This window comes from Ostrea edulis, chromosome 2 (assembly GCF_947568905.1).
Source record: "Ostrea edulis chromosome 2, xbOstEdul1.1, whole genome shotgun sequence".
Lineage (NCBI taxonomy): Eukaryota > Metazoa > Mollusca > Bivalvia > Ostreida > Ostreidae > Ostrea > Ostrea edulis.
Window position 1 is genome coordinate 39,067,403 of NC_079165.1, and position 72,089 is coordinate 39,139,491.

General features: G+C 35.7%; 2 protein-coding genes across 4 annotated transcripts; one reads left to right on the forward strand and one right to left on the reverse strand.

The window, feature by feature from the left end:
* Window positions 1-1,802: 1,802 nt before the first annotated feature.
* Window positions 1,803-10,868, forward strand: LOC125679914 (fibrinolytic enzyme, isozyme C-like). The gene is made up of 7 exons (XM_056153949.1): window positions 1,803-1,884; window positions 4,874-4,917; window positions 5,027-5,193; window positions 6,645-6,726; window positions 7,001-7,178; window positions 9,466-9,614; window positions 10,670-10,868. The coding sequence occupies exons 1-7, from the start codon at window positions 1,842-1,844 to the stop codon at window positions 10,820-10,822; spliced, it is 816 nt and encodes a 271-aa protein (XP_056009924.1). The 5' UTR covers window positions 1,803-1,841; the 3' UTR covers window positions 10,823-10,868.
* Window positions 10,869-16,080: 5,212 nt separating this feature from the next.
* LOC125679430 (allatostatin-A receptor-like) lies at window positions 16,081-44,983 on the reverse strand. 3 transcript variants are annotated; one of them, XM_048918654.2, is made up of 7 exons: window positions 44,421-44,977; window positions 35,895-35,975; window positions 25,166-25,287; window positions 23,085-23,208; window positions 20,340-20,542; window positions 17,953-18,067; window positions 16,081-17,127 (listed from the first exon to the last, which is right to left on the reverse strand). In XM_048918654.2, exons 1-7 carry the CDS (start codon window positions 44,697-44,699, stop codon window positions 16,795-16,797), a joined length of 1,257 nt encoding a protein of 418 aa, XP_048774611.1. In that variant the 5' UTR covers window positions 44,700-44,977; the 3' UTR covers window positions 16,081-16,794. The 3 variants fall into 3 exon arrangements, with proteins under 3 accessions (XP_048774611.1, XP_048774612.1, XP_056009923.1); XM_056153948.1 differs by having other exon boundaries at window positions 16,994-17,127; window positions 18,020-18,067; XM_048918655.2 differs by lacking the exon at window positions 35,895-35,975 and having other exon boundaries at window positions 44,421-44,983.
* Between the last annotated feature and the right edge of the window lie 27,106 nt (window positions 44,984-72,089).

Below are 72,089 nucleotides of genomic sequence, written 5' to 3' on the forward strand. Positions count from 1 at the left end.
ATTCTTCTTAGCTTCCTGATAGATATTTATATGTTTTGGATTGTAAGTTGTCATAAATGGTATTAGGAAAGGATCGTGTTCTTTTTCTCTTGTTGTCTTAAGTGTATGCTGTGGAATTTTCTTTGCTTCATTTATGGCTGAAAGAATGAGTGTTTCCGGATAATTCTGCGCAGTAAGAAATATTTTCAATTCCGCCAGATTTTGGTCTTTAGTATTTTCATCTTTAACAATAGTGCAAATCCTTCTCTGGCCAAATTGTACGGGATATTCCTTTTAGTGTGTGTAGGATGACACGATTGGAAATTCAAATATTGGTGTGTGTCCGTATTTTTGTAAAATATATCAGTTAGGATGTTGGTTTCATGTTTTATCACCTTGATGTCCAAAAAGGGAATCGAAGTATCACTGTATTCCATGGTAAACTGGATATTTGGATTGAGCGTATTCAACAAATTGTGAAACTTGATCAGATCTTCTTCTGATTTCCCCCAAAATATAAAACAGTCATCTAGATATCTTTTCCATGAATTCTTCAGATTTTGTCCAAGCTCTTGACTCATTTCCTCATCGACTTTTCGATATAATATTTCTTCGAAATATCCCATTACTAAAGTGCTGTATGCAGGGGCCATTTTAGTTCCCATAGCTGTTCCTTTGATTTGTAGAATTCGCCATCAAAATGAAATGTGTTGTTTTCCAAAATGAATTTTATGGAATCTATAATAAATACCATTGAGATTTCTTGGGATAAGTTCCGAGTGTTTTTCTATCCAAAGGGTTATAGCCTCTATTCCAAAGTCATGTGGGATATTTGTATATAAACTCGTGACATCAAACGTTACAAGTAAGGTATTCTGATCTACAATTTCTGGGAGTTTGTTAAGAAAATCCATACTATCCCGAATGTAGCTAGGAACTTTTTGGCATAGATCCTTTAACAAAATATCTATAAAATTAAAAACAAACTCCCAGAAAATGTGCAGTGTATTTAAGTATAATTATTAATCTTCATAAAATGAAAAATATGGGCCTGGTCGAAACTTTCAACTAACACTGAACACCCGCAACTTTATGTTTATCATGTTGTAGACCAATCGCAACTTCTCGGCTTGACGGAAAGACCTGGGAATGTGGTTATAGACCTAAGCATCTATGATATTGTCTCGTTCTGGGCGCTTCGTTCTGGAAATTTCCATAAGAGTAAAATCATGGATTGAAGAAACGAACAGGCATATTTTATCTATTCAACAATTACGCAAACTTATTTCTTCTGTAAGATAAAAATCAAGTATCGAAAAACAAAGGATTTACTTCATATCGAATCATCTTAAGTTGGATTTTTTTAAAAAGCGAAAACTGGCTTAGATTCGCCAAAGTTTGTCCCGCCACTTTACTCTCATTTTCGGGGTAGTTTTATCGAAAACGAAACTAGTTTTTTTCATTAATTCTACGATATTTACTTATCAAGTAAGATTCTGTTATAGTTTACGGACTTCACTTCACATATGAAACAATATCAAACAGTAACTCTAGAGTAAGCGTTTAATGGTTTATTATCAAAATTTGTTAATTTATAAGTATAAATATGCCTAAATTGAGAGAGCTTTTACGAATTTTTTTATGGATTGGGATATTAGTCGATGTTTGGAATATGGACGTGTAACAATAAAAAGGTCAAGTCTCGCTAACATTAATATCATTTACTGAAGTTCGTGATAACTTGTTCTATGAGAACGACCACGTGCATTTTGACCTAATACCTGTCATTTTACCTTTCCGACAGCGAAAGTAAATCGACATCGGTGAGTATCATAAACAATTTCATAAGTCATATTGCGTTGATGACTACAGCACTGATGCAGCTACTAGTGTTTTTTATTCAGGGTAGGTGAGGTTTCCTTATTCTCGATTGAATATCAGAAGCGGCACCATGGGTGGGGGTGTGTACAGTACATGAATATTTGTGTAGCAAGTTTGGATTGCTCTCTTTCAACATTCTTTTTACCCATATACGAGACTCCTCTGACTCGTATCCCCGCTTTTAGATTGCGACATGCCCTGCATATGGTAAGAGTCAGACGAATTTCGCATTAACTCATAACAAGCTTAAAGAAGGTTATTAATCAGATTGGTAATAATGGTTTCCCTTGTCATAAATGATGGATGGTTTTAAAAACGTGTCAACATGCTTGCAACTGTTTTTCTAATTTTTGTTCTGTTGTTCACTGTGAATTCAGCGTACTTCCGACTATCGTAACGAAGTGAATCTGAAACAAAATTGATAGTGACTGTAAAAGAGTATCGTGAAGTGTGCGTTCCCGTAATTTATGTCCTTTCGAAAAATTTTCACTCATATTGAGACATCACGAGCTGTAGGTAGGGTACCCCATTTAGACATTCGCTTAGTGTTTAGGGGCAAGTTTCACAACATTAACTTACGTCCATGATCTATCCTCCAAAAGAGATTTTTCCTTAAGTTCAGTCCTTAAGTCAGATCCAAAAGTCCGTTATTCTCGCTTCAAAATACCGACTGTTTTAAATACCAATGTTTACATCTGAGGTTTGACTCGGCCGTGGCGCAAGTGGGCTCCCAATCACGACCTCCCGGTCACGATGCGAACGATTTACCACTGAGCTACCGCGATCATTTAATATATAGCATGAAAAGGTGAAGATAACGAACAGTGATAATCTCATAACTCATATAAGCAATACAAAATGACTCAAGGATATACGAGAGTTGGGATCGAATGTCTAGAAGGTGTAAGCATCCCCCGTCGACCGGTCTCATTCGTGGTGATCCCCTATATCTTGATCAGGTAAACGGAGTGATCAGTAGTCAAAATCAGTGTGTAAAGAATGGCCTAAAATTTGTTCTAAAACACGTCAGAGAGCATTTGACCCAATTACAGGTTGTACTGGCAAACTAGATCGTTATAATTACCATAGAATTTGCGAAATCCTGACTTTAAACAAGACTGTTGAAACTCCTGTAACATCAACTTGTTTGTCAGTAGCCAGCCTCGATTTAAAAACTTATCATATATGCAGGACATGTGTTGAATTAGTTTAAAGGAGATCATTGTCTAATGCAAGATTGTTTTACCGGATTTTCCAAAATATATAATTATAGACAAAAGTGACACTGCGTCTCATATTGCACATCTTTTAAAATCTTGTGGGTTTTTTTATAATATTATTTTTAAAGATAATACGGTAAATAAAAAGAAAAAAAATCATATTAATGCTGAAATTTGGAATAAGTTGAATTATGTTTCTGGCATTAATTTGCTCTCAAATGCACTTTGAAGATCATCTGGAATTCAACTTGATGTTTTTGTATGGACCGCAAAACAATAATTTTTTGTGATAAAACGAGATTTTTCAACTTTAAAAATGCATTATTTTTGCAAAATTCATACATATAAGAAATAAATTTCACTTTTAAAAATACATGAGGAAATGAACTGCGACGCTTCCCGCTGGTATACCGGTACTTCAGGAAGTGCGATAGTTTTAACGCTTCGTGAACAGCATACCGGCATAAAGCTTGGAGGAGCATACCCTCATGGTTTTTTTTTTCAAAAGTGAAATATGTTTTATATTTACATTTTACTTTCTTTTCTGTCGGAATTCCCAGCCATTATTGCTGTTTTAGTATTTATCAAGATTCATACACGCATTGTTCACAACAGCAGCGCACTCATGAGGAAATGTCTGTCATTGCGATTTTAAAAGATACCAAAGGAAAAGCTTGGAAAGTGTTCCTATTCAAGTATTCTACAGCATTTGAGAAAGTTGTTTTAAGATTGTAATTTTATGATTTTTGAGCAAAATGAGCCGCAATGTCTCCAAAACCAAACACAAAGCATAGTCTAGTTTTCCCTCTTTGTAGGTGGAGCGTTCGTTTTGTAACCAGGAGGTCGTGAGTTCGAGCCCCGCTCGTGTCATGACTGCATTAAACCTGAGATATAAACATCAGCTGTGATCGCTCCTTCACCAAACTCGGCATTTTGAAGTGAAAATCACAGGTCTTTCATATATGACCGTACAAACGGAAGTCCCGACAGGTGTTGGCACGATAAAAAACCTCTCTGTTACGACCAAGCATACATATGTCGGTCTAAAGTGGTATTTTACAGAAGTGACGTCTCAATACAATGTTTAACGAGACGTAAACAAACAATCAATCAATTCTACATTTAGGTTTCCTCTCTCTTTTTTCATTCGCGTAATTTTAATAAACTAATTAAAAACATTTTAAAATGTTTTGCAGACTACGACTTCTACGAAAAAATGTTCTTTTTCAAAAGAAAGTAATTCAATGTGAAGACATGTATGTGTATAAACAGAACCCCAAAATTAGGAAGAAATGCCCTATGGTATTTTTGTTCGAGGAGTTTTGAACTTTGATTATCGAGTGTTCATCCGCATTCCTGATTATCGAGTCTTCATCCGCATTCCTGTATGAGCTGGTCAATTTAACGAATTCCATAAAGAATATAAAATTAAGAGTAGGGCAAACACGGACCCCTAGAAATACCAGAGGCTGAATCAGATGCTAAGGAGGAGTTAATTTTCAAATCCCCTGTTGACCAGTCACACCTGCCGTGAGTCATCTATCTTGATTTTTAAATTACGGAGTACAAAGATCTACAATACTATTGGTACATCTGATGTTTTAAAGTTTGACAGAAGCTATGTATTTCCCGCTTCAAAACGTGATCAAGACAGACAATCCCCGAATTTCCTCTAATTTCATTCAAGACATGGGCTGCTATGGTTTTTCTTAGGTTTTTGATAATAACCGATGTGTTGAATCTTTATTGTTGTGAGAGATCTTTACCTTGATGTGTATTCTGATCCTTTTCAGCAATTATTCTCTCTGATGCCAAAAGCAGGTCAATTGAAGAAGAGGTAATAATTTTGAAAAATAACATTTTCTCACACTTTGAAGGTGACATTGTTCTGTCTTGCTTTTCTCAATTATTTACTTCTAAAAAGAAAATAAAAATACATTGTGTAGACCTCTGACACCCGTGTGGTGGGCGGACAGACGGCTGACGTTGGGGAGTGGCCATGGCAAGTGTCCATTCAGTACTACTACGGCGACGTGTGGAGACACATCTGCGGAGGCACCCTAATCCGACAGGATGTTGTTCTGACGACTGCGCAGTGCGTGACCGCTCTAAGGTAAAGCCGCACCCAGTAACACGTTTAATAATCATTTGATTAAGATTCAAATCAAAGTCAATTTATTGTTATTACATAATTTTGCTTTAATATTCTATATTAGAAAATGCACTTTTCTTTTGAAATTCACTAATGTGTCGTCTTTAAATTCACGAGTTCATAATGAAAGGTGAAGATAACGAACAGTGATGAATCTCATAACTCCTACAAGCAACACAAATCAGAGAGTTGGGCAACACGAACCCCTGGACACATTAGAGGTGGGATCAGGTGCCCAGGGGGAGTAAGCATCTCCTGTCGACCGGTCGTACCCGCCGTGAGCCCTATATCTTGATCAGATAAACGGAGTTATCCGTAGTCAAAATCAGTGTGCCAAGAAGGGCCTAACAATCAGTATGAAACACGTCAGACAGCATTTGACCCAATGATTGGTTGTATTGGCAAACTAGATCGTTATAACGACCATAGAATTTGCGAAATGCTGACTTTAAACAAAAGTGTTGAAACCCCTTCACCATCAACTTGTTTTTTAGTAGCCAGCATCGATTTAGAAACTGATCATACGCAGAACAAACTGTTGCGTATCGAATCAGTTGAGAGATATTAACACCATATGTAGGTGATAATGGAATATTGCTACATAAATATGGGAAGTTGGCGATGGAGAATGAGAAATCATCCCGTTTGTCATAAAATTGAGTTGTTAGTTTGCCGTTAATATCTACTTTCAATGAAATATCTAAGTATGAAGCAGAAGTGGACGACTCTGTGGTGTCTTTTATTTTTAGATCACTGGGTATATCGAATCGACATATGAATGAAAATTATTATTGTTAATAGATAAAATGTCGATATATCTAAACGTCAAGTTCAGGGCCACAACAAGAGATTTTTTCTTCTCACGTGGAAGTTTTTGGAGAAATTCTGCCCATGGGACTTCCAACAGACTGTTGGAAGACCTGATCACCAAAGACCACGAAGATATTGTTAATGAGGAACTCCAGCATATTTTCTATTTCAATTTCAGAGAACTTGTGCTTGAAATCAAGAGCGGTGTTTACCAAAGTAATTTTTTGGATGACTGATCACTAGACATGAATATTTCCGTTTTCCATTTTTGTTGAAGAAGCAACCCTCTATGATGTCGAACAGTCTAGTCTGTGATTTATCGTTTTGATGTTGATTTGAGAAAACTTTTGCTATTTCAAGTTTATTAAAGTTCTTTAGAATTTTTTTTAAAGACACATTTGATTAACACCATGTCTGGGATATGTACAGTATGTAGTCGCGCAGTACGTTTGGAGTTTCTCCTTCACAGCTGTTGATATTTTCGTGAGGAGCAAAGATAGGGACCTGGTAGAACACTTAGTAGATCCAGCAATGTATCTTTGTTTGTATGGGTTTGTATGAAGTTTAATATCTCTCTTTGATTTGATATTTATATACCTCAGTACATCATCGTTGAGAGTGGCGGCCGGAATGAACAAAATATCAGATGGTGGATTGACATCAGGAATTTCTAGTATAACCGTGGTGAGTTCTTTCGAAAACTTTCAGCTAGTGGTATCTCAAGAAATGGTAGACATGAACAATAATATCGGAGAGGTACCTTGTCTTCAGAGGAGTTTTGAAACTCGAATCGTCATTATGATATCGCTATCTTTGAATCTTGTAGATTTATTTCAAGCTTTTTGAAGAAATTATATTTGCTACCGTTCAAAATCTCTGGGATGAGAATATGTGTGCAAGTCTGACAGCGATCTATTTCATATAAATCATTTATCCACATATTGACAAATTTTAAAAGCACCCACAGTACGGAAGCAGTTCTCCTGGATTCCCCAACGATATCGCCCTGGTAGTGCTACAGTCGCCATTCCTTGTAGGTGGATCCATTCAGGTCGCCACTCTCCCCACTAGTAAGACAGAAGATTTCTCGAACATCGTGGACTGCTGGATGACAGGATGGGGAAAGACAGCTGGAAGTAACAGAAATTTTCAATAATTCGGTGATACTTACTTTGAATAGGAATTTCGACACTGTCATTGAATTGTTGGATGAGATAGATTTATATCTCCATTTGCTACTGAAGCTTTTCTCGTTTGGAAGAGAATCACTGCCATAATTCTATGCATCCTTCTTGTATTCTTAATTCTTTGATTTTATATGACATTTTTAATTCCATGTTTCCTTATAGTATTTCATTTTCCATTCTTGATTTTAAAATTTATTTTGCAACATGACAATCCTTGTCACATTATATTTCAGTTTTCCTTTGCTTTCGTCTTGCTACATTCTTATAGTACGGCCAACGCGGATCCCGTATTTCCGCGCTCCCCCACTCGATAGAGCTATCGCGGTATATATCAAGTACATCTTTGATTAAAATGTATATGACATCCTTAATTTCATCTCACTTTATTGCATTCGTGACATTTTAAATACTAACTTAGATTTTACAACCTGATATGCTTAATTTTTATCGAGATTCAATCTATAGTTCGACTTTTCTTTTTTATTCTCTATTATGCTTCACTGGAATTGCGTTCGCGATAATAACTACTCCACGGATACGAAACAGAATGTTGGACGACGTCTGGGGCCCGTCGCTCAGACAGGCGTATATTTTGGCGTAAATTATTTCGACTACCAAAGTTATGCCTAAGTTTAGATGGGCTTGAATTGCGTTTTAGAACGCGGTGCATTTTCAAAAACCTTGACCTCTTTGCTGACGGCTATATTGTTTGTTTGCATGGGGCGGATCTCTATCTAGAAAAAATATATTTCGAAGTACATTAAACAGCATACGTGAAGGTGAATTTGAACACGTCTGTAAATGTACAATTCAAAACGACGTGCATGTATAATAAGCAGGGAAGAGTCCAGAGAATTTTCAAAGGAGGGGGTTGCAACCCACGTTTAAACCTTTTTCGCCCACAAAAGGAGGGTGAGTTGAGGAGCCAAAAATTATTTAAAGATGTTCAACCAAATGGGCAACACCTAGAACCCCCTTTAAATCTGCCATTGAAACGTATCTGTGAAGATTTTACATAACCAATCAGACACTTGAAGACGGGAGAAGTTGTGTGCGGGTACTGCTTCTCCAGTACGAATATCCTAACAATATTAGGGCACGAGTTCTTCTAAAGAAAGACTTTGTCGCTTTTATTGTAAAAATTCTGGGTACGTATTTTCCAGAAGTTGTCCAACTTTCAGTTTCGTAGAATTAAAGATGTCATATATATTATTATCATAAAGTCAAATTAGCAAGTGGAAAACTGAAATATAATGTGACATAGAATTAAGGACGTCATGTTTGCCCAACTCTCTATTTTGTGTTGCTTATAGGAGTTAGGAGATTGACAACTCTCTATTTTGTATTGCTTATAGGAGTTAGGAGATTGACCATTGTTCGTTATCTTCACCTTTCCTGTAGCAAAATAACATTTAGAATTAAGAATGGAATTTGAAATGTTATTAGGCAGCATGGAAATAAAAATGTCATAAACTAAAATCAGTGTTAGAATTAAGAATACGAAGAGTTTACATAGAATTATGACGGCAATTCCCTTCCGTGTTCTAGATGTTTCATACTCGTCTTAAGGTGCAGATTGAATTTACTTACACGACAAACATTTGGCATCACAAACACATACACACGATTTTGACTTTATCTTAATTAGCCTTAACTTAATTAATACGTGTAGAACTGTTTTATATGTTATATCGTTTAATTCGACTGCTTTTTACCATATTTTCTGGTGTTAAACGTATAACCATCGCCGCTTTTGGTATTCTTCACCCCTTCTTCTCTTTCAGACATTATAGGAATAAGAGAACCGAAACAGGATTATAAATGGCTGAGTGTTACATGATCGGCCAAGATTAAAATTATTTCTAATTGAAAGAAATATTATAAGTGTTTAAAGTAATTGTTGGGGTGAGGTAGTTTTGGAGCAAGATTGATAAATGACAGAGAAAAAGGGTATGTTTGAAGTATTCAATAAACCAGTTAATGTACCCCAACATAGAAGAGCTATCACATGCTCGTACCTTGAAACTAGCGTATATCATCCCCATTATTATTGCACATAAAATACATGTAGAATTGTGTTGAGGGATAATATTTAATACATTTCTGTGACTACAAAATGTTCGTCATTCTTGACAATTGTAATATAAAGATCCCGACTTGAAATTTTGAGTAACCATTACCTTTATACATGTACCTGACATAGCTTAATTTTGACAAACATTTGGTGATCCTTCAGATGCTCCAGGTTATTCCGACGCATTGATGGAAGCTCAGCTGACCAACATAAAAAACACACAGTGTGTGAATCAATGGTCTGGTGTCAGTGGTGCTACGATCCTGGACTCGCACATATGTGCCTACGAAATAGGAAAGTCTTCTTGTAGTGTGAGTATAATCAAAGCCACATAAACTCCCAGGTCATTTTTGTCGTTCCGGAAGAATGTTAAAAAGTGCTCTAAAAGCTTGAGGAACGCTTCATTGTATTCAAATAGCCTCTATTATGCAAAATACAGTGCGTACACATACTTTCATACAATTGAGAATGCCAAAATGATCTGAAATCCATGAAAGGTGAAGGTAACGAACAGTTATCAATCTCATAATTCCTACAAGGAATACAATAAAAAGTTGGGCAAACAAGGACCCCTGGACATACCAGAGGTGTGATCAGGTGCCTAGGAGGAGTAAGCATCACCTGATGACTGATCACACCCGCCGTGAGCCCTATATCCTGATCAGGTAAACGGAGTTATCCGCAGTCAAAATCAGTGTGCCAAAAACGGCTTAACAATCGATGGAACACGTCAGTCAGCATTCGACTCAATGCTACATGTAGGTTATATGGACAAGCTATATCATTTTAAGGATCATGGAATTTGCTGACTTTAAACGAGACTGTAGAAACCCATGTACATGTACCATCAATTTGTTTGTCAGTAGCCTGTCTCGATTTAAAAACTGATCATACGCAGAAGCTCTTGGCTATCGAATCAGTTGAGAGATATAAACATCATATGCAGGTGATAATGGAATATTGCTACATAAATATGGGAAATTGAGGATGGAGAAGCTGAAATCATCTCGTTTGTCATAAAATTGAGTCGTTAGTTTCCCGTTAATATTCATTTTCTATGTAAAATTATGTTCTTTTTAAGAAGGGGCCTCAGTGGCCGAGTGGTGGCACACGGCCTCTCACCTCTGGTCGGCGCGGGTTCGAATCCCGCTCATGCCGGTGAGAAAGTTTCCCAGTTTACTTTCGGAAGGTGGATGGTCTCTTTTCAGGTACATTGTATCTGGGTTCTCTCTTCCACCAATAAAAACTGGGCGCCACCAGATAACTGAAAAATTGTTGAGTGTGGCGGAAAACAGCAAAACAATATTTTAAGAAAACAAACGGAATCAATTCACAGTATCTTGCAAACTAACGCTTTACACTGCAGGGTGACATTGGTGGCCCGTATGTTTGTATGAAGGACGGAGTGTTCAAGCTGGCTGGAATCATGTCGTGGGGCATCAATACCTGCAATGGGGAATACCCCAGCGTTTGTGTCCGGGTGTCCCACTTCTTAGACTGGATATCCATCTCCATTTGAGAGACTTGGAGAGTACAATGTTATTCATTAAAGATAATGAGAACAATATATTCGCTTGTGTTGATTACATTCCTAGTCGTATTTATAGATACCTGAAAGTCATTTCTGAGGGTGCCTTTCAGGAAGTTTTATTAATCGTTTGAAGTGTGCTTGTGAAATCTACCACCCAGTATTTTTTTTAAGTGATGATAACGATTCATACAGGAATACAAAGTTGAGAGTGGAGCAAACACGGACCTCTGTACACACCAGAAGTGAGATCAGTTGTCAAGGAGGAGTAAGCATCCTCTGATGACCGTAACACTATTTCAGAATACTTCCTTTCTTCACTGTGAAATCATCAGACTTTTCGTGGGGGCTCAAGTTTCATTAATTCCCTTATCCCGCGAATATTAAAGTACGCTGAAATATGTACTCTATATAACGTTTCAATGTACAAAAACCACATCCACAACATCCCTCCAAACGTGTACAACCTCGACAATCCACGAACGATACCACAGTATCATAAGTATGTTCTATGGATAACTCAAGATACATGTGTACAGGTATTCGATTTCTACCTGACACTTTTCCATTTCTGTACATCAGATGTTTGTGTGGGTTAATTCTGATGCTACTCGTTCTCCATACTTTATTACGGAGGTCATTTGCAGCGATCTACACAGTGCCATTGCATTGGAATCTAATACATGTACATGTGTTTCATTTTTCTAACAATCTGTAAACTTTTTCACAGTCTGCATTTGAGTTCCATGTGTATATAGATAGATGAGGTACGATAACATTAATGAATAGTTCAGTAAGCCCCAGTTCTCCTTTTTTGGAGACTTGTACTAGAACATTGTGCTCCAACACCCATCAACAGATGTGTTCTCAGCAATTCAAAATCCTTTAAAAGTAGAAGTTGGTAGTCTCAGACCCCTCTTTCAGTGCTTCAAGCTGACTGCTAGTGATAAGGTTGAATCTAATACATGTAGTAGTAGGCCTTGCAACCCAAAAATAATTACCATCAACCCTATTCTAATATACCTTGTTAGTCATACTGATTGTATGATTGGGACATACTGGCATGTGATACTTCCGGTCGTGGTGGTTCGGTGGTTAGGACACCGCTGATATTACAATTCTAATAGTTGCCCCCCCCCCCTGTAAATCTTGATGCACAAGAGGTTCGTGGACTGATTTAATAGCAAGTAATTGAAAATGCAATTTGTTTTAGCTTACCTGAACAGAGGCTCAAGCGAGCTTTCCTGATCAAAATATGTTTGTCGTCTGTTCAAATCAAAATACCGTACTTTTCACAATTTCGACTTTTCAGTCAATCATACAAGTACCACAAATTGTCTGTGGGAGAAGTGATTCAATTATAATATAATGGTTGGTCATGCTAAAGGGAGATATTTCGATTCTGATTTACAGTTACATGTTAGGACCAGCAAATATTAGTCCAATTTGAAACATTTCACAAGCACTGATCGAAGCTGTTGGAAATGTGTATAACTGTGCACGCATCATACCAGTAATGGTTTAGTAGAAAATGAATAAATTGTCAACATATTACAACTAATATGATGCTCGTTGGGTGTGAACAATCGGTCACAAGTTCACGAAATTTTCAAAACCACCTCAACCAATATTCACCGATACAAGCTCAGTAGCCCTATACTATTCGTTTTGAGGTAACATACAATATCAGTAAACCATTAGAGATGTGTGTGCGCGTGCGTGCGGAGTGTGTGTGGAGTGTTTATATGTGCAATACAACACGTCATTACTAATAACTATTTCTAGTTTTGTGAACATTCTGTTATTGAATCATTACATAAACATTTTTACCCTTATGAGAATTGTTCCGTCACGAAATGTGACTGAAATAACGAGTCCGCTTTGTGAGATTTTCGATCGTTAGACTAGCAGTTATCAGTGCAGCCCTGGGCCAACGCACTCTTTTCAAGCTCCCACGCAAATTATTTTTGGCAGACTCGGTATAGTGGGTAACGGTTACATGAGAAGAATGTTAGACAAGGGATATTGACAGATAAAGTTTGCAAGAATAGCCCATCATCATGACTGCACCACATGTTTGTTTAACATTTCTCGTCCTTGTTTATGTAAACACATTAAGCATACATTGCAGATGCACGGCATTGAACGATCTGAATCGCTGTACATGTATATCGATATTTCGGTCCACCTCAAAGCACCCAACATTGTTCCTACAATCCTACATTGGTAGTTCCCACTCTGTCTAATCAAGATAGCTATTCTTTAATCCTGAAAAGGTGTCTGTTTCAATAAAACCATAAATGATAAATAATGAATCAAAGATATAAATGTATCGTACAAACTGGGGGGTGGGGGTGGGGGGCATTCGATCGTTTTGGGTGGTCATCTAAATACACATTCAATTACAGTTTTAAAATGTTGAAATTGTAAATTTAAATGTAAAAGGATGATAGTAACGGAAATTAATGATGATAGTAACGTAAGAACTTTCGTAACTATCATCCTCGCTGTTTTTTCAACGACGAATTTTCTGTTCATATGAGCCGTATAAAAGATAAAATAACACCTGATCGTAATTGTTGTTAGTGTATGATATTTCTTACCTACATATCATTCGCAAATAAACAATACAAATAGATATAATAAGTAAACGTGATCCTTCCGCCATCTTGGGATGATAGTAACAATCGTTACTATCATCAGTTTAATACCAGTGTATAGACTTGATCTGCAAATAGTAACATTTGAATAGATAGGGGCGCCGGTAGGGAACATGCCTTGCTTTGGCAATACTCTCAGAATGTTTGTTGATATCATGCATGCAAGTTTCATCATCGAGTATAGCTACTAGTAACTTAACCTGATCAAAAAGATTTAACTTGGTTAAGCATCCATAAAAGCTCAATCATATCATCCAATTCAAGTATGATTGGATGTATTTATACGGAAGTAACATACATGTACATGGAATTCCATCTCTATGATATATATATATAATTAAACCTAAACCCATTCCGAAATTAATCCCGTTTACTCGTACGAAAAGTACACTTCAATCGCAACGTCCAAAACTTTCTTGCATATATACACAATTATTAGTCTCGTTCAACCAGACACTCGGCTGTCTCCGTAAATCTCCGACCGGCAGAGAGTCTGGTAAAGACACGCGATAATAACTGTTACCGCTAGGGAGCGCTAATTTAGTTTCCGTTTGATTCTCTGTGACATAAACAGTCAATTCCGAAATTTGATGATAATTAGTTTATCCTTCATTAGTGATACTAATGGGGAAATCATTGTTATATGTACAATAAAAAAAAATTACGCTCTTTGTCAGCTGGAAACTGTACTTTCAATTTTGCCTCCTAAAGTAATTTTGATAAACCGGTTTTACCATTTCCCGTCGGTAGAACAGCAAATAAATCCTTTCCTTTTACAAAAGTTTTTATAAACACTGTAGTTGTAAATCCTTAAGCTTAAACGGCAAATTCATTCTATTACAAATTTCTTCGGTAGTCGTTATTTTTAATGTGTGTGTAATCAACCAATCAAATTAAATACCGAAATTTTGGTAAGCCTCGTTCTGACGTTACAAACGTTATTGCGTATCTTTACCAGACTTTCTGCTCTTCGGATATTAACAGAAAAAGAGCGTCTGGTTGCACGAGACTACACGAATATCTAACCTCATTTATGGGCACCGCCATATTTTCATTACGTGACTGTCCATCATTACGGTGCTAACAACACAGTATGCTGATAAATTTCAGCGCATTACCACGACCATAGTTTACAGTCTATTTAAACCATTTTCATGTGATGAGTTAACATATCAAGACTTACGTAAATATTCATGTAAAAGAGACGCATAATTTGTTTAATGTCATTTGGTGTATTCATTTATGGTGTGCGAGTCTGTTATTTCTTAAAGATCTAGGACTGTCACCAGTCTCTCTAAAATACTTCAAATTAATACAAATTGCAGAAATGTTGAAATTTTAAAACATGGTTGAATTGATAGAGTATTAAAATTCATACATAAAAATACATAAACTCATAGAAAAGGTAGCAGCCCACTATAATCTTACGTAAGATATTAGTACATTTTCTTTTAGATTTAGATAGCTTTCTTATAGAAATTATATGCTTTTAAGTCATAAGTACTTCGCGTGCATGTGAGTAAATAGGGATAGGTGTATATGCAATCAAAATAAAACGACCCTTACAAAATCTGTAGCGGTCCTTTTGCATCTCTACATGTTTTACCACTGGATTGCATCAAGTTAGTTATAAGATAAAGAAAATAAAAACAGGTGTAATACTATTTCATGCGTTGTTTCTATATCGTAGCTCATTAGTCATCAAATCTCAAAATATTCGGGATTTATTCTTTTTTCAGTATCGATTTTGTGTTCTTTATCTGTGTAAAACACTCATTCCCGCATTTGTTGACAAATAGAAATGGGAGAATAATATAAAACTTTATGATATAAAGACAGGGGGTCATCTAGTCATTTGCAGCATATGATCTTAATTTTTACTTGGTTTTAATGACCCCCTGTACTGTATATACTTTTCGTCATTTACTAAATAAATGACATTTTCTATTCTCAAACTTGTTCTGTTTTGCCTGCTTTGAGCAAAAAACGAGTGCAGTCCACTTGGCTAGTGCTTTTGAGTTAAGGATCATAAAAAACTTTATGATATAAGTATCATTTTATTCGACAGAGCAATGGTGAAAAAAGAACAGGAGGCAGGTAAACAGTGAAAGAAATGAAGGGAAAATGCGGTAAAAGTGTTAACTTAGCAAGTCAAAAATACGAAACACGAGAACGTCTACCGTGTATACTAATAGAATAAATATTAGGGTTTTCTAGAAAACTGCCACTTTTTATCATAATCCTACGATTTACTAAGAAACTAGGTTTAAATGAATTGTGTATTTTTCATACTAGGCCCACCCCTTCCCTACCCCCAAAACATTGTCAACAGTAAGATGTATGAATTGCCCATTCTTTGACATCCCTTAATCAATATTCGCACATATAATTGTCTTCTTTGTCGCTGGATATTATTGAAATGAAACATAGATTAGATATTTGTCACTTCCTCTTTTGCAAAGCATCACTTATCGCTTTGATACTTTGTTAGCACCCCAATGGCTGCAGACTTAAACGTCATCGTTTAGGAAAGAGCGATAACTCTTATAAAACGTCCCAATATATGTAAACACTACAATGATAAATCCCTAAGTGTACAATTCCAGTAGTATTCTGCTCTTTTTTGCATCTATTCGGACTCCCTGGACCTGCGTTTATTAAAATTAAAAAACCTTATTGTATATCTACAACATATGCTCATACAACCATGTCCAATGGGCATTTTACTATGCCGATATAAAAAGTGTTCCATCTCAGGAGAGTTTGACGGACGGACGGAGATAACAGTATATATTTACATTCCAACTAGATTTTGATATGTAAAAATCAAAATATGATGTGATTAATTTAACAACAATATAACAATGATATCACAATCACACGAGACAATATCTTGACGTCACACTGCCAATCCGTCCGAAAAGCATCCATGACTGTTCCAACTTGTTGACTGACAAGCACGGAGAGTTCTGGGAAATGGGATGTTACGATGATATTTTTAAAAACATCACAGATGAATTTAATGTACATTATTACATTTAATATACTAGTAAACATGAAGTGATTATTCTTTTTCAACACGTAATGTGCTGCATGTAGTAATATGCAACGGTGTGCGAAACTAATGTTCTGCACATCAGCACAATATACTTCAACTAATGAACATTAAAATTCTGAAGTAATGGAACTTCCGTTAAGAAATGCGGGTGCAAAAAACAAACAAACCCCGCATTGGCTTCAGAAAAGAAATTAATAGTCAATAAGGGAGTCTGGCTTGAATACAGCTTTAGCTGCACTGTCGATTCATCTTAAATTGTGATAATTTGTATATTGATTTCTTAGTGTAGAATCCCTGCTGGGAATTGAACTCCGTGTCGTTAGACTTTGATTCCGCGCCATCCTGCCGGAGAATGTTTTCCGTAATCGGTCTTTAAAGTTGTTGGACATGATGCCGTACACAATAGGGTTCACGCAGCTGTTTGCATAGGACATGAGGTGAAAGGTCATTCGCATTGGTTTCAGAAACCCGGTATGGAGGTCACCGAGAACGGAGCAAGCGACGAGGAGATTATTCAAAAGAATTGGCCCCCAACAAATGGCGAAGAACAGAACGATGATCATCAACATCAGGATTACCTGTAGGGATGAAATGCTATATTGTCATGTGCTGTGGATCTTTTAAAGAAATGTTCAACAATGTATCTCTCTCTCTCTGAAAATTATATGCATATACGCAAAGTGTCGTATAATCTGTTACAAATACGCTGTAGTTGTCTTTATTTTTGCAATCACTGATAGATGTTAAGGCATGCTACAGTGTCAAGTTTATCTGAGCTCGATATTGGGATTAATTTATTACAAATAGCAATTGACTCTAAGTCCTGATCTGTTCTTAACTGATAAATATCATGTGACACGAAAAAGGACTTATAAAGATTTTGAATTGTTGTCGTATTGTTGCTTTGTGCATAATAGAAACATACTCTACTTTCTTATACCCATAATAGATTGACTTTCAATAAATTACATATTCTTCAATTTTGATCATTAATTTCAACAAACATTGAGATGATAAAAGACAAATTATAAATATGTCTGAGTTGTACGTGTTATGAGGTAGGCTACAAAATGAAAGAACTTAATACAGTGAAAACTGCCTTGTCCAACACCTGTGCAATCGAATTCACTAGGCATTCCGACTCTTATTTTCATTCTGAATTTCATATTTTCATTGTTTTTTGTACTTTGTTTATTCAAACATACTGTGTATTCCGACAAATAAGTTTTCTCCCGGTGCATGTCGAATGAGAAAGGTTTCACTGTACAATAAATTATGATTCGTTTGAAATATATTGGAATCTGTTTTGCTCTATTCGGTATTGTTCCAACCACCAGGGATGATCAGTTATGGCATCATCCAAAACTAATTTGTCTATGAAGGAGAGACTATTTATTTCGTACCTGTTTCCGTGTTTTAGATTCCTCTGAGGTTATTAATGATCTACTTAAGAATCTTCGTCTAGCTAACCTGCGTGACGATTTTGGATCTGGCCTTAAGCTCATCTCTTCACCTTTTCTAAAAATGCCAAACACATACGATGATGAATGGAAATGTAAAATGCACTATAGTCATTGACTAGGCTAAAGCTAGCAGCCACTAACCAACAGCTTAAAAGTCTGCAGAAGCTAGCTGACAATATAAGGAAAATCATCAAAGTACTCAAATAGAATAATTCAAAATTAGCAAACACTAGTAATCGATCAAAATTGATACAAGTGACTTTTAAATTAATCATATATGTAATTAACAATCTTCTTTTAGCTGGCTTGAACAGTTTCATGACACTTCAAAATTATGCATCTCAAAGCGTTAACAAAGAGACCGATAGCTTCTTAATCTTTGGAAAGTCCACAAAACGAAACAAGGTAGAGCACGCCTTGGACAATCGTTTCCTGCCCTCCGTTTTGGGTTGTATGGGTACCCCCTGGGTGTGCCCAAGGGTAGGGCTCCTTTTCAGACCTATACAATTATTGAATATGGGATGATTGAATGAAACAAAACTGGCCAAAAGATAAATAAAAATGTAGACGAACCCATAGAACCTTAACAGGGGGTCAGATCAGCCTTTTAAGTGCAATTGGGTACATCTTGAAATTTCTAATTTTACATCTCATAGGCTCATAATGGGATTTAATAACCACGTAATCTTTGAACGAATATCGAAGCAGGGTTTTGGACCCCTTGGATTTTCATTTCCAGTCCTAAGGTTGGGGCTGTCGGGTTACCACCTGGAGCCTCCAGACGGCGGGATCACTTTTCACATCTCTATAAATATTAGATATGGTGTGATCGAATGAAATTAAATTGATAAAAAGATAAACTAGGAAGAATTGTTTTAGCATACTAAAACTGATGTCTCCACTACTATTTTCCATAGTTTTTAAAAACATTTTAGGAATCAATAGGGATCATCTTTAAAGTGGAAAATCAAAGCTCACTGAACATAATATTTCCCTATATGAATATGTGATTCAATCAAGGACCATTGTTTTGAACATATGATAGTAAATGTAACTTACCAACATACCAAATATCAAAGGCATATGTCAAAGACAAAAAAGTTAAAGTCCGGACGGAAAAAAAAATGATCCAAAAATTCTATTATTTGACCTTTACATAAAAAATCAAGGTCAGCAAAAATGACACGTATCGCATTTCTTATCATGGTATACCCACATACCAAATATCAAAGGCCTATGTCAAAAGACAAAAAAGTTATGGTCTGGACTACAAAAATGCCCAAAAATTCTATTATGTGACCTTACATATAAGGTCATTCAAAATGGCACGCGACACAATGTCTTATGGTATACCCACATACCAAATACCTATGTCAAAAGACCAAAAAATGTATGACCCGAACAAACTTTGTATGAGAAGCGGAAGAGGACGAATTCATACTAAAACAATATGTCCCCCTTCTGAGAAGGGGAGGCATAATAACAATGTAGACAATTAAACCAAATAAATAGAGATAATTTAGAATAAGAACCACTGTACCAAAAAGCCATAACTCGAACTGATACTTCCTAATATAAATGTTCAAATTAATCCCTGGAGCCAGGTTGGGTCCACGATGAAATTTTATAGTTTTGAAAAGGAATGTATAGGAAAAAGCTTTTAGACATTTTCTTAAGAGTCACAAGGGTACTATATGTTTTGTGACGTCACATTTCATACTAGACAGAAGTGAACAGATAAAACTACATTGACCTTCGCTAAACAACTACACCCATACCTACTATATTCTAATTTTGTAAAGCTTTTGATTTTTAAGGGCGAAGAATGACATCAACCGAACTAACTTCACCTGAGAAAAAAGTTCTGCACATTTTATATCCTTTCCGCAAATATAAAGCGACTTCATGAACAAGATTCATATTGTTTCTATATAGTGTGCATTTATCTTTCTCAGAAAAACATCATTTTGTTCACAAAGTCACCCTATGCATACAGTGACGTGTTCGGACAAAACACGACAGCGGAAGAGGATAACATGTGCATGCTTCTCTTCTGATGTCATGCTACAGTAATGGTGGTAAAATGGATAAAGTTATTTCTGTCTGAAAAAAAGTATTTCAAAAATTTAATTTGCATTTTTGCGTTTTATGAAGCCTAAACCATGTACTATAGTGCTCATGAAAATGTAGGCAGAGTAATAAATTTGCTTCAGTAAGCCATGAAATATCAGTTAAGAGTGGAATTTTAAAAACTCTCATTTTCCAGGTATAACATGAATTAATTAGATAAAACTCTTGCATATATTATTTTCTTTTACTGGTCTTACCTTTCTCCGGACAGTGCCGCTCGCCTGTCCGCCACTTTCCAAATCTCGTAGGATATGCGACTATACGTGAACATCATTATTGTCATGGGAATTATAAACAAAATGAAAAACATGTAGATCTCGAACAGAAGGTTGTACATCGTTAACGAGAACCTTTTGATGCACCAGTAGGCTTTAATGCGCCGTCCAACTTCCTTTAGGTCCTAGAACACGCAAGGAAAGTGTGAAAGGTGAATAAAAATGCACAGTCTGATTCATAATAATCATTTAATTGTATACTTTGTTAAATTCGATCCATTTTGTACATAGACTTACTAATGATTCAGTCTACCGATTTACAACAAAAATCAACATCATTTAAGGTTAAATAAAAGAAACCTTGCTGTATGGGGCGATCGCAATTAATTGAATGGTGCGTCAACTTTCAAGCGGGATTTTAGACACCGGGTAGCCTGAAGTTCTTTTGGGAAATCTATCTTCCCGTTTCCTAGTGGTCCAATTCCATTCACAGTTCACACCGTACCAGTAATGTCTTTGGAGTTCAGGGTGGATTAGAAAATATGAGTGGATCCGAAAAAATGTCAAAAGCGAAGTTTGCAACCTTTAATGGAACTTTTCCGTTTAAAATGGGGGATATTATCTCCTAATTGACACAAAGTAACCTTTAGCTTTCTTTGCTTACACTTTTTATCCAAAGAGGTCGAGGTTCAACCTCTGTCACCTCAACATCCACTACTGGCCGGAGCTCGATGTCTACGTACCAATGTTCATTACATATTCATTACAGATTTTATCGTAGTCCGATCCAGTCCAGTGTCTGTAAGTGGGGAATGTGTGAGAATGTGAATAGGGAATGTGTGAGTATGTGAATAGGGAATGTGTGAGTATGTGAATAGAGAATATGTGAGTATGTGAATAGAGAATGTGTGATTTTGTGAATAGAGAATGTGTAATTATGTGAATAGAGAATGTGTAATTATGTGAATAGAGAATGTGTGAGTATGTGAATAGAGAATATATGAATAGAGAATGTGTGAGTATGTGAATAGAGAATGTGTGAGTATGTGAATATAGAATATGTGAATAGAGAATGTGTAAGTATGTGAATAGAGAATGTGTGAGTATGTGAATAGAGAATGTGTGAGTATGTTAATAGAGAATATGTGATTTTGTGATTAGAGAATGTGTGAGTATGTGAATAGGGAATGTGTGAGTATGTGGATAGAGAATGTGTGAGTATGTGAATATAGAATATGTGAATAGAGAATGTGTAAGTATGTGAATAGAGAATGTGTGAGTATGTGAATAGAGAATGTGTGATTTTGTGAATAGAGAATGTGTAAGTATGTGAATAGAGAATGTGTGAGTATCTGAATAGAGAATGTGTAAGTATGTGAATAGAGAATGTGGGTAGAGAATGTGTGAGTATGTGAATAGAGAATATGTGAATAGAGAATGTGTGAGTATGTGAATAGAGAATGTGTGAATAGAGAATGTGGGTAGAGAATGTGTGATTATGTGAATAGAGAATGTGGGTAGAGAATGTGTGAGTATGTGAATAGAGAATGTGTGAATAGAGAATGTGTGATTATGTGGGTAGAGAATGTGTGAGTATGTGAATAGAGAATGTGTGAATAGAGAATGTGTGAATAGAGAATGTGTGATTATTTGGGTAAAGAACCATCACTACGTCGGTCTTGAACGCTATACAGCTGGTGACGTCTCACTAAGAGTGAAAAATCCTGTACAGGATGTAGCAAACAAACATTACCAGTCTGTAAACTCAGTTTGTACTGTTCGCGGTAGCTCAGGGGAAGAGCGTTCGCTTATCCCTGGTGACATCTATACTTCTTTGTTTATCGTATATACAATGTTTACAAAATGGCTCAAAATCTTCATTCAAACAATGTGTAAATTTAGAAATACACTCAGAATTATCCACACCATCTTCCATAGAACATACAATACAACTTAACTCTAGTAGAACATTTTGTAATTTGACTCTCATTTCAGACACATTTTCTTCATTCCATCTATATGAAAACCCAGTATTACATGCACCACTGAAATCCTGATAATTCTGATCCAGTTATTATTCCGTAAATTTATTAAAACAAAGATATATTGGGGCGTGATCAGACCATTCATTAAAATCAAGTACTGTAGAATCAGCTACATATTCATACAATTCATGATCAACTACTGCATAGTCTATTTCACGGGTACCTGTAAAGTGCGAAACGAAACGAAACGAAATCTACCGAAACGAAACGAAATCGACCGAAACGAAACCCACCGAAACGAAACGAAACCTACCGAAACGAAACGAAACAGATTGTATAATCGAAATCTTTTAATTATAATAATTAAAAATGGTATCTTAGGCCCTTGTTAAAGTTTACACATATAAATAAAATTCGCCTCCCCTTTGATGTAGGCTTTCGGCTTGACTGATACAAAGTTTTAAAAGTTGGAAAGGGGGGGGGGGTACTCTTGTTAGATAATCTTCTCACTGGGTTTTTTTTTTGGGGGGGGGGGGGTTGTTTTTGTTTTTGGTGGGTTGGTTTTTTTTTCTTCTTCATGCAAATGTACATGTAATTAAGGGAAAGTTAATAACTTTAAAAAGTAACTAATCTGCTTTTAAAGTAATTTTGTACAAAAAAAATAATAGATGAACATGGATCATACAGCTTTAAAAGCAAAATTCGTTTAACAACCTAATACGTACAATAAAAAAAAACTTACTTGGATAAAAAGAATCGGCACACAGGAAACAAAGGAGAGGATCCAAACGGATCCGATGACAAATTTGGCGTGACGTGATGTGCACAGGGATCGAGCATGCAACGGGTAAATAATGGCAACAAATCTGTTGATAAATATCGATATAGTGCATGTAGTTGAGGCAGTGGACAGGCAAAGCCTACTTTCACTTCTTTTCGCAAAATTTTGTTTTGATTCTGTTAAACGAGTAAATGCCGGAACAGGTGACGGTTTACGCATCGACCGACGTTTCGACTCAGATGTGCCTGGGTTTACGTAACAGACAAGTTATTTCCACATCTTTAACATTGATTAGTGAATGCATCTGTCACATAAGAATTAATACTTACTCGCTGTCAATCGATTCTTACATTTTCCCTATTCCGGGTTTGAATTATGATTGGTGGTAAACAAAAATCCGAAGTCTAATAATTTGGAAAATTTTATAACCACGCATTTTGGTTCTCGAAAAGTTTTAGGAGGAACCAAAATATGTGTTTACTAACTTTTCCAAAATTTCCGAATTTTTCTCACCGCTAATAGAAAGATAAATCCATACTTCAAACCCGGGACAGAGAACATGTGAAAAGGATTAACAGCGAGTAAGTGTTGACTTTGTTGTGACGGATGCATACAGTACGTTACGTTAAGTTTAGGCATATCTGAGTCGAAACGTCGGTCAATGCGTAAACCATCACCGGTTCCGGTATTTAATCTTTTAAACAGGAAGATTTGCAAAGAGAAATGGATGGATGCTATGCCTGTCCACTTCTATAAGTAAAAGATAGTAGTTGTGGGTAACATAAAAAAAATTAACCCCAAGAAAATCATTGTCAACGTCAAATGTCACATTTCAACGCGTTGAATTAATATGAGAAGAAGCCATCCTTAAATGGTTTAAATACCTCTATATCTTCAAATCGTCCATTTTTGGTGGTTTGGGGTGAATTCTACTTCTCTCTTTCATATCAAAAGTTGTTCAAAGACAGAAGCGCTCGACATAGTTTTTCGAGCACTCGACTTATTCATTATTATTATTATTATTATTATTAGTCATTATTTAATCACAGTGTACTACCGTATGAATGGATATACATTGCAGACCAATAATAAGGTAGTGGACAGGCAAGACAAGATTGGTTTGCAGACCAATAAGTAGTATTCACATATTTCCTTTATTGCTACATGTACAATGTATATGTTTACATATTATACATTTACTGATCTTTTTTTTTTTCATGATTATCTTAGTGTTAATTTAAACGATATTTAATCCCAAAATAAGTGATTATTCATCTATACAAACTATGCATTATAAAATATCCATGTAATTTCAATATAATATGTTTATCAATTAAATAACCAACCTTTAGATTCATCAAGTTAAATTACAAGATAATCGATTGTATTGGGGGGGTTGGGGGGGGGGGGTTATAAAGCAAGGAGGTAGTTTTAGCCTAACCGGTCCATCTAGACAATTGTTCCATGCTTTACTCGTTTTATATCGTAATACAAACAACCTAAACGGGTTTTTTTTAAATGAATTGCAGTGTTATGTTTGGACTCTGTGTTTTACAGAGATATACCTGGTATTCTGTTTTCATAATCTAACAGGTAAGCTAATAAGCAAATCGTACAGAGAAAGGGTGAAGAGAACGAGCAGTGATCAATCTCATAATTCCTATAAAGTATACAAAATTAAGAGTTGGATAAACATGGACCCCTAGACATACCAGAGGTGGGATCAGGTGTTTAGGAGGAGTAAGCATCCCCTGTAGACCAGTCACACCCACTAAGAGCCCAATATCTTGATCACGGAGTAATCCGGAGTCAACATCAGTGTGAAAAGAACGGCCTAACAATTGGTATGAAACAGACAGCTTTTGACCCAATGACGGGTTGTTTGGATAAAGCAGATCGTTATAACGACCATGGTATTTGTGAATTTAGAAATTTAGACAATTGATACAAAACAAAAGGGTTATGTCAAAAGAATGATTTGAATGTAATGTTATTTTACCGTCAACTATTATTTTCCTTAAATTAGAAATTGCGTTATATACCTCTCTATGCTCATCACGGTCAGCGTCATGACGGAACAGACCATAGACACGTTCTGTATGTAGTGTGTGAATGTACATAGAAACGCTCCCATCCTCCATGTGTAGGAAAAGAAGGTGGCACACTGAAACGGGAAATTAAAAACATATGTAACAGGAAGTTAAAACAAGGACAAATTCCAAGTTTGATAATCTGATGAAATTATTCTTTGTGATCAAACATGGCACTGTCAGAATGTCCGAATCTTGAAACAACTTCATAAGTTCCTTCCAAAATAATATGGCATTCTTTGATATTAACTATGCAGTAACATATACTTTTCCACAGAAGCCCAAGTTTGCTCTGTTTTGAATTCATTGTTTTATTTCATTGTTTTAAAGGTCCATGTAGGAAAGTTGATTTTGTGGTTTGGTCGTATCGTCAAAAGTGGCACACGGTACCTGGTCAAACTGAAAGAAAATTGTGACAAACATGTAGACGGTAATCTATCAGACGGTGTTTTTTAATTTCCGGAGAAATAAAGAAATGGTAGGTGCTGAATTTCCACTTAGGTCTTGACAGATTTATATGAGAATCTGTTCGTGAATTGACGGCCAATAAGCCTTGTCGCCAAATTATTCAAATGATTGAATTATTCAACAAGGATAATTAGTAAAATGTGAATTTCTTTTAACACGCCTACACAACACAATCGCGCAGCTGTTGTTTGTATCAGAACTAGCATAGGTATTTTTGCGTAACAAAAGAGAAATGAATAATTTCAAGCCGGATCTTTTAAATAATGAGCCCATGGTGACAGTTTTCACAAACAACATCCCAAAGGCACAATGGTATTCATTAATAGCATGAAGAATTATACATATTTTATAATTTAAAATCATTTTAAAAGATAACCATCTGAAATGTGCATTACTTTCCATAAATGACATTTAGAAACATTCACACTGTTATCAACATAATCAGTTGGGGTAGTAGACTGCTTATTTATTAACAAAGCAAAATAATAGAAAGTTATTGTACACAGGAAAAAACCACCATAATGCAAAAATAAGAGTGAATAATTAACAAATTCTCTGATATTGTTATGTTTCTAGTGGAAGATGCGGTTTTTTGTACTGAACATCCGCCTCTTCCAATCAGTAGATAAAACCATGACCTGATTTGTTTCTTGATAGAGGAAAATGACTTTTTAAAACAGTTTTCCAGAGTTTAACGCTAAGCAAAGGTTTGATGGAATGTCCTTTCCTGGATTATCGCTTGTGATATCACAAAGTCGTTCTTAAAGCAATACAAGATGTAACAGACGATAAATAAACTGAACAAGAGGCCTATGGGCCACATCGCTCACCTGAGTCACCATGGCCCATATCTAAAGATTGTCCATATTTATATCCCATGTAAAACTTTGGTCCCTATTATGGCCACAACCCCCGGTTGCATAATTCTAACAAACTTGAATCTGCACTATGTCAGGAAGCTTTCATGTAAATGTAAACCTCTCTGGCCCAGTGGTTCTTGAGAAGAAGATTTTTAAAGATTTTCCTTATATATCAATATGTAAAACTTTGATCCCCTATTGTGGCCCTATCCTACCCGTGGGGGATGATTTTAACAAACTTGAATATACACTATATCAGGAAGCTTTCATGTAAATGTAAACTTTTCTGGCCCAATGATATTTCAGAAGAAGATTTTCAATGATGTTCCCTATAAATTAGTATATAAAACTTTGATCCCCTATTGTGGCCCATCTTACATCCGTGGGCCATGATTTTAACAAACTTGAATCTGCAATATGTCAGGAAGCTTTCATGTGAATTTGTACTTTCCTAGTCCAGTGGTTCTTGGGAAGAAGACTTTTAAATATTTTTCCCTATATATTAGTACATGTATGTAAAACTTTGATCCTCTATCGTGGTCCCATTCTACCCCCGGGGTCATAATTTTTAAAAACTTGAATCTGCAAACTGTCAGGAAGCTTTCGCGTAAATTTCTACTTTCCTGGCCCAGTGGTTCTTGAGAATATGATTTTTAAAGATTTCCACTATATGTTTGCATGTAAAACTTTGTTCCCTTATTGTGTAACCATCCTACCCCCGGGGGACATGATTTTTACAGACTTGAATCTGCACTATGTCAGAAAGCTTTCATGCAAATATAAATTTCTTTGGCCCAATTGTTCTTGAGAAGAAGATTTTTAAAGATTGTTTTCTATATTATAATGTTACTATGTAAAACTTTGATCCCCTATTGTGGCCCTATCCTACCCCCGGGCGCCATGATTTTAACAAATTTGAATTTGCACAATGTCAGGAAGCTTTCATGTAAATCTCAGCTTTTTGGTTCAGTGTTTTTTGAGAAGATTTTCCCAATATATTTGTATGTAAAACTTTGATCCCCTATTGTGACCCCATCCTACCCCCAGGGGTAATGATTTAATAAACTTGAATCTGCACTATTTCAGGAAGCTTTCATTTAAATTTCAGCTCTTCTGGCCCAGTGGTTCTTGAAAAGATTTTTAAATGACCTCAGTCTGTTTTAGCATTTTTGTGATTATCTCCCCTTTGAAGGGGGCATGGTCCTTCACTTAAACAAACGTGAAAGCCCTTTACCCTAAGATGCTTTGTGTATAGTATGGTTGGAATCGGCCAAGTGGTTCTGGAGAAGAAGATGAAAATGTGAAAAATTTACTCCGACGACGCCGACGCCGAGCTTCATTTTGTTTCTATTTATCTTACATTCATAATTATTTCTTAAGTTTATATGTATTCTACTTCTTTTAATCTGTGTTTATTTTACTAATATCTGTCTGTATGTATGTTATATGCAGGACCATATTGAAAACTAGCGTTATCGCTAAATATGTAATCCTGGATAAATAAAGGCTTTATTATTATTATTATTACAGACAACGTTTCATTTAAGTGGCACATTTGCGTAATTATTACTTTCTTACAGTTGTGTACTTCTTGTCATTCATGAAACGATGTAATATTTCAAACAAACGAAACGTCTATTTATTCCCGTCGGTTTCCTTCTTCGTATGACATCGGTCCCAGCAACCCAATTATGTTCGGCACTCATCGTTCCCACGTCCGTGTATGTCTGGGTCGAGGCCTCTGCTGGTGGACTGTTAGTCCCCGAGGGTCTCTACAGCCCAGTAGCTAAGTACTTCGCTACTAGCTTGAAAATACGGATGTATATTTAATTGCTGTTATAAAATTTAGAAATTCGTTTCAAAATTAAGGATTATCTCCCTCATGCATAGCTCTTATCCTTGGACGAATTTGGCTCCACTTGTTTGGCACGCTGTTTTTGGCTATATTTAGATCTAAAACTTCATAGTGTTTTCGGATTTCAAACATTTCGGTTGAGCATCACTGAAGAGACATTATTTGTCGAAATGCGCATCTGGTGCATCAAAATTGGTACCGTATAAGTTTTACGCAATGGCGGTTTATACGAAACGCTCATTGTATGTACGCTTTCAAACAATATTCCCTTCTTTATTTTGCTGAATTTTTCTTCAGATTTTGGGGATTATATTAGTTATACCGATAGGAGTTAATTGATGCATAATTGAATAGTTGAAAAAATGCCGTTAGTTAGAGTTTGTATTGTTAAATATGTCCACATCTGAGCAAGTACGTTCTGATTTTGTGCTGAGTTTGTTAGTTCCAAGCAGAAAAAAAACCCCTCTGGAAGTGGCCTGTACCTGACGTTCTCTCTTGCAACTGTAACTTCGTCGGGTTTAATCAAATAAACTTACCCTTGGGGAAATATGATTTTTATTCTGGGGTGAATAAATCTTCATATCTCCCTACCTATCATGCAATAAATGTATAATGTCATACAATTAAGCTACTTAGACATATAGACATGACTCCCCAGTTAGTATAAACCTGTCAGTATGTTTCCGTAGACATATAGACATGACTCCCCAGCTAGTATAAACCTGTCAGTATGTTTCCGTAGGTATTAAACCTACCAACATGTTTCCGTATCTTGGACGAAAACTTTGTCGTAGAGAGTGCGGAAAGTAAATAGATTCAATAAAGTCTAGTATTCTGGTGGAGAGAGCGTTTTCAAACTTTCGTAAAATAGACATTAAGGTTTAATCTGTCTTTCTCGCCTCCTCTAATGCGTGTGATGATGATAACTTTCTTTAATTGTGAGAGATAGGATTATAATCTTTTAATTACATTAGTCAATTTTTAAACAGTTATTTATTTATATTAGTGTTTTCATTGATTGATTGAATATTTCACTCATACGGAGACGTCATCACTGCCGGTGAAGGGCTGTAAAATTGAGGCCTATGCTCGGCGCTTATGGCCATTGAGCAGGGAGGGATCTTTATCGTGCCACACCTCCTGTGATATGGGACCTCGGTTTTTGCGGTCTCATCCGAAGGACCGCCCCATGTAGTCGCCTCTCACGACAAGCAATGAGGAACTGAGGACCTATCCTAATTCTAATTCTAACCCGGATCCTCACGGGATATTAGTGTTTTGAACAGAGAATCCCATTTACAATGAAATCTTAGTGATAAATATATGAAAGGTGAAGATAACGAACAGTGATAAATCTCATAACTCCTACAAGCAATACAAAATAGATAGTTGGGCAAACACGAACCCCTGGACACACCAGAGGTGGGATCAGGTGCCTAGGAGGAGTAAGCATCCCCTGTCGACCGGTCACACCCGCCGTGAGCCCTATATCCTGATCATGTAAACGGAGTAATCCGTAGTCAAAATCAGTGTACCAAGAACGGCTTAACAATCGGTATGAAACACGTCAGACAGCATTTGACCCAATGAAAGGTTGTATTGACGAACTAGATCGTTATAACGACCATAGAATTTGCGAAATGCTTACTTCAATCGAGACTGTTGAAACCCCTGTACCATCAACTTGTTTGTCAGGAGCTTGCGTTGATTTAAAAACTGACTATACGCAGAACAAGCTCTTGCATATCGAATCAGTTGAGATATGTAAACACCATATGCAGGTGGTAATGGAATATTGCTACATAAATATGGGAAGTTGACGATGGAGAAGCTGAAATCATCCCGTTTGTCATACAGTTGAGTTGTTAGTTTGCCGTTAATGTCTACTTTCAATAAAATATCTAATTATGAAGCAGAAGTGGACGACTCTGTGGTGTCCTTTATTTTGAGCTCACAGGGATATATCAAATCGACATATGAATGAAAGTTATTATTGTTAATAAACAAAACGTCGTCGATATATCTAAATGTCGAATTGAAGGCCACAGCGAGAGATTTTTTCTTTTCACGTAGAAGTATTTGAATAAATTCTGCTTCATATAAATATAGAAACAGGTCAGCTAACAAAGGAGCGCAATTCGTGCCCATGGGAATTCCAACAGACTGTTGGAAGACCTGATCACCAAAGACCACAAAGATATTGTCAATGAGGAACCCTAGTATATATGTCTTCCATCAGACCTTTGAAACCCACAGTTCGACAGATTCAATAAGACAAACTACAAATCGTCTATTTTTTGCAATTTACAAAAATGTGCATCTCTGAAACAAACATCGATAACTTTTTTGAAAATAAAATAAATTTTAAGTAAAATCAGGTTCAAATACGTTACAGTAGTGCAATTTTTGTAGTTATTGGGAAAGCCCATGTGTCTGATTGTTGCGATCAACAAATCACGCTATGTGGTAATTTTTACGGGGTGACGTAGTCAGCTTAGTCCAATCATCGTACACTTAAAATGGCGGACCTGCCCATTTACTATGAATCTCATTTTACCCATTTTCTTGAATATCACGACTCTTCCAACTCATCTCCCAATGGATAATGATAGACAACTTCATTATACTAAGATTTGATACAGATTTGCCCTTATTAATTTTCAAATGAGGTAGAAAATTACCGATTTCTGATTTTTATCCATGAACTCTGAAAATAGAGTTCATGAGGAAATGTAATAATTTCTTCCAAAATTAGATGTTTTCTAACGAGGGGAAATCCGTCAGTTTATCAAAATTGTATTATGAGTTATTCTAAACAAAACAAAAATCGGTTACATTATAAATGCAACGTAGGTATTCATCCGATAGCTAGTAACTAAACGTGTGTTTATGTCGACATCTAACTAGAAGAGCATTCTGGGAAGATAATTTTCAAGAAAATTTTCGATAAAGTTATCGTCATTTATCGAAAATATTTAACTTTTTTTTCGTTTATTCATTTAGTAAAAAGTAAACAAAAATTGACAGGATATATATCAGGGTCATTTGATGTTGTATTAATCAATTTGAAGTAGGCTACGTCCGTGTAATTGCAGTTGCATTATTCATTACGTAATGGCATCGATTACTAAGTATTGTGCCGGGCTTGCTATTACGGAACACAACTTTAAAAAATAAAATAAAAGCGCGTCACTTTGGAAAAAATATTGGTCCTCTTGGACGATTTTTTAAAAAGAAATTAAATTATTAATAGTTCTTTTTTGTTTGACACTCAAACGTTCTTAACTGTGGAATTATAAAAAAAAATGTTACTGTGCATGTACAAATGTAGTTGAATAGCAGAGCAAATGTTGTAGAGAAAAACAACTGTTCAGCTCGTGCGTGATCTGTGATTGTTATGCCTCCGTTACAAAGTGGCCGTGGCATATAGTTTTACCCTTGTCTCTCCTTCCGTCCTTCCGCAACACCCAGTTTCCCAGACTTTTTTCTGAACTCGTTGAGATATTGAATTGATTTTTTGTATGCCGGTGTATATTGGTGAATTACGGATCGAGTTTAAATTTTGTTCCGGTTTGTTGATTTTTGATGGAGCTGTGCCCCTTTAACTTAGAAAAATTACTATTACGACTAGTTTTTTGGGGGGACTCTTTTTCTAAAGGCCTTGAGATATTGAATATTGATTTTTTTTTTATGCCGGTGTATATAGATGAGTTACAGATCGAGTTTGAGTTTTGTTCCGGTTCGGCGATTTTTAATGGATGTGTGTCTTTTAGACGTATAAAAATTACTTAATGAAAAATCGCAAGCAGGGTATTTCCTCCAAGAAGGTTGTTTGTTTTACGCCATGTCATAGTTTCATGTAATCAATCATTCATATCTTTATCTACATGATTTACCCTTATCATTTCTACCTTTGATCAAGATCAATTAACACATGTATCAATATCGAATATTTACACGGGTGACATGATTGATGGTTTGGAAGACAATGGTCCTTTCCTTTCTCTTACTTCTACCTTAATTCTTTGCTTTGCAATCAAACAAAAGGATCGGCTCAGCTGCTATATTTACCATAGATTTAAAATTCTGTGTGTATTTAATCCTCAGTCATTTGACATGCTAAATAATGACAGCATGTGAATTTTCAACCTTAGATTTATATCTGCTTCTTATTGTTTGGGTTTTTTTTCACCTTCAAGGCATAAATTCTTCCATAGCAGCATAGGTTGATTGATTGATTGATTGATTGGGATTTAACGCTGTATTAAATTGGCAATATTTTAGCCATTTTATGCCGGTTAACTAAAAACATATGATCGCTTTTGATGAGTGTTGGAGCAGCATATGAATTAAACAGAATAGATACACAGTATAAATAGCATTAATATCTTTGTGACATTTTGCATCGTTTGTCACCTCGTTTCAGTACTTTGATTAATATTTATCTTCATAGTTCCAATCACGGTGAGGAAATATATATGATAAGGACTCAATTTGTCCACTAAAATCAACATTTATGTTATTGCTTCAACATGATGTGTATTTTGTGCAAGAATCCTAGACCAAAGCAATTGTTTTTCGCAATTTGATAGAAATGACATACATGTACATTGTAAAACTGGAATTATGACTTCATAAACAAGACGTTTTACCGGCATTTGCTTTATAATATGACATAAACTGGCTATTCTAGGAAATATCGATTGGAAACTTGGCTAAATTTCATACCTATATAAAAGGTTTATCTTTCCAGTAAATCTATATCAAAGGTTTATCTTTTCAATAACATCTACCTATATAAAAGGTTTATCTTTCCAGTAACATCTACCTATATAAAAGGTTTATCTTTCCAGTAACATCTATGATAGGAAGTCACGTGGTTTGTCCAAAGCTGTGCTCCATATTTTCCAAAAGAAAAAAAATTGACAAAAATCAACATTTTATCGAAATTTTAGTGGAATTCAGACATTGCGTCACTTGTAATTCTGTATACTCCAAATAACCACAAACAAAGAAAAATGACGTGAAATTGTATAGGAAATGATGTAAAATTGTACAGGAAATGACGTGAAATTGTATAGGAAACAATGAATACTGACGTGAAATTGTACAGGAAATAATGAATATTGACGTGAAATGTACAGGAAATAATGAATATTGACGTGAAATTGTATAGGGAAAACTTTGACATTTTGACTTTACAGGAGCCCAGAAAGATTGTTATCACACGTGGTCCTTTGTATATTCATCTCCACGTGACGAACCTAACGTAATTCTAGTACACGGGAACCTGACTGTGCAACACCCACCCACCCACCCCTTTCCTCTGTATTTTTCCATTAAACTGACATGGTCGTTAATTTCCATTCCTTCAGTTTACCAATATCATAAAACCTAGCGAGATCAACACCGTATATTTTTGTACAATGTAATTGTGTACTGTTAGATACAGTGAGCGCTGTGTTGAATTGGTTTCTTAAAACGACGAATGTCGATCCATCGTATTAACAAACCAATTCAGGGAGCGCTGTGTTGATGTGGCTTCTTAAAGCGGAATGGCCGGCGATTTTCATTTTCTCGGTTTACTGATACTATGAAAACTTATAAGATCACGATAGTATATTTTTTGTAATGGTACAATGATTCAGTGAGCTCTGTGTTGAAGTGGCTTCATAAAGCCACACGACCGATGATTTTCATTTCCTTCATTTATTACACGAGGTTAAACTAGGAAATATGATAAGTATCATTTGAAAATATTTTAGAAAACCATGAGATACTAGATTGACATATCAAATTATTGCATCGAAATATGCAGTAATTTCAGAACTGGGAATAAGGACGTTTTGTTTCTTAAGGATGGAGACTTGTCAGCGTGTTCTGACGTAAACGGGTCTGCATAGTTTGAGTGACGTAAAGTATTTTTTAAAAAAGATTTACTGAGTATCTGGTGCAATTGTAGAGATGATACCACTACCATCATTCGTGACAATCCCCCCTCACTAATTTGTTCCTTCAATTTTTAAAATGAATACGCCCTGATCATCTTTCCTTTAGAGAGACACTACAGCTCATTTTGCGCAAAAATCATAAAATGACAATCTTCCCAGAGTTCTTTATTTCAAATTTTGTTGCATGGTGGAATGTATAAACTTTGCGAAAATAACACCTTTCTAAAGTTGAAAATTCTCCTTTAAACGCAAAAATTAATACCTTTTAAAGGCCCATAAAAATACATTGAGACTCCTCCTTTCGGTCTGCAGACGCATGCGTATTTACTACAAAAAAGTTTAACTTTCAAGATCTTTTCTCATAATTTCGTGATAACTACCTCGTAATTTCGAGATCAGTTTTGTACATGTAATAATGAGAAAGTGAACTCGTAATTTTGAGATGTTTTTTTTTTTCGCAATTCGAGATCTCTTCTCGCAATAACGTGAAATTGTATTTTCGAAATCGCTTCTCGTAATTTCGGGATCTCTTCTTGTGAGTTTGGAATCTTATCTCGTGATAATAGGATCTGAAACATCATCTCGTACTTATGAGAGAAAATGTCTTGATACTAACCGGCTTTCGTATCAAAAACAATAATCAAGAACCTGACTTTCCGATAAGCATGTCAAATTACATAGTTAGTATGTACATGTTAGTGTACCTGTTCTTTAAGAGGATAAACTTCGTTGTACATATGTATGTATCACATGTGTGAATGCAACTGTCGATTTGTCTCATTTCAAGTCTGCGACAAGTATGATTTAAGGCAGTCGTGTCCGAAGTATTTAAAGGTTTTCTGTTAATGAATTAAAACGTCTTCAGGAAGGATAGGGCATGGTTTCCGTCAATGTATTGGAGTATGTCATAAACACGGTGAGGATTATGCGGGCTTAATTGATATCTTATTGAAAACAGCATGTGTCAATTAGCAAATTTCCTGTTCTGAATTTTTCATTTAATGAAAAAAAATGCACGATACATTAGCTTGAGGAATATATATTTCATAAAGTTACCGTGATTACGTCGATAAGTTCCAACAAGCCCGGAAGGTGTTCGATGTGCATTACTTAACTCTTTTATTGAGTCATGGGAACTTTAATTATAGGGGACTATATTTTCGATTAATCGACGGTGTAGTAAAATATTCATGAATATACAACATTTGAATTAGTTTCAAGTTTCTGCTATTGTATTATAAATTACAACATTTAAAGCATCTCTAGGGGTATAGATATTGACAATATCTTAGGTGAAATAGAAGTGGTAAAATCATACAGATTTTAACAATGCAGTCCTTTCCAAATCCCTTTGGCATTTTTTAAATGAAATAAAATTAGTTCAAATTGTTATGTAATATATTTGGGGCAATATGAGAAGTATTGAACTACATGTAGTACCCACATACTTAAAGTTTCTTGTGCGGTTGTGCTCAAAACATGTAGTTGTACTTATTTTAGCATATTCAAATTTGGCGCAGTCGGAACTGAAACACTGTTGGACATACCCACGATTTATTGCCTCTTCTGTGATCCCATCTCTGGTATATCCAGGGATCCGTGTTTGCCCAACTCTCTATTTCGTATTCCTTGTATGATAATGGATAAATAGAATTTCATTGTTTAAAGTAACTATATATTAGCGCTAATGCTTTATCACCAAAGCCGCTAAAATTTGAATCCTGCTAAAATAAGAGCACGCACAGTACATTCGTTAACCATGATAAAATATTGATCCGTTTTGCTTGGGGTTTTTTTTATACCAGGGACGCACGATTTATATCAGACACCATCGCAAACACATTAATTTTCCTTTAATTTTCAAATTAGTTAAGTGCAATCTAACGGATGAAAGTTAAAAAAAAATCTATAGAAAACGCCCATTTGTTTTTAAAGTGTAAACGAATGTCGGAACGATCTAGACTACAGCCACTTTGGCAGTTACATAATATAAAAGAAAAAGTTCCCAAATAGAAAATAAAAAAAGACAATATCAACAACTAATGAAACGTAATCAAGGGTAGTGTTTATTTTTCGTTCTTTTCATTTATCTGACAACGAACACAATACTAACAGAAACTATCATACATGTCCGATTTTAACCATGTGCTATAGATGTTCAAGTCAGTTTCAAGGGAGGAACTATTGAAGTGGAAATACGCTATCGGGAGAAGTACACATGACCTGTGGTGAAATACTCACGAATATTGACAATGCAGATTTTCTAAGAATCAATGGAGAAAATCTTGTTTAGATGTAAATAGAAGCCATTGATTACTCTTTGCTACGTACTGTCTATGTTTACTGACAGGCTGGTCATTATACGACAGTTCTTCAAGGAAGGAAAAACAAATTCCAATTTAATCGTCTACAACAACAGTGTCTATGCTTCGTAATATCTTAAGGCATGTCAAATCTTCATAGCTGAGATAAATATTGGAAATTATGATTAAGATTTATTTCTGGAGCATTTAATAGAAAATTTTAACTGGTTTTAGGGGGGGGGGTGCTGGTTTTAAGATTAATGTAATACATAAGTGAAGACAAGTCTGGGCTTTTTCCGTACGTACGCACACTGGGGCATGCACAGTCATAGATTTATATACGGAACGCAGAAGCCTGATGAAAAACCCTCACCATCTTAAACTCATCTGGGCCAACATTTCTGATCAAAATTTGTTTGTTGGATGTCGTTGTAAGTTTTCCTCAATTTCATTTCTTTTCCAGAACCACTTGGCCAATCTCATCAGAACTTTACACGGATGAAAGGGATTAACGTTTGTTTAAATGAATGAACATTCCCGTTTCCAAGGGGAGATAATCAAGAAAAGGCGAAACATACGGTTGGGAAATTTAAAGATTTTCTCAAGACCCACTGGGCCAGAAAATATTAACTTGTCTGGATGCTTTCCGATATTATGAAGATTTACGTTTGTCTAAATTATGGCCTCCAGGGGTAGAGTGGGGGCGGTGGGGCTACAATAGAGGATTCAATTTTTAACATGGGATTATATAGGAAAAATCTTCTCAAGAACAGCAGGGCCATGATGTCATATTGATATATGCTAGGATCTTCTTGTAGTACAGATTCAAGTTTGTTCAAACCATGGCCACCAGGATTAGGGTAGGACCACAACAGGGGACATCATTTTATATATGGGTAAAAACTTAAAGATAAAATATTCTCCGAAGCAAAAGAGCCACGATCAATACGCAAACCTCGTCAGGAGGGGCAAATTCATTTTTCTCAAGTTGTGGCCCCGGGGGGTAGGATAGAATGTTCATGGTTTGCAGGGAGGTAGGCTGAGGTCACAAAATGATTTTTTTTTTTTTAAATACATGGGAATATATATTTTATAAATCTTCTCAAGAACTACAGGCCATGATTAGTCATATCAATATGCAAGCATTCTAAAATAGTACAGATTCATATTTGATCACATCATTGCCCTGAAGACTAGGTGGGACTAAAATGGGGATTCAAAGTTTCACGTGAGACGATATGTGGGAAATTTTAAATCATTCTTTTCAAGAGTCGCATGACCACACAAAATCATATTTATATGCAAACATTCATAAGATGTATGGACAAAGGTGTTTTGTTGATGTTCTTTTTTTCGAATGATGGGCCCCAGGTTTAAGAGTGGGATTGGATTCATGGATCAAATTTTACACAGTGCATGAATATAGGCAAAAAATCTGTTTAGAAATCTCTAGAACACAACAGCAAGATCATTGTTAATGATATTGTTGTAAATGCATCCTACGTTGTGTGGATTCAAGTTCTGAGTTATGACCCTGTGAGGCTAGGTGGGTCAAAAATTTTCGTGGGAATAAAGAGTAGAAAAATCATTTAAGAAGGTGATGATGAGGAACAGCAGGGCTGATGTGACGCAGATCAGCATTGTGTCACATCGCGCGCCCTCTTGTTAAGGACTTATTTACATGTAGGTGGGGAAAATACCATGTAACACCCCCACCCCTGAAATTCCAGAATCAGTCCTGGTCAGCCGCATTCTACAACAGATTTGATGAATGGATAAAATATTCCTTATTCACGGAAACAGTGATCGGTCATACATGTACCTAAAATACAGTAAAAGCATATTGAATTGTCCTTTAAAATATCAAAGGCTGCATTCCTTACATGTATATATAGGCTGGTAAAACATTCAAAGAGATAGTAAAGATCATTTTTGTGATTTTTTTCTTTCACCCCAAATTATATTACTCCTTTCTAATATTTTTTTTTAAAAGATAGATGTATGATATTTATCAACTTTGAAATAATTGCATGTTCGTCAAAAGTTGCACTAGGAACCAATTTATATAACAGATTTCAAGAATTTTTGTCCAAGAAACAAAAACTCAGGGGATGTAATTTGAAGATTATATTCGTTTTAAACTTGGAAATAAATTTAGATAAATGCAACAGGAAATTACCTGTACGAGTCATTAATATTTGGATTTATCTTAATTCTATTTTAAAAAGTGAACAAAAGCTATGAAATGTGAAGATAACGAACAGTGATCAATCTCATAACTCCTACAAGCAATATAAAATAGATAGTTGGGCAAACACGGACCCCTTGGCACACCAGAGGTGGGATCAGACAAACACGGACCCCTTGACACACCAGAGGTGGGATCAGACAAACACGGACCCCTGGACACACCAGAGGTGGGATCAGACAAACACGGACCCCTGGACACACCAGAGGTGGGATCAGACAAACACGGACCCCTGGACACATCAGAGGTGGGATCAGGTGCCTAGGAGGAGTAAGCATCCCCTGTTTAAACCAGGTAGTGGGACTGCCCACTTTCATTTTGATTTAAACAGTATTTTATTATACATAACATAGGCAGCAGACTGAGTTTATATGTAAGCCTTCTCCACAGCATAAGATTAACAGAATAATAAATGAAATTTTATGTCGATCTTCCATTTACACAAAGTTAATACCCGAATGGAACCAGAGTTATAGGAGGATAAAGTACATCCTGGGTACACGATTGCTGGGTACACGATTGCTAGGTACACGATTTCCATCTAGCTTTGGTCATAACATGACAATTTAAAAGAACTCATTGACTTGGGCACTGAATTCTAAATGCAATACATCTGTAACAGGTATTGTCTCCATAGAGCAATAGTTTTAGTGGAACAAAATTCTACACCTTAAAAAGAAAATTTATTATCTTTATTACGGTCGAAATTGCCATTAACTTTGAAAGCATCATTAAACATGCACATAACATACACATAAATTTTATATATTCATCATTAGTACAACATTTGGAGTACAAATGAATTCGATGGTGTTTATACAAAATTACAAAACCTTAACATTTCCTGTATCTATTTCTTCAATAATTTATTATCACCAGGAAGTACACATAACCTTTTCAATATATTTCAATAAATATTCATCAAACTAAAGTGCCTTGTACACTTTGTCTCGTATTTCTAGATGCGACTCATTTGTTGAGGTCGTTTTGAGGCCGCGGAAGTCATCCAATTTTAATTTGCGAAAGAGAAAATGAACAATGTCTGCCTTTGGCATGGTGAAATCGGCGATTCCAAATGCTTTATCTTGCAATCGGCAAATTTTAAAGATTCGATTATTGTTCCGTCACTCAGAAGATGACGACGGTTATCATGAATTATGGCAAAGAAATTACAAATCAGCACAGTGATTGATTAAGAAAAACAAGAATTATGGTGCCATGGTTTTACAACACTAACCGGTTTGTTTTGCAGCGAAACCCCCAAAAAGCAAATATCTTCCTCCAAAACACATCCAACAAAGTCATCTAAATAAGCCTTCATCTTGTCATCTAATATTGGAGGCAAACCTTAGTCTTCTACACTAATCTATTCTACACAAGTGATTACAAATCACAGGACAATGCATCATCCAAAAGACCAGAATTTTTTTCCCGGCTCCTTGTGGACATACATACCACAGACTAAATCGGAATATAAAACAAGTATAGATGATGTATATATTCTGCGTTTGCACGTGTTGCATACAAAATATTCTTTAAAACATTTATGCTTAATAATGTTATGAAAATATCAACATCAACACTAATAGTAAAAAATTGACAGCAATCTCAGAGTGCCTGAAACAATCCCCAAACAATTGGTAGAATTAATTGATTTCAGTATATCATTTGATTCATGCGGTCCACAATAGTTTAACTTTCAGAACCCATGACGGTCACTGACAGGTTTACGATCCGCTATAGTTCTACCCATGACGGGTTTACGATCCGCTATAGTTCTAACTTTCAGAACCCGTGACGGTCACTGACGGGTTTACGATCCGCTATAGTTTAACTTTCAGAAATATTATACTTTACCTTGAATATCAAAAATTCTTTAGATGTGAAACGTTTTTGAATTTCCGAAATTCAATATTTTGAATCGAAAATCCAAAATATTAACATTTCATTCACATTTTGCATTTTTTAAAAATAGAATTTAGATTCAAAGATTTTAACATTTATCGGAACAAAATATATCGTTTAACAATGTAATATTAAAAGTACAGTTTGGTTCCGTGGGGATCTGGGTTATAATACGTCCTCAGTACCCCTTGCTTGTCGTAAGAGGTGACTAAATGAGGCAACTCTTCGGGCGAGTCCGTAAAAAACCGAGACCCTGTGTCACAGCGGTGTGGCACGATAATGTTCCCTCCCTGCTAGGTAACCGTAAGCGCCGAGCATAGGCCTAAAATTTGCAGCCCTTCACTGGCAACGATGACGTCTCCATATGAGTGAATAATTCTCGAGAGGGACGTTGAACCTATCAAAGTGCCTTTTTTTTTTACTTTTAAGAATTATTCTATATTCAAAGACCACATTCACGCTACGAATAACTCTAAATTCATGTCAATTTATTTAAATATTTATTGATATACTCTACCTATAAAATGTGTAATTCCGATAAGTAAGCTGAACCAAACAAATCATCGATAGCGTTGGGGTATGTGTTTTGTGCCCCCTCCCTGACCTTTCAGTGAGTGCAAGCGGTGGTTTGGCGTTCTAAATTTCACAAAAACATCCCTTAATTTTTGTGGTAATATAGTTGAGTACCGAGTATTTTAATTAAAAGTTTATCCACATATTATCTAAGGGAGCTTCCTGGACAAACTGGTATTTCAGTCCTTGTTTTACAGCAGTAGTAACCCGGTTGCCATTGATGTGACATAAAACGGTCATTCCATACATTCTGTGTATGGTTAATTTTGAAACCGATGCAGGCTGATGATGTTACAGGGGTTTCAACAGTCTTGTTTAAAGGCTACCCGAATTCTATAGTCGTATAACGATCTAGTTTGCCAATACAACCTATCATTAGGTCAAATGCCGTCTAATATGTTTCATATCAGTTGCTTGGTCGGTTTCTTACATATTGATTTGACTACGGATTACTTCGTTTACCTAGCTCACGGCAAATGTGACCGATCAGCAGGAGATGCTTACTCATCCTAGGAACCTGGTCCCACTTATTTCCAGGGTTCCGTGTTTTCCCTTCTCTTAATTTTGTGTCCTTTATAGGATTTGTAAGATTGGTAACTATTCGTTATCTTCACTTTTTCGTTAGGAAATCTACAAGAATCTAAAATAATTGGAATACCAAAAATCTCCGGGATTTCCTTATCAAATAAATCGAGCTAATGTTTATCATTACATCACACATAAGCTTTTTTGTTATTCACATAAATGTAATTTGGTTTTATTTAAAGATCTTCAAAAAATTATACCCAGTTATTTCGATTCTTTCACAATTTATCACTTTGTTATCAATATAAAACACATAAAAATAATCAATGTATCTTGGAAGCGAATTACTGTGGGTTGCCGGAACACTTAAATACATGTAATTACACACAATATTTTCTATCATGGGTCAATCTATAAGCTATAAAACCTTTGATAATGACAGATTCCTCCCTCGGCTGATTTTTACCGCAGTATCCTAATCAATTATGTCAGTTTTGAACTATGGAAGTTATTGCACAAATAAAATGATTTATCACGAGTCACGAGTTTGTCACATGGAAGGAAATAAATGATGCGAATCAAAAGGATCTTAATCATTCTAAAGGGTCTCTCAAGCATCCGAGTTTGATATATATACCAAACACACTTGTTGGCAATAATCAATCGTTTTTAGACATGGAACGATGTTTGATATAAGAGGAAATTGCTCCTCTGAATAGACTCTCTGGGTTGATACCAAAATCTCATTCCCAGGACTGCCTAAACTATACCACCAAACCGAGTCATGTCACGAATGAGTTACATTTAAAAAATGACAATCAAATACTGTAAAATATATCTCAACCAATGCCATAAGCACGTGTGAAGAAACTGAAAGCTGTGTTTTACGAATTACAAAATGTAAAAATAATGCAAGTGCGTACGTGCAACGGCTAAGTGCTTTAACATTTATTTAAGCTAAATTTAATGCATAGATGTAGCTGAAAAAATCGTCAATTCATTGTTTGATTGATAGATATCTTTAAAACTTCGTCATTACGACGTAATTATGTTATCAAATTGAAGTGAATGTGATTAGTTGAAATAAATTACACGAGCCGGTATAAACATCGATGCCACAGCGTGATATCAGGCTCGCATTATCCTTAAAATCGAATACGCTAAGATTCTGTGCACTTCCCTTTCACGTGACCTTGGTGACGTTTCACATATGACCAAGAACAAATAGATTTATGTGAATTTTAGAAGAATAAAGTTTAATGAGATAATGTTTATTAGTTTTCACTCTGGACTCAGGGAAGGTAACTCTTCCATACCCATCACTAGAAACCTTACATGAATTGGACACCTTTTTTTTTTTTTAATCTAAGGGCCATTTTACCAAACATGAGAGAGAGAAAACCTGGCAAATTATTTTCTCACCACTTTCCTGTCTGCCTAACCCTAAGATACATGTTACATTCCTGGAAGTTTATTAAAAATAAGATTATATAAAATGTGGATTAAAGAAGCACTACGGCTTCTTTCCAAATAGATTATTTTGTCTGATATCGATATGGGCTAGGGTTTAAAAAATTTAATTACCGAAAATTTGGAACATAAGATACCATTAATTCCATCGTAAATGTTCGATGAAGATCTTCCGCAATTTCATTGATAAGATTTATATACATGTATTTTTTTTTTCTTCAAACTTCTTACAATGCAGCAAAATCAAGAAAATTGCTGAAAATCAAACATTATCTTTCTTCATCTTTCTTGCAAATTGAGTCGTATAATAATCTTTGAAAACCTTGTGCACGAAAGTATAATTAGTTATCGAACGTACAAACATACCGTCCAGACTCTACATCCCCCCCCCCCCCCCCCCCCACCATTCCGTCAGGGGGATCATTATCTATATAATCCGAAAACAATGTGGGGTTACGTGTCCGTTTAACAAACAATAGTTACTAAATATACAATAACCGCAGTACGAGATATCTATTTCAGCATTTTTATTGAATACCTTCAAGGGCGTTTTAGAACTTAGGAATAAATCTCAGTTGTTTTTACCACAATTAATTACTTTCCAAAACTTCAGGGTGACATCGTAACAACAAGATTTCTATATGCTACATTTCTGATTTGTCGTGGGTGGAGATTATCTCTCACAGTTAACAAATCAAAATTAATAATTCTAGAAGAAAAAATTAGTCAAATTTCTGATAGGCTACAATATTTGAAGAATAAACCATGCTTGATCTTTAAAATAGTTTTGTGAGTGCATTTCAAAGGGTAACATAATATTTTGGTGCATTTTCATTTAACAACAGTATCACTTACATAAATAGAAATTTTTGTGCTTTCATTTTTGCCGAATGTTCATCATACACAAAACAGCTAGCATTTCCAGCGCACTATAATTACCCGATCTACGGTATAATATTAATGTTGAAATGATATTACCATCATTTTTTTTTTTCAATTTCATACAGTAATTTTAAAACTCATATAAAACAGAATGAAATAAAGTTTACCTTGATGGGTACACAAATTAAAACAAGCAGTAAATCGGCGGAAGCTAAACTAAACAGGAACAAGTTGGTGATATTCCTCATTTTAGGAAACGCCAAAATGAGCGTGATAACCAGCGAATTCCCGGAAATTCCTAATAGTCCAATGATGACGTAAAACGTCACACAGGGTATAAGTTCATTTAAGGGTAGCCAGTCCAAATTATCTTCATAGTCATACGTGTAGTTATAGTCCGAGTACACGTCCAATGCATCCGTGTTTTCTGGTATAGTTTCGTTCATCGTGTTATATTCAAAATCAAGACTTCAAAAAAAGTCCATCTTCATCCTTAGTTTGTATAAAACGTTTTCTAAAAAGCAGACGATTTGGGTTTTTTCTTCTTCTTTAAATGACAAACACAATGAAATTGTTTTCACTCTTGGTTTTTATCCTGGATTTTAAACAATGATGTAAAAACAAAAACTTATGCAGGTCTTTAGATGTTCAAAGTACCCCTGCTCAAGAGGTACCAAACAAGTGTCAACGATGCAACAGTTTTACCCACTGCCAGTCTGTTTAATGACGAGGAGCCGACTATCGACCAGTCCGTTGCAACCGCAACTATGGAAAAAATTAATTTAAATGAGGGAAAAAATGGGAGTGTCTATTCAAATCAATTAACGAACTATATTTTGCATATTAATTTCAATTCCAGTGTTGTCTGAAAATTTTCTGTCTAATCCTGGAATAACTACATGTATATAATAGGGTGTTTATAAAGAAAAGCTCCAAAGTAATTGTCTCAAGTATCCATTCCTAGATGCCGACTCAAAGAACCAATCCGTCTTGACGTTTTGTTCGTGATATTTCCATATTTAACGTCACATTGCATACGTCTACTCACATAATAAACACCTCTTTTACTTAACACTCAGTCTCCGTCGCATTATTTTGTTCATTGTGATGCAAAATCCAACGGTGGTCGATCTTCGCTGCGACGGGGTTCCTTATGATTTACAAAAGATATAGAGAAAGCATATTTCAAAAAAATTGCCCCAAAAACATCTGGGATATATTGATTCCTTGGAGTAATTCAAACCGAAGACCCTAGAGACTCAAGTAAAGGTTGGGTAAATGAAGACGCCATCAAAATTGGCAGAAAGCGCCCTATACATTGTAATATTTTCTGAAGATTATGCGTACATTACCATTTTCCCTTCTAAATCTTAAAGATGCATATCTGAAAGTTTGGCTTAACTTTGAAACCCAAAAAACCACTTTACATGTTTTTGGTTTGTTTGATAAAGATAGTGATTCTACACATGTCTTTTTTTAAAATACATGTCTTCCATTTGAAACCTTTACTTTACAAACACTTTACAAACGCAGTCGGAAAATTCTGCCTCAATTATGTGCCCGTTGCTGACATTCGTAAACAGCACCCAGGTTTTTTGGGTGCACTCTATTTGTTGATTGATGTTTTGTCTATGTGTTCGATGAAGATGCACGATAACTGGCTCAACGCTTTTTGTATTTTGCCTCTGATTTCACACAGCTCTAAAAATCTGGATCTAGATCTATCACGGTTTTTTCTTCTTCTTCTTCTTTCTACATCCATCATGTACTTTTGTTTATAATCGTATTTTGCAGACGTAAGCCTCAACCTCGTCACATTTATTGTGCTGCCCAACAATGAATATTTTTTACGATAATTATTTAGTTTTCTTTTTTACAAAGACGTTTTCAGGTGCATTTATTGAGCAGTTCAAATCTATATTAGACATATCATTTACATCAAATTGATCTTAAAGTTTAACAGAAAAACTACGGACTATACAGCTAAAAAGCAAGTATGACAATTCCTTAAAGGTTGAAAAGCATACTTTATTTGGTTTTCTCTGTCCAGCTTAGTACGGTGTATATGTACTATGTACAGTGTATATGTACTATGTACAGTGTATATGTACTATGTACAGTGTATATGTACTATGTACAGTGTATATGTACAGTGTATATGTACTATGTACAGTGTATATGTACTATGTACAGTGTATATGTACAGTGTATATGTACTATGTACAGTGTATATGTACTATGCATGTACAGTGTATATGTACTATGATTATTGTTTTGATAGATCTTGATTTACAGTATCGGTCCGAGTGACATTGTAAGAAAAGATGGAGTCAAATTAAGCAGATCTTGACAAGTAAACCGTGTAAACATATTCAGCTTGAAATCCTCTGTTCATTAGATAAATAATAAATAACAGCAATCATGACTATTGTTTTTCATCGAAGAATGAATTTGAGATTGTTAATTATTTGAGGAATGTATACCTATTGGATGATTTTTTTAGTTTAAGAAGCGATTTTGAGGCTGACAATTGGAGATGAAGCAGGTAGAGTTCTTCCTTGTTTCTCAAATTGACATTATCGCTCATTTCATTACAAATGTACATGTAGATAAAAGATTTAAGGAACAAAATCTAGGGTAAGGAAATTCATTCATTTTAATGGGTTATGCAGGATAATTTTTTACTATGAAATATCTTCTTTTTTTTTATCATGATCACGTGATATTGATAGGGTATAAACAAGATTTATTCAGACGGAGTTGGATAGTGTATTTTGACGAATATAGTATTTTTTCATAGTACCGTCTTTCTATGCGGAACTTAAAGCGTATCGATTGACTCTGGAAAACGAGAACGTGCCCACAAGGGAAATATTGTAGTCTAATCTGCTTCTACTGAGTGTTTTAACCTTGGATAATTTTATTAGACTTCTTAAAATGTATTTGCACCGTTATACAGCGAATATTTTATATGTCTCAAAATAAATACTATCGAAAGACTTATACTAACACCGAATAGTGTTCGCAGTAAAAGAAAAATACCACATCTTACGATCTCAAGAAATTTATTTCAGTGACACTACAGTAAAATACGGTTATAGCGAACCACCAGGCCCGCTGAAAAACAGATTGTCATAAACAAACTTCACTCCACAGTAAAATACGGTTACATGTATAACGAACCACCGGGGCCGTCGAAAAAAGTTCGTTATAATCAAACTTCGTTATACCGTATAACACGGTTATAGTAAACCTCCTGGGCCGCCAAAAAACCCAGTTCGTTATAACCAAATTTCATTATACAGTAAAACATTGTTAAAGCGAACCTCCTGGACCGGCGAAAAACAGTTCGTTATAACCAAACTTTGTTTTACAGCAAAACACGGGTATAGCGAACATCCAAGACCGTCGTTAAACAGTTGGTTGTAACCAAACTTCGTTAGAGAGTAAAACAGTTATAGAGAACCTCCAGCCAAGTACTAGGAAAAAAATCAGTTCGTTAAACCAAAGCTTCGTTATATCCAATAAAAATGTTGTTATATTCCTCTCATAGTGGAATAGATATCACTAATGAGCGTGAATTTGTTATTTAGCGTGTTTTACTGTATACAGTTTTTGCATATAAGTTGGTTGGTTGTATATTGTTTAACGTCCCACTTCGAAATTTTTCAATTTCATTCATATGGATCCTGTGAGGATCAGGTTTTTAAAAAAAAATGTTCTCAGTACCCCATGCTTGTTGTAAGAGGCGACTAAATGGGGTGGTCTTTCGGATGAGACCGCAAAAACTGAGGTCACGTCTCACAGCAGGTGTGGCACGATAAAAATCCCTCCCTGCTCAAAAGCCGTAGGCGTCGAACATAGGCCTAAATTGTGCAGCCCTTCACCAGCAGTAATGACGTCACTATATGAGTGAAATATTCTCAAGAGAGACGTTAAACAATATTAAATCAATCAATCAAATCATTCATATGGAGACGTCACCATTGCTGGTTAAGGGCTGCAAAATTTAGGCCTTTGTTCGGCGCTTACGGCCATTTAGCAGGTAGGAATCTTTATCGTACCACACCTGCTATGACACTGGGACTCGGTTTTTGTGGCCTCATCCGAAGGACCACCCCATTTAGTCGTCTCTTACGGCAAGCAAGGAGGTGCTGAGGACTTATTCTAACCCGGATCCCCACGGGACAGTGGTTCATATAACGTGTGAAATCGTGCGCATTAAAGTGGCGTCAAAATTTGATTGGGACGATATCGCAATAAGACAAATCGTGACTTATCTGTCAGATGGGTAGTTTTATTGTCACATGGTTCTAAGCGATATCGTAGTCATCACCACAGAAAATCAATGTATGTACATTGTACATATATTATGTAGTTCCGGAAAAACTTCCAAATAGAAATGAATTGTCTCGTTACTGAAACGTATTCTTAATCATTGGGAATATGAACATACTATTTATCACTATATATTATTCATGGGCATAGGAAAACAAGAATGACATTTTTCATTTTCAAGGTCTAAGTTTGTAATTGGTAATTGATCGGCATCGCGGGCATTTAAATTCATATCAATTAAATTGAGTCGTTTTAAAATTTTAATTTCGTTTAGTACAATACTAAATTGTGCATATAGAAAAGGCAAACAGCAAATATATCAGTCCCCCGGTCACATTGCCCTGCAACAGTGATATTCAGGTACGAACTTTTTCGTCCATTCTTCGTCTGCTGTACAAGTTTTAAGTCCACCTCTTTTAAAGGGGCATGGACACGATTTGAGCGGAAAATTTTCAAATTTTATTTTTCCATTTTCACTGCTTACAATGCTTAACTAAAGTATTTCTAATGGTCAACCAAAATTTGAACAGCAGTTGTTGAGTTACAAGTGAGATACAGCACTCACAATTCTTTGTTATGTAAACATTGTTTTGTTATGTAAACAATGCCCGTGCCATGTTTTTGTTTACATATAGAATACTTAATAGAAAATAGCATGTTTAAAACAATATGAGATGTGCCAAACACTAGAAACTATTTAATTGTGTTCAAAAAAAAAATCTGCTTTGATATATTTAATCTATGTAAACAAAACCATGGCACGAGCCTTGTTTACATAACAAAAAAATGTGAGCTCTGGATCGCCCAAGTACCTTAAAAACTGACACTCAAATTTTTGTACACCATTAGAAATTCCTTAGTTAAGCATTCTAAACATTAAAAAATGAAAAATTAACATTAGAAAATTTTCAGCTCAAATCGTGTCCATACCCCTATGATCCGTTATTTTTTAAAACTTACATATAGTGTACCATGATTATTGCCTTCTGTTGATTCGCAAGTTTAACATGTAAGGTTAGCGGAAGGAAAACATCTTTTAAATCCGATTGTTTGGTGGATCAAATACAAGGAATGGTACCTTGCAACTGACTTTCAAGCCAAATCTAAAAGATCAAATTCATTGGAAAGAAAATTCTTGAAATTCCATATATATACAATGTACACGATTTTGTATTTGGAATTCTATTTCAGTGGTACTTGTTGCTCTCTACACACACATCGGTTCTAGTGGTTTTCAAGGTTAAATATAAAAGGTCAAGGTCACTGAAAGTGAAATTCCATAGGAGTGTTTTGTATCCAATCTCGATGACACTTTGAGATCATGAAGATATGCCATCTTGAACAATGATGGAACACCAAACATGACATTATGTATGTTTTAATGGTACAATATTAGAGTGCGAAGCATTTAAAAATTGTTCACTCATACTGAGAGGTCACCAGCTGTAGACCTCCAATTCCAGTTGACATATACACATAACCTAAGAATCCTTAGGGTAGCTCGACCCTCGTGTGACTTATCAAAATTAATGGTTCGAAGTAGAAAAACTGTATTGATTTCCATTTGCATGTAGTATAGATTAAACTTTTTAATTTTTTCAGCAAAATTAATTCATTTCATGCCTAAAACTACTTTACATGTGTTTTAAATGAAACAGTTTCTGTGTAGTTTTCGAGTTTGAAATTGATGAAATTCAAATCTTTCGATATGCATATTTTCTTCGATATTTTACGCGCCATTATCTGTGACGTCATGTGCGACCTCGAGCGAGATTTGAAAACAGTTGTTAGCCATTTCATAAACAGATTAGATTTAATTGACAAAAAACCAATTATCACATTAACGGCTTGTAAATAACACTGCATTAGAGTGTTTTGTGCCGTTTAAGGGTATACTTGCTGTCAGTAGAGAGGATTTGGACTGTGGGTTTTTTTCAATTTTCGAAGGAAGGTATGAGGGACAAGACGTGAATATTTTTTGTCGGCACAACGACTTTGCCATAGAAAAATCAGTAGAATTTGTCCCTGTTCTTTTTCAAACAAGCACTTGGACAAAGACGTATATAAACTGCGAGAAAATGGTTCTATCGAAGCTACGCACTGTTACATATAGGCCTACTGCATATGCTTTCCGTTCTGCTCTCAAATTCAATACACACTCGCACCAACTGACCTTCACCTTGTAACAACATATAGGCAGAACTTGTGCTCGCAGTTTTGTGCTGGTAGTTTTTAAAAAGAAATTTAAAGATAAAAGATAATTGAATTTTCAATTATAAATAATAAAATATATTTCCCAACTTTGAATTGAATTGTAATGTTTTCATTTTTTTAAGGAACGCGTACGTACATATGTAACAACAGCGCGCCGCGCTCCCACTTCCTAAGTAACAACGTGTAGATTAAAAAAAAATAATGATTAATAAAATTGCTTGAATAAAATAATTTAAAAGTCTTGTGATTTTCACTATAAATTTGATAATTTTTTTTTTCTTTTTCTTTTCGAAATGCACCCGTGACAATAGGCCTAGTTGTCAATGATACGTAATCGTACCATAACATTGGGCCTATATGGCACGCGCGAATCCCATTAATTAGATAAACCTACTTTAACGGAGATAAACTAACTTTATCGACCGTTAATCCTAGTTTTTCAATTTCATAAATTACGTTTATCGTCGTTAATTCGAATTAACGACCGTTAATTCAAATCAACGACCGTTAATTCGAATTAACGATCGATAATACAAGTTCTTGGTCGTTAAACCCACTTTATCTGTTGTTAATGCCTTATCGATCGTTAATTCGAGTTAACGACAGATAATCCGGGTTTTTCAAGTCGTTAATGCTAATTAATGGACAGCCAATCACAGTCGTCGATGCAAACACAAACAGACACCCCCGCCATTTTAAAATGAATCGTTTGGAGAGATCATCAAATGTGCATCAATGAATAATCTTGAAATGAACAGGAAATAAAATGAAAATAATAATGTGCCGTTTATTTTTATTTCTATTTATAACAACCAAACAGTCTATAGTGTCCAATACTACATATTAAAAATTTTAAAAGTGTAATGACATAACAAACCAATATGAAGCAAGTCATGACAATAGTTTTGTACATGTATCAATATGTCCATTCTACAGAAAAAAGGGCTCCTATATACCAATCCATAACAGTTATAAATATGATTTAGTATTCACAGAGAAACTAATTTTTAAGGTTCTTTTGGTGCTTTGTCACAAGACATAGTTTTACACAGAGTCAAAAACACTTGCTGATGAATGACTCAAATATAAGTTAAAGTCATTTGCCAGGTCTTCTGAAGAAAAGTACATCCTGTTTATCTGCAAAGTTGCAGCACAAGTGTTTGCAATTGGACGTCTTTCTATTCCCTCGGCAGAGTTAAAAGAGACTTCTATATTTTGGAGGCACAGTGTGTCTGCTGATGGTTTGGGAGAAAAAGATGAAAATGTAAAAAGTCCATGACCACAATGAAGACAACAACAACAGACAAATTTTCATCAAAAAGCTCACCTGATCTAATAATGATAAACAAAACATTTATCAGTGTAAAACCATAAAAATGTTTTCACCCATGTACTGAATATCACCTTAATTCTAAAATCAGATATTCTCTCTCTCTCTCTCTCTCTCTCTCTCTCTCTCTCTCTCTCTCTCACACACACACACACACACACACACACACACACACACACACACATATATATATATATATATATATATATATATATAAATAAACCTGTCAATTTATATATTGGATATATCTTTTGGATATATTATTGTAAGCTAATTAAGTCACGTAAATGAATGGTTATTTTCAGATTGAGTATAATAAAATCATAACAATAATTTAAAGGATTTTACAGGATTTAATTAAAAGCATGTTAAACAGTTACGTACCTTTAGCATGTTTAGAACGCCATAGATTAAACCCTTTTTATGTTATTTTCACCCCATAAAATTGCATTTTCTTATTCGAAAATAATGTGGCCTTTTCACCTTTACTATATACATTTGTTTATTTCTAATATCATTTCTAATATCATCAAAATAAAATATTTAAAATCTCTGGTTATAACCTGTAGTAAATTAATCTATATAGTAATCAATGTACTAGATTAATTTCTTAAATCTACTAAAACCCGTAAAATATTTTTAAAACTTACCCATCAATGCTCTTCTCCTCCAGTAATCAGAATGATGGATGATATGGGCTTAGATGTGCATATAATTATATATAATATCAAATTTTCTTATTAGAATCTCATCATTATCCCGATTATTACACTCTCTTTGTCCACTTTTAATCCATCTGCTCCTAATCAACTACTGCTTGCAGATGTTTTCATAACAATAGTAATTAACTTTTTTAACTTCAAAGAACTTTTTTTTTTCATTACGTAAAAATATAATGAATGCATTTATAGTCATTAAGACATACAATATTGGGATTTAATCAATAACTGCTCTTATCGGTCATCATACTGATGATCAGTTTAAGAATAAATTAGTTCACAACTAATATTACTGTGACATATTCTTAACATCACAATCAAGATAAACAATTCATAAAAATGTACAGAAATTCTGTCCCAACCATCAAATACTTTGGGCAAAAAAGACACACATTTGTGTTAAATTTTGAGGGCAATAAAGGTGGCAACAGACACATTTTTTTTTAATTCAAACAGATTTCAGGTAATATACACACTTTCTTCAAAAAGAGATAGATCTGAACTCGTAATTGATTTTAGTAACATTGATAGCATACACATATATAACTTGCACGACAAAATTTGATAGATAATGCTTTTGGAATGTACCTTCATTTTTTTTCAGAAAAATGTGATGTTTTCTTTTTTTTTTTTTTTAAAAAGGGATATGGAACAAGTAGAAAATTAATTAAATGGCTTTCGACCTGGTATGACAAGTCAATGACAATGACAATGAACTTTATTCTCATAAACTGTAACACAGTGCAGAGAAAATACATATGAACAAGGTGTACAAACAATATAATAGACAGAATGTAATAATGCTTGAAGAAGGGATTATAATTAACCAAGAGAGCCAACTCTCTCAATTATATTATCTAACAATTTACAAATTTTGCTAAGTTGATTAATATTTGTCACATTAAAACAACTTGTAAAGGCAAACTTTAATGGGCTAGAAATTGTGACTTCTGCTGAATTCACAAGGCTATGTAATAATACAATTGTAATTTATATCAGCAATTAGACAACTATGTATAGATGAATTTGGCAATTCAAAATTAGTGTAACCCATCCATTTGTTGTGTTTCCTATTCATTTTGAAGTCAATTAATTTTAATCAAATATGCCATGAAAAGATCATGAAATTTATTTACTAAAAAGATATAATAATTTAACAAGCTAGCTATTATGATATATTCTGACACAAATATGTCCAAAAAAAACCAATGATTTGAAAGTTTGTCCAGTCTATTTGTTTCTGCAGTTAAAGGTTCATTTAATATCCAAATATGTAACTGTATATATATATATGCTTATTGATAGCTGAAGAAGCTAGCATAGTTCGACAAGGAGTCCGGTATCAGAAAAAAATTCCATGCATTTATTATGATCTCTTTGCCGATCACGCCGCCTATGACGTAACAGTAGCATTTGCTTTCGCCGCTGAATGATGACGTTACCCTTTTCCCACAGCGCTTTGGAGTTGACTTGTGAAAATTCGGAATTTTTAACACATTTCTTCACTACGTTTTCCATTGTTATATATTCTGTTAGTTTATCGCGGATAGTTCTGATAAAAGCTCATACTTTAAGACTATCGAATCGGGAGTGAAAGCAAGTGAAAAATTACGATAAATATGGAACAAAATATTTTCTTTTGAAAAGATATATAGTCCAAAATTTGCCTTTTTTTCTTATTATTTATTTTATTATTTATTCTACATGTATGTTTGTATAACAAAGAAATACCACGAATTAATACTTTTTTATATACTAGTATTTTTAAAAATCATATCAATATACATGTATCTATCTACATTTCCAATGGGTTTTTCCCCTTCGATATTTTCTGTATATATTATTTGTTTTAATTCAAACAATCTTATCATAAAATTTCATCTTTATTTCAAAGAAAAAACTGACAACTGATTCAAAGATTACTTAATAAAAATAAACGAATATAAGTACAGTGTATATTCATATAAGTATATATAAGTACTACATCTTGTTCTGTAAATAAGAATTATCCTATGTAGTTGAAATTTTTTTACGCATGCATAAATTCTCTTCAATGTTCAAAACAAGATGTGAAAAAAGCAAAGCACTGCTATACATTACACAGTCCGTATCCATATGCCGCGAACTGTATTTTTGGGGGGAGGGTGTGTGCTTTAGAACAGAAATTACAAAAATGCACTGAAGCCTTGCAATTGTTTTTGCGGTGTCCTGCATGTTCCGATTAGGAGCTGTGTCAGTGCGAGGCCTACAGGCACGTAGCATCGTCTTTTCAACAACATAAAAATGGAGGGGAGGGGGGGGGGGGCGAAGATGTCTTGTCTAAAATTATTGACAAGGAAATAAAAATAGGGGAGGTTGTCCGAACTTCAAGTCCTAACTCGTGGAAGGGGAGGAGTGTCCATCTACTAAAACTGCCTCAACCTCTGCCCGACTGTGATTAATTAGATAGTGTGTGTACATGTCAAACATGTTAATGTCTCGAAAAAATGATTGGTCTGAACAGAAATAAGAACATGTCGTAACTTATCACAGCATTTGTAATTCTATTAAAATGAATTTAAAACTACACTTATTTTCCTTCTATTATAAAAATTGTGGATGAAACGGCCCATGTCAAGCAGTCATAATGTGATAAAAGAAAATATAAAATTTACGGTATAATAATCATTTGATAAATACTTACATGTACACATTGTACTTAACAACTGATCCAGTGAAACACTTAATTTATAAGCAATTTAAGTATATTGTCTCTCTACATTTAACATACATATCAGCTAGCTAGTGTACCCACTCTTAAGATTGGTTAAAAGTAATGATTACATAAATCTGAACCAAAACCCAGTCTTTAGATGTTTGATAAATGAATCATCATAATTGAGTGACTTATGAGAAAGATAATTCAAATTCTCGATGAATCTTCTCGTGTTTATTTTGACACCATTCATTTTGCAAATCATTTTATGCGCTGGAGGATGAGCATTTTACTGGTAATTGTATCTTAATTAAATGGTAGAACATTTACATATGTGTATTTGCCTTGTTACAGTATATCTATGTATGATATGCTATATTTCCCGCCTACCAGTGCGCCCGAGTCTTGATAAGGTTCAAGCCCAGTATTCCGACGGGCCGGTAGTCCGACGGTCCGATAGCCCGACGGTTCAATATTCCGACGGTCCGATAGTCCAACATGTTGACCATCACCAAAAATGTTAATTAATAGAGTTAAAATTTATTCATGTCAGGCATTATTTTAAGGAAATTACCAGAAACCGCCAAAATCGACACGGCCTGATTATAAATCAGACAATCAATTTCTGACCAAAATCATTCAAGTGTGAACTTACGGCGACATAGAAAGGCCACATATAAATATATTATTCGTTCGGACGAATTAGCTATTTGTTCGGACATATTAGTAATTCGTTCGGACGAATTAGTAGTTCGTTCGGACGAATTACCGATTTGTTCGGACGAAATAGAAAATCGTTCGGACAAATTGGCAATTTGTTCGGACGAATTAGCTATTTGTTCGGACATATTAGTAATTCGTTCGGACAAATTAGTAATTCGTTCGGACGAATTAGTAATTCGTTCGGACGAATTATGGATTTGTTCTGACGAAATAGACATTCGTTCGGACAAATTAGCAATTTGTTCCGACGAATTAGCTATTTGTTCGGACATATTAGTAATTCGTTCGGACAAATTAGTAATTCGTTCGGACGAATTATGGATTTGTTCGGACGAATTAGCTATTTGTTTGGACAAATTAGTAATTCGTTCGGACGAATTAGCTATTTTTTCGGATGAATTTGTTATTAGCTATAAGGCAACGCCAATGACGTAGTCAAATACCGTAAAGTGTTGGTAGGAGAGCATAAAACTTAGATTGGGGCACATGCTAAAATGGGATTCAATTCCAAAATTTTCCACATAAACGTCATGAAGATGGCGACGGTAACCTACATAATCACCCCAACCCCTGAAATAACAAGCTAAAAATGGTAGGAATCCCTACACTCTGCTCAGTCTTAAAAGTTTGAAGTAGGCCTCAAGTCCCCCCCCCCCCCCCCCCATCCATCCAAGGGCAAAAGTTTATTAAATGAAAATTTTCTGTATAACGGGGCACAACACAATCAATAAGGAAATCAATTTTTGTATGGGACGACAATAATGCAATTATGCGCCAATCAGAGCCTATCTAACTTTTTCAACGCAAATCTGTATATCCGAATTTTATACCAATTTTATGGCATACCTTTCTTTATAGCAAATAACAATTTTTGAACAGAAATTTCTTGCACTAGAATTAAGGGGAGGATGTTATCAAACAACATTTGATATAAAGATGAGGATCTCGTTTGGGGTCCCAGAAGTGTAAGGAGGGGGCACATACATACTCTTGTCCCCACTCCCTACTTTTGAAAGTGTTAAGAAGCGTAATCAACCGTGGGCTTCCGACGATGCCGAAATATATACATGTAGATGTAGGTGGGTACCTGTAAAGTGCGAAACGAAACGAAATCTACCGAAACGAAAACCCACCGAAATGAAACGAAACAGATTGTATAACAGAATTCTTTGATTAGAAATGGTATCTTAGGCCCCTGTGAAAATTACCACATATAAATAAAATTCGCTTCTCCTTTGATGTAGGCTTTCAGCTTGACTGATACACAGTTTTAAAAGCTGGAAAGGGGGGAGGTGGTGAGTAAGCAAAATGTACATATCCGAAGTTGATTAAATAACATGTGCAATTAGTTTCAGATCAATAAATTTCAGAACGGAGAGTTACAGTCTCAGAGGTCTGGCGAAACACACTAAACAAGGGGTGGGGTCGCTGGCGTTGGATCCGCCTTTGGGTATAGATAACTGGTGTCTGAGAAATTTGAAAGCAGGAAGAGCTCTTAACCTTTTACTTTATCTCTAACTGCTGAGGTGCGAGTAATTTCAATAATTTAAAAAAGTTAGATAGTATACCATATTATATGAATGCAATTCGGTAAAATATATATACATGTGTTATTAAAAATTATTATTGATATGTAGTGAGTCTAAATATAACTCTATACATTTGTTTTGTTGCTAGGACGGGGAATTGAAAACGGGACGGAAAACAGAATTTTTTATGCAATAATATCAGGAGGAGGGTCAGCATTTTGTAAACTCAAAAGGCTTATGAACAAGGGAAGCAGAAATTACAAAGAGAACGGGAAGACATAATCAGAATCCACCGTTTGATATACTACATACAAATACACAATATCCACATGTATACATAGATTTGTCTTTAGAGCAAAAAATACTGAAACGTGTATTTATGCCGAACTGTAACCCTCTGTTCTGAAATTTATGGATCCGAAACTAATTGCACAGGGTATTCAATCAACTTCGGATATGAACTTTGTGCTTACTCACCCTCTTCCAACTTTTAAAACTTTGTATCTGTCAAGCCAAAAGCTTACCACAATGGGGAGGCGAATTTTATTTATATGTGGTAACTTTAACAGGGGCTTAAGATACCATTTTTAATTATTATAATTAATAGAGTTCAGTTATACACCACTTTTAATTATTATAATTAATAGAGTTCGGTTATACAATCTGTTTCGTCTCGTTTTGGTGGATTACGTTTCGGTAGATTTCGTTTCGTTTCGCACTTTACAGGTACTCGATGTAGGTCGAACCTGTTCAAAGTTTTCCCACTGTGCGATGTGTTGCTCTTGTGACGTAAAAAATCGCTCTGGCACACGGCACTTAATCCTGTTTTCTGCTGCCTATTACATAGCGATCTCTTATATGTGGCCACAAATTATCGGAGTTTCGGACTATCGGACCGTCGGACTATCGGACCGTCGGAATAATGGGCGGTCACCTCTTGATAATTATATTATCCCGCGGTTCGCTAGTAAAAGCGGGAAAATTATGTATTCACGTTATAGTAGCGTGTTTTGATAAAGTTGTTTTGGTCCATTATGATACTGACCAATAAGGGTTAGTATACTGTCACGGGGAGTAAGCGGTTTGTTAGACTGGTCACTTTATGCGGATAGGACAACTTTTGCTATTTTCAGTTTTCATCTTATTCTAGCATTTTATATATTTGTAAAGTGTGAGGTCCGTCACACTCCCCCTGCATCATGGAGCAATGGCATCAGATACAGGTTTCCTAGAGGTTTTCACGATTATTATCGTTTTATTTCTAGGGTTTTCCTGGCCGACTCTGGTGTTCACAAAGGGGGTTAATATGCTATTAAATGCAATATTGTATTAATATATTTATAGGAACGGTATCGTGACAGAAGACCGCCCATCTATTTGATAATGTGAATATTACTCGGATGCTAGAAGATAACCATTACATATTTAATTAAAACGTCTAGAGCTTGTGTTTTATAAGCAGTGTGGTTTTATGGTTACGTAATACTTCCTGTCTTCACGCGTGTTCAATCGGAGTTTTGAAATACACGGGTTTTACGAGGAATTGTCAGTTCGAAGCGGCATGGTTTATCTGCAAATTCTACCTGAAACTTGGCCAAATTGAAGGCGCACCCCCCCCCCCCCTCTTATATTAAGAATTGCTACTTATTCTGTCATTCATCTTTCATTTATTGCAAAGTAAAAAAAAAAAATTAAAAATGAAATAAAAATTGCTTAGATCCAAGCCTGCGATAAATCAATGAATTCACTTGCGAAAAATAACGATAAACAAATAGAAAGATTTTGGGGCGAGATCAAAAGTTCAATGTCTGACAAAAAACTAAGTTCACATAGGTTTTACCAAGACCCCCCCCCCCTATAAATTAAATATGATGACTGTTGAAACTAATCGATTAACAAGTAAGGACAAACAAGTATAAATAACACTCTGTATACCTTTTCCACTGTTTATTCACAAAAGAAAGTGTACATTAAAACTATTTTAAAATGTTCATTAAAATGTGATATTATCATTTAGTTTTACCAGACACTTGGTTTTTTATTTCTCTTTCCACTAATATGTAATCGATGTCGGATGACAGAAACTTACGGAAGTTTTCATCCCTCCCCCCTCCCCCTAAGCTAACTATTTGAATTTAGATTTTTATCCGACATCGATCTTTAAATCTCGCCCCTTACATATATACTTCATTTTGCCAATCATTTCATTTAAAATCTAATAAAATGTTATATTTCGTGTCCATTACTGACTTCATTTGTTTCGGTAATTTTTTAAGTAATATGATTTTTTTAAGGTTGCGTAATCTGTGCGTCCGAGTTTTGAAAAGCACAGTTTTGACTAGGGTCTCTTTATCAACACTACAAATTACCAATTGAAAATGTACACACATTTCCTCTCTCGTTTAAAATAAGAATGTTGTTGTGTCAATCTCGCAGGGGAACACATATACATATGTCTTTTAAAAAATATTTCCCCCTTTTTTTTAATACTTTGTTTGATATACATAACTTATGCATACCACGAAATTCATGATGTAATTTGTGTTGGATTTTTAACCTCCACCCCCCCCCCCCTTCTTTCTGATGCTACTTTAAAATAAAATTATCATTTTCCTGACGATCAGTAATATTCATAACCCTGTAGGTTTATCATAAATTGAAATAATCAAATAAAATAATAAAACCAAACATGAATAATTCCTCTACAATACCGCGTTAGATTTTCCCGTCAGTAAACAATGGAGCTGCGTTGCAGTATTGTATCCCCTAATCTATCTCTTTGCTACTGTTGGAACTATCAAATAAATCTGGCAAATGGCTCATTTTATCATTATTTTGTCTTACAACCCAAACTCTTTAAAAAAAAAACACTTTTCGCTGTATCAACGATAAAACGCAGTAAAAACAACTGCGCATTGAAAGTGCGTTAAAGTGCGTGATTGTGGAGCAAAGGTATATGCGTTAAAGTGCGTGATTGTGGGGCAAAGGTATATGCATTAAAGTGCGTGATTGTGGGGAAGGGGGTTTAAAAAAAAGTAGGCACACCACGTCAACCCATCAAAATCAGCGTTACATCGGTAAATGCGAGTGATAAACCCGGTTTATCTATCGTTAATGCGAATTAAAATCTCTTTATATGTTTAACAATAACATTACAACTCATATTAACGGTCGATAATGTGAGATAAAAAAAATGTAAACTACCGTTTAACCCACTTTATCGACCGTTAATTCGAGTTAACGTGATACACTAACTTTATCGACCGTTAATTCGAATTAACGCCGTTAAACTAGGATTAACGGTCGATAAAGTTAGTTTATCTCCGTTAAACAGGGTTATCTAATTAATGTGGTTCGCGCGTGCCATAGGCCTATCTAATTTATCTAAAAATAAATTTAATAATAATTGCACTGTTTATTTTAGAAAAGCAACAACGCTAATTACATTTGTTTAAAGAAATTGCATTACCAAATAGTGTTTAGACAGCGATCCCATGTAAACATTATTTACTCGCAAATGCAGATTTCATACTCGCTTTCCTCGCTACATTTGTGCACTGGTCACAGGCACTTGTTTCTGTAAATAACTTAGGTAGCAGGGGACAGTTTCGCACTATAGGCCCGGAAAAAATGGAATTACCCCGTATTTGAAGTGATATTACATGTGTAAAAATGTATACAATAATTTTAGGATGCATGTCAAATGTAGCTGAGTGCTTATTAAAATTGTTGATATACAACATGTAGGTGTCACCATGATTCCTAGCATATAGATGGGTGCAAATACGAAACTAAGACACGTGGTCAGTTGCTGAAGAAATTCCGGTGAAAACATGCAGGGTCTAGCAAAAGGTCTGTAGCTGTGAGAGAAGGTGGATGGCCCCATATGAGAGGTAGATTTTTGAGAAGGGCAGATAGGGTTCTTGATTGTGCACAGTGTCTAAATCCCCATGTTTGGTACTGTTATGGTGTGGGGGTGGTGCGGATTAGCCCAAATGAGGGAAAATCAAAGCAAAAAAGGGGAACCTGCTCAGAGCATGTTTTGTGAACCAGCACCAGTATTTATAGATTACATGTAATTTAGGGTCATAATTTATTAACTACACTAATATGAAATACAAGTATTGACATAAAAGGGAAATATGATTTTTCATTAGTCTGTCATAATCTGACTTTGGTGTATACCCCCTATCAACATGTTTCAAAACCAAAGAAACCGTCCCCTGCCACCTTACGACCTCTGTATAATAATAATAACACAAGGTACCTAGCTGCAAATGACACCGAATGACACCCCCTGAGAATGTCGGCCTTTTGAGCTTCCAGGGAATATGCTATGTTAATTAATGTACTTACTGCCGTTCTCTTGTACAATAATTCAACTAAAAAACCATGTATGGCATGACTGCATTTATTGCCTATTATTTCCGAAAACTGCAACAAAACATGGGTCTACGGCTCGATTTTCCGTTTCATACCACGAAGTGCTTTGTACTGATACTGCACAGAATGAAAATTGTATATTCGTTGTGTTGAAAAGTAAAGTCTCATTGTTTTATTATCACAATAAACTGATACGATGTGTCATTTTACGACGAAACATGGCAACAAAAGTAACCGCAACTCTATCAGAAGAGAAATTATCCGCTGCAAGGGCCCTTTTTGCATACAATGGTTGGGATTGGGATGCCAAGGAAGAATAAGTTATATCTGAGGAAGTACCCTCTTCGCCTGGACCAGCTATTGAGGGAAATGCCGGAAGAGCTGAATGTCCCGACTGTTGGTGTAGGCCGTGCGTTATGGACGAGTCGCACAGACAACTTTGGTGGCCAGAAAATCCCGGTGTGCCGTCCAGAAAAAAATAAATCTAACAGAAAAAAACTTTATAAGAAATTCTGGACTATGTTGAGTCATCATGGGGTGTGGGACGATGATCGTTATATCGCCAGAAAATCCACCGCAGTATGAAGGGATTCTCGTAGGAATCGGTATGTTTGGCAGACGTACGGATGCAAGAGAGACATCATGCCTGACTGTGTTATTCGTAAAGTCCGAGCATGCTATCCAAACCTTGAAAGACAGCCTTGCGTGGGACATTTGTGGCAGTAAAGAACAGACTAGCTGTAGATAGTTTACTCAGGGACCTATATACTAATATATAGGTCCCTGGTTTACTTTATTTCATCATGATAATAATTAAGAATTTTCTGCCCAAATTTTTCAATGGCTAACGTCCTCAATTACAAAATAAATTTATTGTGCTTTAACATGTTTGATTCATTAATTTTTTTTATCAATATTTTGAATAACATGCACAAGAAAAATAATTGCACTTATGATTTATCTTACGAAAACATACAGGTAACACAGGTAACATCCCGTGTATTCAGGAAGCTTTACACAAGCTACCCTTCTTCCCTCGGGGCTTCACACCTGCTTAAAATTAGCTCCGCCCCCAACTAAACTTACCTGAGGTAAACCGACCGGTCGAAAAACTCGGTCTTTAACGTTAGTAACTAAATAATATAAAATAAGATCAATTGTGGTCAATGGTCACCATTAAAACCATCCTTTTGTCTGTTATTTTTAATTATTCTCGGACTATTCATCTTTCTATAAATAACTCTAAAGAATTCCAAACGTAATTTTAGAAGAGTATGCTAGCCAGTCAAAATTGCGCACTTATTCTGCGCGATCTCAGTACAAAAATCGAGCTGTAGACCCATGTTTTGTTGCAGTTTTCGGAGATAATAGGCAATAAATGCAGTCAAGCCATACATGGTTTTTTAGTTGAATGATTGTACAAGAGAACGGTAGTAAGTACATTTACATAGCATATTCCCTGAAAGCTCAAAAGGCCGACATTCTTGGGGGGGGGGGGGGGGGGGGGGGGGGGGGGGGATTCTGTGTCATTTGAAGCTAGGTACCTTGTGTTATTATTAGTCAATCTCTACCCAGAGTTATCGTTCCTTACACTCACACGTGCAAGTGAGAGCAAGGAACGACAACTCTGGGTAGAGATTGATTATTAGTATACAGAGGTCGTAAGTTATTTACAGAAACAAGTGCCTGTGGCACTGGTGGCTAAAAGATATAAGACTCGGAAAATTTGTCAACATCGAAATAAATGTTATCCATGGTAAATAAATTAGGCCCTAAAACCCGAGTTTTTAAAAATATCTAACACTACTTTTACAACAAGTTGATCGACGAAGGTCGCATATGACGTCACGGTACCACGTGACTACCTATCTAATTAACTAGGCTTTTTGAAATCAGCGTTTAGATTTCAGTCCGTATTGTGGCTAATTATCGCAATACTTCAGCGAACGAACTATTACAATTAATTTCTATAAGCATAAGGAAGACAAATGCATATCATTCTGTATACTTTGAAAACACGAGATGTGTCCTTTAATCAATAACCAAGATATGCAGAAATGAATCGGGAAAATACCGAATTTTTGGTCGACTTTGAGCTGGGCCCTGGCACCATACGACTAAACAGTATGTTTGCCCATTGCTTCAAGCTATTATATAGAATGTGCATCATAAGATATCATTTCTAAAATGAATTTCTTATCTCAATTCATAAACTGAAGTCCGTAATAGCCCCAAGTGACTAAAATTTTTAAAACCGTCTGCATTTTTATTTATCATAAACATTTTTACCGGTGCCACTAACTACCTAAATCAACATCATTATTATAAATCGTCAAACACCTGTGTTAATGTGGTTTAGATAAAAATAGACATAATAAGACATTTGTATATTTATACTTACTTACTTATCCTCTTCGTCCCCGGTGGGACATAAGGCTTCAACAAGTTGTCTCCATCTAGCTCTGTCCTCAGTGGCGTAGCTTCCATTGAGGCAACCGAGGCAGCTGCCTCGGTAAAAAAAAAAATACCTTTTACGTTGTTAAAATGTCGACCCCCTGCCTCGGTAATATTCGAACCCAAGCTACGCCTATGGTCCTTGGCAATATACTGTGTCTGTCCCCATGAGTAGCCCATTTCCTCAAGTTCTGATGTTACGGTTCTCCTCCAGGTGGTACGTGGTCTGCCTCTTTTCCTCTTTCCAGGTGGTGTCCAGTGTAGAGCTACTTTGGGAATCCTGTTCTGGGGCATTCTCATTACGTGACCAAGCCATCTCATTCTTCTTTGTTTTATCTCTGTGCTGATGTTCTTGCTTTTGCACTTTTGGTGTAGGTTTTTATTACTGATTTTGTTTGGTCAAAAGATTCTGTTTATTTTTCTAAGGCAGCTGTTGTGGAAGGCCTCAATTTTTCTCATATCACTGTCTATAACACGCCAGCATTCAGACCCATACAGGAGGACTGATTTCACATTGCTGTTATAAAGTTGGAGTTTGGTCCTCAGACTGTAGATGTTTGATTTCCAGATGGTTTGGAGTTGGGCGAATGCTGCACGTGCTTTGTTGAGTCTTGCCTTTATGTCTTTCCCGGCACCGTTGTCCTTGCTAAGTATGCTTCCTAGGTAGGTGAAGTCCTCTACCTCCTCTAGCGGTTCTCCATTTAAAACCACAGGTTCCACTGGAGCATTTATTGTCATCACCTTGGTCTTTTTGGTGTTGATGTTAAGACCAGTTTGTTTGGCAAACTTGTTCAGCTGATCTGTTTTTTCTTGTAGATGGGTCTTGTTCCCTGAGATCTCTGCCAGGTCGTCTGCAAAGTCTAGGTCCTCTAGGTTGCTGAACATAGTCCACTGGATACCTCTCTTCTTATCTGCTGTGCTGTTTCTTTGGATCCAATCAATGACTATTAAGAAGAGGATAGGTGACAATATACATCCTTGTCTAACTCCAGATTTGACACTAAAGGACTCAGAGATGTTCTTTTCTAATATGACACTGCATTCAAAGTTTTCGTAGAATGCTCGCATAAGGTTACAGATCTTCATTGGGATTCCATATGATCTAACTATTTTCCACAATGTATCCCTATGCACACTGTCAAATGCCTTCTTAAAGTCAATATAGTTGATGTATAGTGGCATTTTCCATTCAATACATTGTTCAATAATATTACGAATGGCAAAAATCTGGTCTATGCAGCCTCTTCCTCTTCTGAACCCAGCTTGTTCTTCTCTCAATTTATCGTCAATAGCTTCATCTATTCTGCTGAGAAGTATTTTGCAGAATACCTTACTGGGGACTGAGAGCAATGTTATTCCTCTCCAGTTATCACACATTTGGAGGTCTCCCTTTTTTGCTAGTTTTACGATATGTCCTTTACTCCAATCAGATGGTATAGTCTCGTTTTCCCAGATGGATACAAATAAGCTCAGTAGTTTGTTTGCTGATGTGACAATATCTGATTTTAGCATTTCAGCATGGATGTTGTCAATGCCAGGTGATTTCCCATTTTTAAAATTTTTAATAGAATTTTTAACTTCCTCCAATGTCGGTGGTTCGAGGTCTATTTCCAAGTCTTCATCAGCAGGTACAGGAGTAGTAGGTTCATCAGGTTCTGGGCAATTTGATACCTCTTGAAAATACTGGACCCACCTTTTGGCCTGTTCATGATCTGTCGATAGTGGGTGGCCATCTTTGTCCTTAACAAGAGCTGGTTGGGTTGTATTTTTACCACATAGTTGTTTAACTATCTTGTACACAACGCTCATTTCTCCATGAGAAGCTGCATGTTCTGCTCTTTTTGCAAGGTTGTCAAGGTGCATTCTTCTGTCTTTTCTTGCACTTCTTTTCACTTCTTTGTCTTTTTCTCTATATGAAATTTGCATTTGTTCTTGTAATCTGGTCGACTTTGTGCTTATGATTTTTTGTTTTAGTTTCTTCCTTTCACTTATTCTTTCTCATGTGTCTGATGTTAGCCATTCCTTATTCTTTTTGTTCTATAACCCAAAATTTTAGCAGCTGTTTCAACATATGTTTCTTTGATGGTGTCCCACTTTCCTTGAATGTTATCTTGATCATCAGGGTTGTTTTCAAGTGCTTTAAATCTGTTTTTTAATTCCAAATTGAACGCCTTATTAATATTTGGGATTTTTAATTTATCTATGTCAAATTTCCTTTTCATTCCTTGCTGTTGGTGATTTCTGCGTAGTTTCAGTTTGATGGTAGCTTTCAACAGGTAGTGGTCACTGTTGACATCCGCACCTCTGTATACTTTAACATCATATAATGATCTACGACACTTATTGTTTATTATCATATGGTCGATCTGGTTTGTTGTTCTACCATCTGGAGATTTCCAAGTTAACTTATGTATATCCTTGTGGGGGAATATGGTTCCCGCTATCACCAGGTTGTTGTTAAGTCAGAAGTCAATAAGGCGTTCTCCATTATCATTGCGTATTCCACAACCATGTTTGCCCATTGATCTTTCGCAGTCAGTGTTGTCAGCACCCACTTTTGCATTCTGATCGCCCATCATCAACAGCATGTCGTGCTGAGGAACCTTAGATACGACCATCTGAAATTGTTCGTAGAAGTCATCTTTAATTTCTTCTTCCGCATCATTCGTTGGTGCATAGCACTGTATGATTGTAAGTTTACAGTACTTGGAGTTGAAACGTGCTCTAATTAAACGGTCATTGATTGGCTCCCACTCAAGTAGTGTTTTGATCTTTTCTTTGGTTATCATTATTGCCACTCCACTTTGATGTTTGTCATCATGTCCTGAATATAAGATGGTATGGCCACTGTTCACTCTCATCTTTCCTGATTTTAACCAGCGACATTCACTCACTCCTAGAATGTCAAGTCCATATCTCTGCATTTCATCGGCAACCTGCGCTGTCTTTGATGTTTCAAACATTGTGCGAACATTCCATGCTCCAACACAAAGTTTTTCTTTTGGCCCTAAAAGACTCTCAATCATTCTCCTGGGAGATGTCATACCGCCTATATTCTGGCTGGAATCTTCAGGGACAGAGTTATTTGCTATTTCACTTGTTTCAGTTTCTGTAACATAGAGTTTTTTACTGGGTAGGGTAGTTGGCCCGACACTAAACCTCCGCTCCGGTGGACCGGGTTTTCTTTCTGGGTTGTCCTTTCCATAGATGATTGCACTGCTAATGCTTACGAGTTCCTTCTACCCGGATTTTCTGTCTGGGTTTTCTCCGATAGCCTTTAACTTTCCCAAGCCATCTACAAGGCAGTAGAGCTATTTAACCCATAACTGCGCCAAGGTTGGTGAGTGTAAGGGCATGTCCATACGCCGATGGGCATACACACTGCACCTCTGAGGTCCTTGGTACTCCGAGATCCCATACAGTTCAGCCTGTGATTGTTAGACCGCAGTATCCATGCATTGCCACGAGAAGGCACTGTATGAGTCTTGGTAGTGTAGAGGCTTTGTACTGGCAATGTAAGATTTATGCATTTTACTCACCCTTTCACCTACAAGTAGGCTAGCCAGCGGCAGCAGTAGATCTACAATTTTGATCTCCGCCACACTAGACGCATTTCACTACCCTGTGGTGAAACACCACCAACGCATTTGTATATTTATAAAGACTTGTTATTAGCATAAATGTATTATAATGAATACATGTATGTCATGATAAAAATTAGTATTTGAGTCTCTAAATCGTTATGGGTCTTTTCATCCTTTTTGGGCAATGAGTTGTATTGGTCAAAATGGCTATAATAAGTGAAAGTGAAGTAGTAATGTAGATTGATTATTTATGAATGAATATATTAGAATACAGAGTAGAATTTTACATAATTTGGTTTAATGTTTTTACATCGGCTAACTTGGGTATCCTATATTTAGAGTTTTATACCTTTACTCTTTGATAATAGTAAATTCGACCCCAAGCGATACAATTGCCTATGTCTACATCGTAGAAACAGATCTATCAAATTTTTCCTCATAATACTAAAGGCATTGCGATGTGTTAAAACCAACTTATTGCATTTGTTTGGCCTAAAGTCACCAACTAGAATGAATATATAGGAGCTTTTAGTACAGACTAAAACCAAATCCGACCCAATAGGTCTTTTCTTTTGTAACCACGAATTGACCCCTTCTTTAATTAACAAATGCATTTAACTGTTCATCATCATTTTATTCCTTATACAGTAACTGTTAATTTGGACTACTTTCAACACAATGAATTTTCATCGAAGGATAAATTGTGATCGAGGTCTTTAGACAGTATGGAATGACAGCCTACGCTGATATGGAACCTCGGTGTTGAAGGCCCCATCCGAATGACCCGTGATATTTACAAATACCGCTGGACACTTGTAGCTACCTAATTTAAGCGTCTACCTTGCGATTGCGAAACGATCGTGCTCTTAATATATTCGCAATCGACCGGATTACTCTCTAAATGATCAAAAGAGGATCAACTATTCATGTGAGGAAATCCAAGTAGGTGGTCAATGGAATTTCCCATTAATGAATAATATTGACCTACGACCATGACATATTTCTATTTCAGTGTTAATATTGGTGGTATATAATGCAATTATAGACTGGAAAACATCTATATCTAACGAAGAACCTAGATGTGTGTACTGGCATCCTGCTCTCTTTGTTTTAAATTTTAGCTTTTGAATTCAGGATTATATTATATGGAGAACGTTTTGTGGTACGTGCGGCATTTTAAATGAAACGATGGTGTGAAGAGGCCCACGCCAAAGCCCTTTAGAGTATATTCATGCGCACAGTTGTATAATGTCCATGAAAAAGTTGAACAAAGTTTAAGTCCAAATAATACTAAACCAGTTCAGGGTTTTAAACAAGACTAGCATTTTGAAATCGTTATACTATCAACGAGCTAATTTTAATTAGAAGGGAGTCGCATGCTACTACCAAAGTTACCATTTGTAATACGTTACCCTCAGTGCAATTTCAATGAAAGTTACCAATCTTCCTATTGAATATCGTCCCGTGGGGATTCGGGTTAGAATAGGTCCTCAGTACCCCTTGCTTGTCGTAAGAGGCAACTAAATGGGGCGGTTCTTCGGATGAGACCGTAAAAACCGATGTCCTGTGTCACAGCGAGTGTGGCACGATAAAGATCCCTCCCTAGTCAAAGGCCGTAAGCGCCGAGCATACGCCTAGATTTTGCAACACTTCACCGGCCACACTCCATATTGGTCCATATGAGTGAAATATTCTTGAGAGTCAAACGATACACAATCAATCCTATTGCATATCAAAGAGAAGGAAGAGTAGTTGTAAGCCGGACATTCAAAACCACTTTGAGGATTGAACATCTTACCAAACTAGAAAGTTGAGGAAGCTGTGAAGGACCCGCTGTAATTTTACCAAAAACTAATAATAGCTTTTGGAAATGATGTTTTGCGATTTCATTTGAACATATTTTATTGTATAAATATACAAAGGGATTCGTTACAAGTTCTAGCAACTTGAGAAACCTCTCCCGATCATTTGTTACACGTATTTTAAAAATGTTAATAGCGTTGGATATTTGAAATGGAGGAAGCGGAAGGAGGAGGGGGGGATTGCTGGTACAAATAAATGCTTTAACTGAAGGATATTTTAGCTATCCGAAAGTCCCCCAACACAAATCTCATTTAACCTTGTCCAATTTAATATATCACTGATCCCTCTCAATCTACTCGAGACTGCTCTAAACTTATTCAAAGTAGACACAAAATACTATATGGTTACTATAGTACTACAAATATTCTGACCTTTTGAGAATAGATAACACTCATTTGCCAGTGATTATGTGGTCAGCCGTCTAACCGCATCCTAGATATTGTTTTGTTTGTAATCAATGTCATCCATCCAATTTCTAAAGTACATACAGCATTGTATTGTTTATTACCGTACAGTTCATGCTAGGTTTAACGTTTTTACAAATAATAGATAAACATAAGTGTAAACAAAGGTTATACATAAAGTAAATACTTAGAGAAGAACCAGTTCAAAATACATTTAACCTGATAAACGATACAGACAACCTCATTTAACGATAATTTTAATTGATAAATTGTGGTTCGTGATAACATTATTTCTAGGGATGTCAACGAATATTCGTTCGATGAGTTGATATTCGAATATGAAATTAATATTCGAATATTTCGGTTATACAGGTATAACCATATATTCTTGGACATCTAGAGCTACAGAAAGATAACTAACGATTACTGAACTCCATATTACGCAAGAACGGGAAATAGAAACCAGTGTCATATGTACATGTTCGATACCAGAGAGTCACACTGCCATTAATATTGCGTGTAAAATAAAAGAATTTTAAAAAGAGTTTGGTTTGTTAAGCAAAATTGACGTTTGTGTGCACGATAATGCTCGAAACATGGAAAAGACAGGTATGTTAAGCCCGGAGTGGGAGGACATATCATGTTTTGACCATACTTTACAGGTATGCATAAAACTGGCCCCTGAAATACAGAATGTGGCCAAACGTCTTTCAAAGTGTCAGAATCTCCTAGGTCTTGCTGCTTGTTAGACGATCGATTCATCAATTGGAGCTTCAATCAAACTTTTATGCTTTATCTGTATTTTTCAACAGTTAATAAATTGAATATATATTGTACAGTGTCTTCCTAACGATGTCTAGAGGTTTAACTTTCACATACCGATGCAAAATGTGTACTATGAGCAGGGCAATACATATATCAGGACAGGATTTATTATGTACATTTTTTACCGAATATTCGATACTGTTATCGAATATGAATTAATGACAGTTTTAACATTTCTAATTATTTCTCATCTATAAGACACAAAAAATCATTTCTGAGTGAAATAAAGTTCATGAATTTTGAATTATAATATTTATATTAATGTTATGATAAGGAAAGTATTTTGATAGTTGTTTTTGCAAATTAGCAGAACCGAAAATGCATAGGAAACGTGTAAAAATCAACTAAAAGTTATAATTCCTCCTGAAAACTGTACGAATATATACCGGTAGTCCATAGTAAAACGTTTTTCCTGATGCCTTCGTCTAATAAAGATGGGTAATTCTAGAATCGATATTTGTTTCTATAAGTTCGAATAAAATAATATTACAAAGTGTTTTATTTCCACTAGCTTTATACCACCCGAGTCTCCGTCACCAACGGTTACATGCGAACGCGTTGATCCGGGTGACCAGCCGCACGCCGGCGAGAAGGTCACAGTTCATGCCCCCATGTTCAAGTTCAGTTTATTCTCTTACATCACTTTATGGTAAATGAGGTTCTATATACACTATACATAAATAAAGACAATGTACTAGGTACACGTGAAAAGAGCAGTGATTTTAGGTGATTGAAATGAATTATGGAGGACAGACTTGGTCATATATTTTAGATA

Bases quoted from the DNA above. Each gene is read 5' to 3' on its own strand.
- LOC125679914 (XM_056153949.1), top strand. From the start codon at position 1,842: ATGACTACAGCACTGATGCAGCTACTAGTGTTTTTTATTCAGG. The intron at 1,885-4,873 runs GTAGGTGAGGTT...GATCCTTTTCAG, and splicing joins ACTAGTGTTTTTTATTCAGG to CAATTATTCTCTCTGATGCC. The intron at 9,615-10,669 runs GTGAGTATAATC...TTTACACTGCAG, and splicing joins TAGGAAAGTCTTCTTGTAGT to GGTGACATTGGTGGCCCGTA.
- LOC125679430 (XM_048918654.2), bottom strand. From the start codon at position 44,699: ATGAACGAAACTATACCAGAAAACACGGATGCATTGGACGTGTACTCG. The intron at 23,209-25,165 runs GTATATAACGCA...ATTTATCAACAG, and splicing joins ACCGTGATGAGCATAGAGAG to ATTTGTTGCCATTATTTACC. The intron at 20,543-23,084 runs GTAAGTTTTTTT...TGCGTGTTCTAG, and splicing joins TGCCGATTCTTTTTATCCAA to GACCTAAAGGAAGTTGGACG.